At 43.7% G+C, this 72,089-nt stretch overlaps 1 protein-coding gene across 4 annotated transcripts; it reads right to left on the reverse strand.

Moving 5' to 3' along the window:
* Nucleotides 1-14,503: 14,503 nt before the first annotated feature.
* prrx1b (paired related homeobox 1b) lies at nt 14,504-42,338 on the reverse strand. Of its 4 annotated transcripts, XM_072511208.1 has the most exons (6): nt 42,113-42,338; nt 40,861-41,862; nt 36,568-36,743; nt 32,340-32,515; nt 25,224-25,327; nt 14,504-15,318 (listed from the first exon to the last, which is right to left on the reverse strand). In XM_072511208.1, exons 2-5 carry the CDS (start codon nt 41,108-41,110, stop codon nt 25,255-25,257), a joined length of 675 nt encoding a protein of 224 aa, XP_072367309.1. In that variant the 5' UTR covers nt 41,111-41,862; nt 42,113-42,338; the 3' UTR covers nt 14,504-15,318; nt 25,224-25,254. The 4 variants fall into 4 exon arrangements, with proteins under 4 accessions (XP_072367309.1, XP_072367311.1, XP_072367308.1 ...); XM_072511210.1 differs by lacking the exon at nt 25,224-25,327 and having other exon boundaries at nt 32,326-32,515; nt 42,113-42,334; XM_072511207.1 differs by lacking the exon at nt 25,224-25,327 and having other exon boundaries at nt 42,113-42,327.
* Nucleotides 42,339-72,089: the final 29,751 nt, after the last annotated feature.

A 72,089-nucleotide genomic window follows, 5' to 3' on the forward strand; every position in this document is an offset into this window, starting at 1 on the left:
GATCATCACTCATTTTCCTGAACTACAAGAGTATAGGCACAATTTTTCAGCTTGTTATCACAGGACAACCCTTTCATCCAAGAAACCCAATCTGGTAAATCTTTACTCTGCTGCCTCCAAGACAAGTATATCCCTCCTTGAATGTAGAGACCAAAACGGTGCTCAGTAAGACAGATGTGATCTCACCAAAGCGCTTTGTAATTATGGCAAGACTTCCTTTTTTTTAATTTCAATCCCCTTGCAATAAAGGCCAATGTGTCATTTTCTCAAGAGTACACCCACATCTTTATGACTATCAATATTTCAAAGTTTCACATTTTTAAAATTCTGTTTTTCTATTCTTACTGCTAAAATGAATACCCTCACACTTTTCTAAATGATAATCTATCTGCCACCTTATTGCCTTTTCACTTAACCTGTCCTCATCCCTTTGCAGTCTCTTCAGGTCTTCCTCATGCCTTACATTTCCTCCTGACTTTGTATCATCAACAAACTTGCATATATTACTCTCGGTCTCTTTCTCCAACTTATTAATATAGATTTTAAACAGTTGAGGCCCTAGAGGTGCTCCTTGTGGCACTCCAGTAGTTGCAGCCTACCACCTTGAAAATGTCCCATTTCTCTTTCTCTGTTTTTTGTCTGTTAACCAATCCCCCATTTATATTCTTGTATCACCCCCAACTCCATGAGTCTTTATCTTACCTATTAACCTTTTGAGGGACACCTTATTCAGTGCCTTTAGAAATCCAAATACACTACATCTACTGGTTCCCCCTTACAAAATGCTAGGTACCTGACTAGTTATATCCTCACAAAACAGTAATAAATGTGTCCCTCTTTTCTCTTTTGTAAAGCCAAGCTGACTTTCCCTGAACATATTATCATTTTCTAGGTGTATGTTAAGGTTTCCTTAATAATAGATTCCAGCATTACTTTATGTCTGACTAACTGGTCTGTAGTTTCCTGTTCCCTCTCTCCCTCCTTTCTTGAATAGTGGTGTTGTATTTACTAACTTCCAATCCATGAGAACCATTCTAGAATATTTTTGAAAAGTCATAATTAGTGCATCCACTGTCTCTCCAGCGATCTCTCTTGGAACCCTCGCCATCGAATCTTGGGGATTTGTCTATTTTTAATCCCTTAATTTTCTCCAATATTTTTTCATTCCTGATATTAGTTATCTTAAGTTTCTCACTTATATAATCGCCTTGGTTATCTTCTCTTTCTGGTATATAATGTATGCGTTCTACTTGTAAAAGTTCTTCCAAACTATTTCTGGCTCGTTTACTCTCATATTCTATCTTTTCCCTTTTGTCAATTTTTTCGTTGCCGTTTGCTGGTTTCTAAAACACTCAGGCGTGCTACTATTCTTTGCAACATTGTAAACTTTTTATCTTAATCTAATCCCTTTTGGAATAATGGAGACAGTGTTAGAGACAGAAAGAGAGAGGGATTAAGGGAAAATGAGGAATAATGGTAGCGAGGTAGATGAATTGGGCTACACAAGCAGAAATTGAAGTGTAGTAACTGCGCAATGTATAGAAACTCAGCAAACCAATTTGCACACAATAACATTCTACAAACACCGATTGATATAATAAGCAGATAATCTGTTTTAATGATGTTAATGCAGTAATAAGTATTGGCCAGGAAACCAAGAAGCACTCCTTGCTCTTCTTGAAGCCATCCCATGGAATCTATTGCATCCACTTGAAAGGACAGCTGGGGCCACAACGTATTGTCGCATCCAAATGACAGAAGCATCTCCAATAGTACAAATCGTCCTCAGTACCACACTAAATTTTCAGCCTAGGTCTCTGGGGTGGAACAAGAACCTGCAGCCTCTGACACATAAGCTACCCACTGAGTCAAGAGTGCACTTATCTAGAGTGGGGGGGTGGGGGGGGGGGGGGGGGGGGGGTAAATAGACAGAAGCTGAATGGAGGAGGGTATAAGTAGGAAGAAAGAGAATTGAAGAATAGAGAGCTGGAGATTAGGAGAAGGATAGAAAAGAGAATGACAGAGAAAAAAGGTTAAAGGCAGAAAGAGAAAGTAGAGATAGAAAACATGGAAATAATATTGGAGTAAAGAGGGATACATAATCCCTTTAGCAGACCCATATAGAGTTAATAAAAGTATATCCACAAGTGTGCATGTGAGAATTCTGAATTCTCCCACCGTGTACCCGAACAGGCGCCAGAATGTGGCGACTAGGGGCTTTTCACAGTAACTTCATTGCAGTGTTAATGTAAGCCTACTTGTAACAAGAAAGATTATTTATTTTATTATTTATTGTGGAAATACTGAAAATAGATCAGTGCTTTCAAACGTTTTCCCATTGTGATTCAATTGTAATGCTTCAGACTCTCTGTGGCCCCAGAGTGAAAATGTGAGGAGTATGGGAATTGTGAGTTGCGGGGGTGGGGGGCTTCAGTTATTGAGCAGTGGGGTGGGGGAATAGGGCTAGAGTGTGGGGGAGTTGAAAAGGCAGCATTTCTCAATTCAAAATGAACTGATCTGCAGGCCTCTACTGCAGCAACAATTCAGTCTCAGAGAGCAATCCATTAGGCCATATGTAAATTTAAAGGGTCCCTGCAGCTGTCAGAAATCAGTCCAATGCAGCCTCGGAACCCTGATCTCATAACACTGCTGGTGGTTGCAACCTATAGTTTGTGATCCCTGAAGTAGACACTCTATTCTTCCTGCTTCTCTTCACAATGCTACCTGACATGCCAAGTATTTCCAGAAGTGTTTTTGTTTTTATTTAAAATTTCCAGCATCCGGAGTATATTGCTTATTACGGATGAAAGGTCATCTCGAATGGAAACATTAATTCTGTTTGTCCCCACAGCTGCTGCCTGGCCTACTAAATATTTCCAATGTTTGTTTTTATAACTGTATTAATATGACTGGCATCGGGCCAGAGGAGTTCGTAAAGTTAACTTTTACATAAAATTAAGGAGTTTCATTTTTAAAAATTTGTTCATTGGAATGCGGGCGTCTCTGGCTGTGCCATCATTTATTGCCCATCCCCGAGGGCAATTAAGTCAACCACATTGCTGTGGGTCCGGAGTCACATGTAGGTCAGACCAGGTAAGGATGGCAGATTTCCTTCCCTAAAAGGACATTAGTGAACCAGATGGGTTTTTACAACAATCGACAATGGTCATCATTAGACTTTTAATTCCAGATTTGTATTGTACTCATTATCCTGGGTATTGTGATTTTAAAAGTATAAACTATGGATTGCTGATTTATTGGGCAAATGATTGAGGATTGCGATTAACTGATAGCCGTAGAGTATTAGAAAACTATAAAATTGTAGAAAATACATATTTAAATAGAGATAAATATTACATTCAGATAATGGTATAATGGAAATAGAGCTCTTTTAAAATTCATTTTTATAGGATGTGGGCCTCGCTGGCTTTGTTGCCCATCCCAAATTGTCCTTGCGAAGGTGGCAGTGAGCTGCCTTCTCCGTTTGATACAACTGAGTGGCTTGTTAGGCCATTTCAGAGTCAACCACATTGCTGTGGATCTGGGATCACAAGTACCCCAGACCAGGCGAGCACTGCAGATTTCCTTCCCTAAAGGACATTAGTGAACCAGCTAGGTTTTTACCACAATTGACAATGGTTTCATGGTTATCATTAGACTTTTAATTCCAGATATTTATTAGATTCAATTTCCAATATCTGCCGTGGCAGGATTCAAACCTGGGTCGCTGGATCACGCTACACTATTGATAAATAAGTACAACAGGATAACAGAAACTGATCAATAAATACATTTATATAGTATGTTTCATGACATCGGAACATCTCAAATTGTTTTACAGTAAATTAAGTACTTTTAGGTGTAGTCATATTTGTAATGCAGTAAAAAATAGCAGTCCATTTGCACACTGCAGGCTCCCACAAAAAGCAATGCGATACCAGACCATCTATTGTTGTGATGTTAATTACGGGATAAATGTTGACCGGACAGGAGTTTAATTCCCTCTTCTTCTTCTTCGATATAGTGCTAAGAGATCTTTTAGGTCCACCCGACAGAGCAGACAGCAGAATTGACATCTCATCCAAAAGAGGGCACCTCAGGCAGAGCGACACTCCTTCAGTACTGCACTGCACTCACAATGTTGGGTGTTTATTACAAACCCCACCCCCCAACTGCCAGCGAGAGGAGCAGATAGGTAGAGAGATTTTGGACTGGTGCAAAAGTAACAGGGTTGTTGTGGTAGGGGATTTTAATTTCCCCTATATTGACTGGGACTCACTTAGTGCTTGGGGTTTGGATGGGGCAGTGCTTGTAAGGTGTACCAGGAAGCCTTCTTGATGCAATATGCTGATAGTTCAACTAGGGAAGAGGCAGTACTGGATCTGGTATTGGGGAATGACTCTGGACAGGTGGTTGAGATTTCAGTAGGGGAACATTTTGGGAGTAGTGACCGCAATTCCTTAAGTTTTAGGGTACTTTTGAACAGGGATGAGGGTAACCATCGCATTAAGGTGCTAAACTGGGGAAAGGCAAATTACAATAACATTAAACAGGAATGGAAGAATTTGGATTGGGTGCAGCTGTTGGATAGTAAATCAACATCGGACATGTGGGAGTCTTTCAACTGACAGTTGATTAGGATTCAGGAAAGTCACGTTCCTGAGAGAATGAAGGATAGGTATGGGAAGTTCAGGGAGCCTTGGATTACGAGGAATATTGTTGAACCTTGTCAAAAAGGAGACTTAAGTACGGCCTAGAAGGGTGGGGACAGTTGAAACCCTTGAGAAGTATAAAGAAAGTAGGAAGATACTGAAGCAAGAAATTAGGAGGGCTAGGAAGGGTCATGCAAAGTCCTTGGCAAGTACGATTAAGGTGAATCCCAAATATTTTTATTCATATGTAAAAAACAAGCGGGTGGCCAGGGAAAGGATTGGACCACTTAAGGACGGTGGGGGGAATCTATGTGTTGAGCCAGAGGAAATGGGCAAGGTACTAAATGAGTACTTTGCATCAGTGTTCACCAAAGAAAGGGACTTTGTGGGAGATGATTCTTGGGTAGATGTGTGGACAGTCTGGATCATGTTAACATAGAAAAGGAGGAGATATTGGGTCTTTTAAAAGATATTAAGGTAGATGAGTCTCCTGGGCCGGATGGGATTTATCCCAGAATACTGAGGGAAGCAAGGGAGGAAATTGCTGGGGCTTTGAATGGCATCTTTGTATCCGCATTGGCTACAGGTGAGATCCCAGAGGACTGGAGAACTGGAGAATAGCTAATGTGATATCGCTGTTTAAGAAAGGTAACAAGGGTAATCCAGGAAACTGTAGGCCGATGAGCCTCACGTCGGCAGTAGGTAAATTATTGGAGAGAATTCTCAGGGACAGGATTTATACCCATTTGGAAACAAATGGACTCGTAAGCGATTGACAGTATCATTTTATGAAGGGGAGGTCGTGCCTCACTAACTTCATCGAGTTTTTTGAGGAGGTGACAATGATGAATGATATGGGGAGGACTTCCGGGTGCGGCGATGACCAGCTAAGTCGCACGTTTCGGCAGCTCCCGGTGGAACGGACTTTTGGGCTCATGATAAGAGCCCCAACGGCAATTTTAACGGCTAAAAGCACTGTGCGGTAAACCAGAAGGGGATCCCCCCTGGATACGGATGGAAAAAGGAGAGGAAAGTGGCCGGATTGCGGTGGATCCTTTAGAGCAGCGGCAAGGAAGGCAAGCAAAAACAAAGATGGCGTCGGAAGGTGGTAGTTTAATATGGGGCCCTGAACAACACGAGTTCTTGAAACGCTGCGTGGAAGAGCTTAAAAAGGAGATGAAGAAGGAGCTGTTGGCCCCGATATTACAGGCGATTGAAGGGCTAAAAGCTGAGCAAAAGACCCAGGAGCGGGAGCTTCGGGTCGTGAAGGCAAAGGCTGCCGTCAACGAGGACGATATACAGGGCCTGGTGGTGAAGACGGAGATGCACGAGGCACACCATAAACGATGTGTGGAAAGGCTGGAGGTGCTGGAGAATAATGCGAGGAGGAAGAATTTAAGGATTCTTGGTCTGCCTGAAGGTGCAGAAGGGGCGGACGTCGGGGCATATGTGAGCACGATGCTGCACTCGTTAATGGGAGCGGAGGCCCCGACGGGTCCGTTGGAGGTGGAGGGAGCATACCGAGTGATGGCGCGAGGAACAGAGAGCAGGAGAAATTCCCAGAGCCATAGTGGTGAGATTCCTCCGTTTTAAGGACAGAGAGATGGTCCTCAGATGGGCAAAGAAAACTCGGAGCAGTAGGTGGGAGAACGCGGTGATCCGCGTATATCAAGACTGGAGTGCGGAGGTGGCGCGAAGGAGGGCGAGCTTTAATCGGGCCAAGGCGGTGCTTCATAAAAAGATTACATTTGGAATGCTGCAGCCGGCAAGACTGTGGGTCACATATCAAGGGAAGCACCACTACTTTGAAACGGCGGATGAGGCGTGGACATTTATTGTTGAAGAGAAATTGGAATAAGCGGGTTAATAAAAAAGAACGTTTAAGACAAAGTGGTGGGGCGAATATGGGGGGCGAAGAGGGGAGAAAAAGGGGGGAGAGATGATTTTTATGTTGTTAATCCTGCGACCCGGTAACTTTTCTCTCTTCCACAGATTGTGGAGGAGGGAGGAAGGGAGGTGGAGGAGTTGGGGGCGTTGGCCATTGGGGGCGGGGCCAAAAGGGAAGCGCGGGCTTTGTTCCCCGCGCTATGATAATTATGGCGGGAATAGGGAAGCAGGAAGGAGGGGGCGTCGCACGGTGCGAGCCGAGGTCACGGGGGGAAGCCGAGGTCGGCCAGAGTTTGCTGACTTCTGGGAGCAACATGGGGGGTGTAACTACGCTAGTGGGGGATCTAGCGGGGGGTGGGGGGGTGGGAGGGGGGGATCTACTGGGTTGCTGCTGCTGGGGAGAAGGGGGAGCTGGTATGGGGTGGGGTGGGCGGGGCGGGAGGGCACCGCCTGGGGGGACACAGCTGCGTGGGAACCGGGTGAGGAGCTGGATAAAAGGGGATGGCTAATCGACAAGGGGGGGGGGGGGTAAAAGAGCCCCCCAACCCGGCTGATCACGTGGAATGTGAGAGGGCTGAACGGGCCGATAAAGAGGGCACGGGTACTCGCACACCTTAAGAAACTTAAAGCAGATGTGGTTATGTTACAGGAGACGCATTTGAAACTGATAGACCAGGTTAGACTACGCAAAGGATGGGTGGGGCAGGTGTTTCATTCGGGGCTAGATGCGAAAAACAGGGGGGTGGCTATACTAGTGGGGAAGCGGGTAATGTTTGAGGCAAAGACCTTAGTGGCGGATAGTGGGGGCAGATACGTGATGGTGAATGGCAAATTACAGGGGGAGGCGGTGGTCTTAGTGAACGGATATGCCCTGAACTGGGATGATGCCAACTTTATGAGGCGCATGTTAGGATGTATCCCGGACCTAGAGGTGGGGAAGTTGGTAATGGGTGGAGATTTTAACATGGTGCTGGAACCAGGGCTGGACAGATCGAGGTCCAGGACTGGAAGGAAGCCGGCAGCAGCCAAGGTGCTTAAAGACTTTATGGAGCAGATGGGAGGAGTAGACCCGTGGAGATTTAGCAGACCTAGGAGTAAGGAGTTTTCGTTTTTCTCCTATGTCCACAAAGTTTATTCACGAGTAGACTTTTTTGTTTTGGGAAGGGCGTTGATCCCGAAGGTGAGGGGGACGGAGTATACGGCTATAGCTATTTCGGATCACGCTCCACACTGGGTGGACTTGGAGATAGGGGAGGAAAAAGAACGGCGTCCACCCTGGAGAATGGACATGGGACTAATGGCGGATGAGGGGGTGTGTCTAAGGGTGAGGGGGTGTATTGAAAAGTACTTGGAACTCAATGACAATGGGGAGGTCCAGGTGGGAGTGGTCTGGGAGGCGCTGAAGGCAGTGGTTAGAGGGGAGCTGATATCAATCAGGGCACATAAAGGAAAGCAGGAGAGTAGGGAACGGGAGCGGTTGCTGCAAGAACTTCTGAGGGTGGACAGGCAATATGCGGAGGCACCGGAGGAGGGACTGTACAGGGAAAGGCAAAGGCTACACGTAGAATTTGATTTGCTGACAACGGGTACTGCAGAGGCACAGTGGAGGAAGGCACAGGGTGTACAGTACGAATATGGGGAGAAGGCGAGCAGGTTACTGGCCCACCAATTGAGGAAAAGGGGAGCAGCGAGGGAAATAGGGGGAGTGAGGGATGAGGAGGGAGAGATGGAGCGGGGAGCGGAGAGAGTGAATGGAGTGTTCAAGGCATTCTATGAAAGATTATATGAAGCTCAGCCCCCGGATGGGAAGGAGAGAAGGATGTGTTTTCTGGACCAGCTGGAATTTCCTAAGGTGGAGGAGCAGGAGAGGGTGGGACTGGGAGCACAGATCGAAATGGAGGAAATAGTGAAAGGAACTAGGAGCATGCAGGCGGGGAAGGCCCCGGGACCGGATGGGTTCCCAGTTGAATTTTACAGGAAATATGTGGACTTGCTCGCCCCGCTACTGATGAGAACCTTTAATGAGGCGAGGGAAAGGGGACAGCTGCCCCCGACTATGTCAGAGGCAACGATATCGCTTCTCCTAAAGAAGGAAAAAGACCCGCTGCAATGCGGGTCCTATAGGCCTATTTCCCTCCTGAACGTAGACGCTAAGATTCTGGCCAAGGTAATGGCAATGAGGATAGAGGATTGTGTCCCGGGGGTGGTCCATGAGGACCAAACTGGGTTTGTGAAGGGGAGGCAGCTGAATACGAATATACGGAGGCTGCTAGGGGTAATGATGATGCCCCCACCAGAGGGGGAAGCGGAGATAGTGGTGGCGATGGATGCCGAGAAAGCATTTGATAGAGTGGAGTGGGATTATTTGTGGGAGGTGTTGAGGAGACTTGGCTTTGGAGATGAGTATATTAGATGGGTACAGCTGCTGTATAGGGCCCCGATGGCGAGCGTGGTCACGAATGGACGGGGTCTGCGTATTTTCGGCTCCATAGAGGGACGAGGCAGGGATGTCCTCTGTCCCCATTATTGTTTGCACTGGCGATGAGCCCCTGGCAATAGCATTGAGGGGTTCCAGGAAGTGGAGGGGAGTACTCAGGGGAGGAGAAGAACACCGGGTATCTCTGTATGCGAACGGTTTGTTGTTGTATGTGGCGGACCCGGCGGAGGGGATGCCAGAGATAATGCGGATACTTGGGGAGTTTGGAGAATTTTCAGGATATAAACTGAACATGGGGAAAAGTGAGTTGTTTGTGGTGCATCCAGGGGAGCAGAGCAGAGAAATAGAGGGCTTACCGCTGAGGAAGGTAACAAGGGACTTCCGCTACTTGGGGATCCAGATAGCCAAGAATTGGGGTACATTGCATAGGTTAAATTTAACGCGGTTGGTGGAACAGATGGAGGAGGACTTCAAGAGATGGGACATGGTATCCCTGTCACTGGCAGGGAGGGTGCAGGCGGTTAAAATGGTGGTCCTCCCGAGATTCCTCTTTGTGTTTCAGTGCCTCCCGGTGGTGATCACAAAGGCTTTTTTCAAAAGGATTGAGAAGAGTATCATGAGTTTTGTGTGGGCCGGGAAGACCCCGAGAGTGAGGAAGGGATTTTTGCAGCGTAGTAGGGATAGGGGGCGGCTGGCACTACCGAGCCCAAGTGAGTACTACTGGGCCGCCAATATCTCAATGGTATGTAAGTGGATGGGAGAAGAGGAGGGAGCGGCGTGGAAGAGATTGGAGAGGGCGTCCTGCAGGGGGACTAGCCTACAAGCTATGGTGACGGCGCCGTTGCCGTTCTCACCGAAGAAATACACCACAAACCCGGTGGTGGTGGCTACTCTGAAAATTTGGGGGCAGTGGAGACAGCATAGGGGAAAGACGGGAGCCTCGGTGTGGTCCCCGATAAGAAATAACCATAGGTTTGCTCCGGGGAGAATGGATGGGGGATTTGGAACATGGCAAAGAGCAGGAGTAACACAATTGAGAGATCTGTTTGTAGTGGGACGTTTGCTTGTCTGGGAGCGCTGACCGAAAAATATGGGTTGCCCCAAGGGAATGCATTCCGGTATATGCAACTGAGGGCTTTTGCGAGGCAACAGGTGAGGGAATTCCCGCAGCTCCCGACGCAGGAGGTGCAGGACAGAGTGATCTCAAAGACATGGGTGGGGGACGGTAAGGTATCAGACATATATAGGGAAATGGGGGACGAGGGGGAGATTATGGTAGATGAGCTGAAAGGGAAATGGGAAGAAGAGCTGGGGGAGGAGATTGAGGAGGGGCTGTGGGCTGATGCCCTAAGTAGGGTAAACTCATCGTCCTCGTGTGCCAGGCTAAGCCTGATACAATTTAAGGTGTTACACAGGGCGCATATGACTGGAGCACGGCTCAGTAAATTTTTTGGAGTAGAGGATAGGTGTGCAAGATGCTCGAGAAGCCCAGCGAACCACACCCACATGTTCTGGTCATGTCCGGCACTACAGGGGTTTTGGGTGGGGCTCTCAGGGATGTTAGTGTATAAGTATAATATGTATAGGTTGTTGTTATAGGTAATTGTATACTGGACTGCTGAATTGTATTTTTGGAGAGTATTTATTTGGGACAAGGCAGTTGCCATTTAGTTTTGTTTTTTAATTTTGATGTTGTTTATATATTATTTATTTATTGTTTAAAAAACTGGCCATTGTTATTTATATTGTTATATTACTGTGTAAAAGATACACAATGTACTGTTATGGTTGGCCAAAAATTTTGAATAAAATATATATATTTTTTTAAAAATGAATGATATGGGGAGGGCGGTGGACGATGTTTACATGGACTTCAGTAAAGCCTTTGACAAGGTGCTTCATGGCAGACTGGTACAAAAGGTGAAGTCACACAGGATCAGAGGTAAGGTGGTAAGATGGATACAGAACTGGCTCGGTCACAGAAGGCAAAGGGTAGCAGTAAAAGGGTGTTTTTCTGAATGGAAAGTTGTGACTAGTGGTGTTCCACAGGGATCTATGCTTAGGCCTCTGTTGTTTGTAGTGTACATAAACGATTTGGAGGAAAATGTAGCCGGTCTGACGCCAAGGTTGGTGGAGTGGCAGATAGTGTTGAGGATTTTCATAAGATACTGCAGGACATAGATAGAACATACAGTGCAGAAGGAGGCTATTTGGCCCATCGAGTCTGCACCAACCCACTTAAGCCCTCACTTCCACCCTATCGCCGTAACTCAATAACCCCAACTAACCTTTTTTGGTCACTAAGAGCAATTTAGAAGGCCAATCCACCTAACCTGCACGTCTTTGGACTGTGGGAGAAAACTGGAGCACCCATAGGAAACCCACGCAGATACGGGGAGAACGTGCAGACTCCGCACAGGCAGTGACCCAGCGAGAAATTGAACCTGGAGACTTGGGCAAAGAAATGGCAAATGGAGTTTAATCCAGACAAATGTGAGATAATGTATTTTGGTAGGTGTAACATAGAGGGGAAATATACCGTAAATGGTAAAACTCTTAGGAATATAGGTCAGAGAGATCTGGGCATGCACGTCCGCAGATCTTTGAAGATGGCAACACAAGCGGACAAGGTAGTCAAGAAAGCATGCGGAATGCTTGCCTTCATTGGATGGGGCATCGAATAAAGAAACTGGCAAGTCGTGCTACAGTCGTATAGAATGTTGAGCTTTGACAAAGAGTCATCGGACTCAAAACGTTAGCTCTTTTCTCTCCCTACAGATGCTGCCAGGCCTGCTGAGATTTTCCAGCATTTTCTCTTTTTCGTATAGAAGGTTGGTAAGGCTGCACTTGGAATATTGCACACAATTCTGGTCGCCATGCTACCAGAAGTATGTGGCTTCTTTGGAGAGGGTGCAGAGGAGGTTTACCAGGATGTTGCCTGGTCTGGAGTGTGTTAGCTAAGTGGAGAGGCTGAATAGACTTGGACTGTTTTCATTAGAAAGGCAGAGGTTGAGGAGTGACCTGATAGAGGTCTACAAGATTATGAGGGGCATGGATAGAGTGGATGGGCAGGAACTCTTTCCCAGGGTGCAAGGGTCAGTTACCAGGGGGCATAGGATAAGGTCCGTGGGCAAAGTTTAGAGGAGATGTGCAAGGCAGGTTTTTTTAATGCAGAGGGTGGTGAGTGCCTGGAACGTGTTGCCAGGGGAGGTTGAGGAAGCAGGTACATTAACGGCGTTCAAAAGGCATCTTGACAAACACATGGATAGGATGGGTATAGAGGGATACGGCACAAGGAAGTGCTGAGGGTTTTGGTAAAGGTTGGTATCATGACCGGAATAGGCTTGGAGAGCTGAAGGGCCTGTTCCTGTGCTGTATTGTTCTTTGCATAATCAACCTAGATTTTTGTGCTCAAGTGATTGAGTGGAACTTGAATCCACCACGTTCTAGGTCAGAGGTTAAAGTTCTGCTTATTTAGCCACAGCTGACGTTAACAAATGTACAGCCAGGTGGACATACAGCTACGTGCACAGATTTAAAGATATGTATAATTCTTAGATATGCACAAATAAACAGTTAGACTTCACAGTAATCATTAAGGAGTGTCTATATTTTAATACCGATTAGCAAGAAAAGTAAGAGCCAAATACCGCAGTGAAAATACGCCTGATAACTCCTGTTGTGGTCACATTTGGATTGTTCCTGGTCCAGGGGGTTTCCCGTTGGAGAAACGTTTTCTGTCTCCTGAAGGAACCGTTGCTCCAGCTGCCCCTGGACTTCCCGCTTCCTCGGTGAGGCGAGCCGTGTGTATAGATGGGGTTGTAAATAATTGTGGGCCACACGGTCCTGATTGTCTGACAGCGCCTCCAAAATTATTAAACACGTTAAAAAATCATACGTTAGTTAACGCGTTAATGGCAGGAGCTTCAAAATATAACAGTGAAAGGTCATTTGGCAAAAAGTTAAATCGTGCAACGTTGAAAAGAGTCCCCTTGTAATGCTAAAACTCGTGTAAAAACAAAACGTTGTCCAGGTTGGTTAAATTCAACTTCTCCCCTTTCAAAAATTGTTAATTGTGTGACTGATTACTGACAAAAATCCTTCCTTTGAGCGACCTTGCGGTAAATTCCCCCCTGCTTGAAATCTCCCTCCCTCATCCCGCGCACTTTAGCTGTTCAAAGATCAAAATGAGGCAACTGCTTTAGACATGGAATGAGACGAAATCCTGGAGCAGCCGTGTTTGTATTGGGGGAGGATTAGAAAGGCAAGGCCGACAGGCTTTAGGAAATAACAATCCAGAGAGAACAGAAAGCCCAATGCTCCTTTCAACATTCCAACACAATGATGGACTTGTCGAATAAAGTAAATTCTTTGGAATTTTATGGAAATCGGGAAAGGGTCAAAGTGCTGTGTGGAACAACTTTACAGCGCATTCAGCCACATGGTTTGGGGGTGTCTTTTCTCAGAGGAATACATGTCAGAGTCCCCTCCCTCCCGAAATTGACTTCAAGGCCCTGGGAGTTATTTCAGTTTTTACTGTGGTTTCACTCGATCCTGTAAGTCAGGTCACATATCACTACTGCACATCGGACGCTCCACTGATTCTACTTGCTATTCCTCCCAGGTCTCCCAGCCAATCAATCTGAGCCACTGGCATTTTACTCTTTGCGAACCTGGTTGTTGCGAGTCCTCAAACAGTGGTTAGAATGTAAAACTCGCTGCCACAAGGAGAAGTTACGGCGAATGGCAGAGATGCATTTAAGGTGGGGCTAGATGGGGGAGACAGGAATGGAAGAATATTCCAACAGGGTTTAGATGAAATACGTGGAAGTTGTGCTCGTAGTCCTGTTGCTGTGCTGTCCCGTTACCTTCCATTCTCACACTTCCCACCTCCCAAAGTGCTCTGAGAGCATTACTGTGGGAGAGGCACTGTTTAAATCCATACACTTGTGGGATGGTGACTCGGGCCTATACTAGTTAAATTAGGTACTGTTTTGTTATGTGTTGGTGTACTGGAGTCGTTCTGTGAAGAGTGGTTTCACAAACTCCCAAGTAATAGCATAACTCTTAAATGCTGTCCTCTCTGTACCTGGATGCCTAACTTTGTATTTTCTTTACATTTTTGGACAAATCTCTGTAGAAATCACCCTTCAGTAAATTATGTGAGCAACGTTTATAACAGCTAACCTTGGCTTCCTTTCCTGGCAGTGACTGAGGGATTTGAGGTGGGAGGTGAGTGTGACTGGGAGAGGGATGGGGAAGGATCGGGGGTCTGGTCTGCTTTGTACGGTAATCTTGATGACTTTCCCAGCTGAAATTTAGAAACTCAGCCTTCAAACAACAAACACAGCCAGCAAGCAAATTGAGGCCAGAATATCAATTGTGCATATATACATTCCTTCTTAACTGAGCAACACAGACATATAATGCCAACTGTCTCTTTCCTACCTGGCTCCAGTACATAATACAGTATTCTTGTAACAGAAATGTACAAGTTAATTTTGAAAAAGACCCATTTGGCACCAACTATATTTTCATAATAATTTATTGATGCATTTCTAGTCAGATATAAACCCATGTCTTTGAGTGCTTGTTACTTTATTGTACACCAAAGAATCATTTCTCCTTTAAGAATAGGTAAAGGCTGTTACAGACTTAGACAGAATAGAAAATCAGATTTGCCTTATTTCAAAAAAATTGTTTGGTCAACAAAAAATTGCTGTATCAAGCTTGCCTCTATAGAAAAAAAATGCATTGCTAACAATAACGTTGCCATGGGATACAAAATGTAAAATCTGTAGAGAAACAATACCATATAACTTTAATACAACACTCAGTTGGAGACCCAATAAAAGCCTCTTTAAAACATACGCACAACAAAACAATCTTGCAATTGGTCTAGCCAAAGTTTGAAAATTATGTCCCAGTATCTTAAATCCAGGATGGAAAAGGTTTTGACAAAACAGGAATATATACTTACTCTTATCTTTATTTAAAAATCCACAGGGATGAAACGCATCAGCAATTCTGGCTCTATACAGGTCAAGTATTTGTGCGTGTCCATGTTTTTATTTGCCTGTTGTCTTGGGATTTGGTTGCTGTTGGTAGTTTGTGTTCTTGTCCCTTCCTTGAGACCTTTTGCTGATGCGGTCTGGTTGCAGGGAATGGACGGACCCGTGGTTGCTGTAGTCCATGAAGGGTGCTCAGTTTACGGTGGGCACCTGATTTCTTTGTAAGCTGTATTCTTTGGCTTTGAGGCGAAGGTTTGCAATACTGTTGGCCATATTCATTCCTTGAGTGGGGTTAGTGGTAGCACAAGAGGAAGAGTATGTGGCCATTGCACTGCGGAACAAACACACAGACTATTAACCAGCACACATTCATATTTTCTTTGATACGATTTTAATTTATATTTACAAAACCTCAACCGGTTTTTCATATTGTATAGAGGGAAATTAGGAGTTGTGTGTAGTATCATCAAGAAGCCTGTCTTAGGAAAGTTTTATATCTGGGGAAGGAAAATTGAGAACGTGTTATGTTCGTGTGGGAAGCACTTTGTGACAAAAAAAATGCCATAACTATCTTGTAAAATAAATCACCCGTTTGCAATTGAACACAATTTAATACTCTCCACTGTCCATGATGGTTTGTTAGTTTGAAACATTTCACACAAAAAACAGGCCTCAATGTTGTATGGTAATGCAATGTCCCTTTAAGCTACAGCAATAATTAACTAACCCTTTGAAACAAGTGATTTTTGGGATGTGAATTCTTTAGGACCGTCTCTCAGAGCATTTGCACTGTTTTGAATTCGCCTCTGCTGCTGGTACACAGGTCTGGAAAGTGAAAAGTGGGTGGAAGCTGGGAACGCAACTGCAGCTAGTGACCCATTAACAATTTCTGGCGCCGAATCGAATCACAATCAGATGCAAGAGGAGCTCCAGTGAAGTTTACAACATATCCGCAACATAGCGTGAGAGAGGTTGTGGAACTCCTGAAGCTGCAAAGAAATGTGGACCAAAGGGATGCAAACATGATCCAGCATTAGTGTTCCATGCATTGAATGGTTTCGTACTTTTAATGAATAACAGGATACCTATGGCTGAGATAACACCCTGCCATCATATCCAATTTACTGGGCCCCTTAAGATATTAAAATCTGAAACACCATCGCTCCAGGAAATTACAGGAATGAAATCTCAATATGGGAGTATTTTTTGAGCATCAGGTGCCTCTGATCAATAGCAAAATTGCCATTAGTTATGGGAATTTCTGGAGGCTTTCACAGATCTTCACCTATTTAACCAGGAACATGTCCACTTATTGACTGGAGTATACGTCCTACTCTTAACTTGCAAGAATTTGCATGTGAAGTATTTCACCATATAATTTTAAAAAGCACTCCTTCCGAGTTCAGAATGTTATGAAGAAAATAGCAGAAACCAGAAAGACTTTGAACGTCAGAGAGGCATTCTAGAACTGTACTTTTATACAGGGGTGATCTGATTGTTTCAAGCTTTCTTCATTTTACGGCCCAAAATTCAGCTACCTTTCAACATTTAGCTTAAGCTAACAGATAAATTTCACCACAAGCTCCTACACGTGTCTTATGGTTACATATCCCTGTGTGGCATGTAGCCCTTTAACTAATTTAAAACGTTATGAAGGTCCCTTGGAACTTCTGGCACTTTAATACACTATTTTATTCTCTATCTCTATCTACATAAGAATTGCCTCTGCAAAGGGGGTTCAAGATGTTAATGACCCATAAGACACTATAAATATGAAAGGATGATTATTTGCCACACAAATGTAAAAGTGCCCTAATCAAGCAAATATTCATGAAAAGGACGAATCTTGAAACCATTAAATTATTCGGTTCACCACATCAACTTTCAGATTATTTTCTGAAATAAATATGATCCTTTTTCGGAGAAGATTCGAAGAAGTGCCGTATTGGACTGAAAATGTGAAGTCTGTTTCTCTCCAAGCTGCTGCCAGTGCTGCCGAGTTTTTCCCAAACTTTCTGTTTTTATTTCAAATCTCCAGTATTTTACTTTTATTTTTGATTGTCGTATTTATTATTTTTATAATGCCAACAGTTGTCACAAAGTTCTGTGCTGATGCAAGAATGGAAGATGAATTTGCAGTGCTCCAACTCTCCAAATATATTTTGGAACACTTTCTACTTTTAATGCATTCTATTTAATAAGACATTGTGAGCACTGTTCCATAACTACTTATGACACGGACTTCCGGTTGCGGCTATGCAGAGCTAAGTCGCACATTCGGCAGCTCCCGCTTGGAATGGACTTTTGGGCTCTTTTCAGGGCCCCCCAACGGCATTTTTCCGACATTTCCCAGTGTGGGAAGAAGACTGCAACATTCCCCCGACAGTGTATGGCTTGGACCAGGAGCGGGGCGACTAAAAACGTGGTAGTGAACTCAAAGAAAGTGTGAGGGAAGAAGTGCATGATGGCGACGGGCAGGGACCAGGTAGCGTGGGTGCAGTGGGCGCAGGAGCAGCAGGAGGTTATTCAGCACTGCTTCAGGGAGCTGAAAGCGGACCTGTTGGAGCAGATGAAGGCTTCTATTGATAAGCTGCTGGAGACCCAGACGGCCCAGGGGGTGGCGATCTGCGAGGTCTGAGAAAAGATCTCCGATAACGAGGACGAGATCTTGGGCCGAGCGGTAAAGGTGGAGGCGCACGAGGCGCTCCACAAGAAATGGCAGGAACGGTTCGAGGAGATGGAGAATCGGTTGAGGCGGAAGAATCTGCGGATCCTGGGCCTCCCAGAGGGGCTGGAGGGGTCGGACGTGGGGGCCTATGTGGTCACCATGTTAAACTCGCTGATGGGAGCGGGGTCCTTCCAGGAGCTGGAAGCTGGAAGGGGCCCATAGAGTGCTGGCGAGGAGGCCCAAGGCTAACGAGCCGCCGCGGGCGGTGCTGGTGCGGTTTCATCGGTTCGCTGATCGGGTGTGCGTGCTCAGGTGGGCCAAGAAAGAGAGGAGCAGCAGGTGGGCGAACGCGGAGGTTCGAATATACCAGGACTGGAGCGCGGAGTTGGCGTAGAAGAGGACTGGGTACAAACGGGCAAAGGCGGTGCTGCACAGGAAGGGGGTGAAGTTTGGCATATTGCAGCCGGCGCGAATGTGGGTCACCTACAAGGACCGGCAACATTATTTTGAGTCCCTGGAGGAGGCGTGGGCCTTTGTTCAGGCCGAGAAGCTGGACACAAACTGAGGGTCGGGATGGGTGGTCGGGGATTGCTGTTGGTGTGTTACATTTTGAGGGGGGTTCTTTGCTCTTGTTTCTATTTGATTCGGTGTGGGTGGTTAGGATGGGTTGGGCACTGTTTTGGTTCGGTCTGTTGGGTGGGCTCTTGGAGGAGGGCAAGTAAATGGAGTAGGGGTGGTTGGCCGGTAGGGGGGATGGGGCCCCACGGGGGAGGGGGAGGGGGAGGCCCGAGTCGGGGGTGAGGGGACTGGGCCTGTAAAAGGTGCTGCGTCAGAGGGGGCGGGTCCGGGCAGGCGGGAAGCGCGGGCTTTTTCAGGCGCTGAAGGCTGGAGGGGGCGGGTCCGGGGCGGGGAAGCGAGGGTTGTTTCCCGTGCTTGGGATGGAAGGGGGAGGCGGAGAGCCTGCTGATGGTTAACGGAGGGGGAAGGGATGTCCCACAATGGGAGAAGTCGAAGGAGAGGCGGGAGTGGCCGGGTTCAGCAGGAGTCAGCTGACTTGCGGGAGTGCAATTGGGGGGGCAAAGCAGCTAAGAGGGGTCCTGGCTGGGGGATGGGGGGGTGGGTGAGGGGGAATCGAGTTGCTGCTGGTATGGTCAAGCTGGAGCGAGTAGAGGGGGTTAGGACGGGGGTCTGCCGCCGTGGGGAACGGGACGGGCGTGGGGTGCGGGCGTGTGGCTGGCCGAGGAGGGGTTATGGCTAGTCGGCGGGGGAGGGGGGCAGGTAGCCACCTGATCCGGCTGATAACCTGGAACGTATGGGGGCTGAATGGGCTGGTCAAGCAGGCCTGGATGTTCGCGCACCTGAAGGGGCTGAAGGCGGATGTGGTCATGCTCCAGGAGACACACCTGAAGGTGGCAGACCAGGTAAGATTGAGGAAGGTGTGGGTAGGTCAGGTGTTTCATTCGGGCTGGATGCCAAAAATCAGACGGTGGCGATCTTGGTGGGAAAGAGGGTGTCGTTCGAGGCGTCGAGCATTGTGACAGACAATGGCGGCAGGTACGTAATGGTAAGTGGTAAGCTGCAAGGGGAGAGGGTGGTGCTGGTCAAAGTGTACACCCCGAACTGGGACGATGCGGGTTTTATGCGGCGCATGTTGGGTCGGATCCCGGACTTGGAAGTGGGGGGCCTGATAATGGGGGGGGGGGGGACTTTAACACGGTGTTGGATCCGGCACTGGACCGCTCCAGGTATAGGACGGGTAGGAAGCCGGCGGCGGCTAAAGTACTGAGGGGGTTTATGGACCGGATGGGAGGGGTGGACCCTTGGAGATTTGCAAGGCCGGGGGCTAGGGAGTTTTCATTCTTCTCGCACGTTCATAAGGCCTATTCCTGGATCGACTTTTTTATTATGAGCAGGGCGCTGATAGCGAGAGTAGAGGAGTACTCGGCGATAGCATTTTGGATCACACCCCGCATTGGGTAGACCTAGAGCTGGGGGAGGAAAGGGACCAGCGCCCGTTGTGGAGCTTGGAGGTGGGGCTGTTGGCGGACGAGGAGGTGAGTGAGTGGGTCCGAGGAAGCATAGAGAGATACCTGGAGGCCAACGATAACGGGGAGGTCCGAGTGGGGATGGTCTGGGAGGCGCTGAAGGAGGTGGTTAGGGGAGAGCTGATCTCCACAGGGAGAGGAGAAAGCAGAGGGAGAGGCTGGTGGGGGAGATGGTGAGGGTAGACAGGAGGTACGCGGAGGTGCCGGAGGAGGAACTGCTGAGGGAGAGGCATAGCCTCCAGGCCGAATTCGACCTGTTGACCACCAGGAAAGCGGAGGCGCAGTGAAGGAAGGCCCAGGGGGCGGTTTATGAATATGGGACGCAGCTCGGGAGATTGGGGGAGTTAAGGATGGGGGGGGGGGGGCAGTGTGGTGCGGAGTGGGGTTGGCATCAATGGGGTCTTCAGGGACTTTTATGAGGAACTGTATCGGTCCAAGCCCCCACTGGAGGAGGGAGGGAGAGGCCGCTTTCTGGACCAATTGAGGTTCCCGAAGGTGGAGGAAGGTCTGGTGGCGGGATTAGGGGCCCCGATTGGGCTGGAGGAGCTGGCCAAAGGGATAGGGAGCATGCAGGCGGGGAAGGCACCGGGGCCGGACGGTTTCCCGGTTGAATTCTACAAAGAATATGTAGACCTGTTGGGCCCGTTGCTGGTTAGGACCTTCAATGAGGCAAGGGGGGGGGGGAGGGGGGGCTTTACCCCCCAACGATGTCCCGGGCACTGATCTCCTTGATCCTGAAGCGGGACAAGGATTCCCTGCAGTGTGGGTCGTACAGGCCGATTTCATTGTTAAATGTAGATGCCAAAGTGCTGGCGAAGGTCTGAGCCACGAGAATTGAGGACTGGGTGCCGCAGGTGATCCATGAAGACCAGACGGGGTTTGTGAAGGGGAGGCAGTTGAACGCGAATGTGCTGAACGTTATTATGATGCCGGCGAGGGAGGGGGAGGCGGAGATAGTGGTGGCGATGGACGCTGAGAAGGCCTTCGATAGGGTAGAGTGGGGGTACCTGTGGGAGGTGCTGAAGAGGTTCGGGTTTGGGGAGGGGTTCGTCAGGTGGGTGAGGCTGTTGTACGAGGTCCCGATGGCGAGTGTGGCCACGAACAAGAGGAGGTCGGAGTACTTTCGGTTGCACTGAGGGACGAGACAGGGGTGTCCCCTGTCCCCCCTGCTCTTCGCACTGGCGATTGAACCCCTGGCTATGGCACTGAGGGAGTCGAGGAACTGGAGGGGGTTGGTGCGGGGTGGGGAAGAGCATAGGGTGTCGCTCTATGCGGACGACTTGCTGCTCTATGTGGCGGACCCGGTGGGGGGAATGCCGGAGGTAATGAGGATCCTCAGGGAGTTCGGGGATTTCTCAGGGTACAAGCTCAACATGGGGAAGAGCGAGTTGTTTGTGGTTCATCCAGGGGACCAGGAGAGGAGGATTGGCGAGCTGCCACTAAAAAGGGCGGTGAGGAGCTTTCGGTATTTGGGGGTCCAGGTGGCCAGGAGCTGGGGGGCACTGCATAGACTTAATTTCTCGAGGCTAGTGGAGCAAATGGAGGAGGAATTTAAGAGGTGGGACGCGTTGCCGCTGTCCCTTGTGAGTAGGGTGCAGTCAGTTAAGATGACGGTGCTCCCAAGGTTTTTGTTCCTGTTCCAGTGCCTCCCCATTCTTATCCCGAAGGCTTTCTTTAGGCGGGTCAACAGGAGCATAATGGGGTTTGTGTGGGCGCGAGGGACTCCGAGGGTGAGAAGGGTGTTCCTGGAGCGGAATATGGATGGAGAGGGCTGGCACTGCCCAACCTCTGTGGGTACTACTGGGCCGCCAATGTGGCGATGGTGCGCAAGTGGGTGATGGAGGGGGAGGGGGCTGCATGGAAGAGGCTGGAGACGGCGTCTTGTGAGGGTACGAGTGGAGGCGCTGGCAACGGCGCCGCTGCCACTCTCTCCAATGAGGTATACCACGAGCCCGGTGGTGGCAGCTACCCTCAAAATCTGGGGGAAGTGGAGGCGGCACAGGGGGGAAGTGGGGGCCTCGGTGTGGACCCCAATAAGGGGGAACCACCGGTTTGTCCCAGGGAGAATAGATGGAGGTTTTTCGGGGTGGCACAGGGCAGGGATAAGAAGGTTGGGGGACCTGTTTGTGGATGGGAAGTTCACAAGCCTGGGTGAGCTGGAGGAGAAGTATGGGCACCCCCCCGGGGAACACCTTTAGGTATCTACAGGTAAGGACATTTACCAGGCGGCAAGTGGTGGAATTCCCACTGCTGCCGCCATGCACGGTACAGGACAGGGTGCTCTCGGGGGCGTGGGTTGGAGAGGGGATGATCTCGGCAACTTACCAGGTGATGCAGGAGGAGGAGGAGGCCTCGGTGGTGGAGTTGAAAGGTAAGTGGGAGGAGGAGTTGGGGGAGGAGATCGAGGAGGGGACGTGGGCAAATGCCCTTGGGATGGTGAACTCTTCCTCTTCGTGCGCGAGGCTCAACCTCATACAGTTTAAGGTGCTGCACAGGGCACACATGACCGGGACAAGGATGAGCCGGTTTTTTGGGGGTGAGGACAGGTATGTTAGGTGCTCAGGGAGCCCAGCAAACCACACCCATATGTTCTGGGCATGCCCAGCGCTGGAGGAGGAGTTTTGGAAGGGCATAGCAAGGACGGTGTCGAGGGTGGTAGGATCCAGGGTCAAACCGGGCTGGGGGCTCGCAATATTTGGGGTTGCAGGGGAGCCGGGAGTGCAGGAGGCAAAAGAGGCCGGTATTCTGGCCTTTGCGTCCCTGGTTGCCCGGCGAAGGATTCTTCTCCAGTGGAAGGATGCGAGGCCCCCAAGCGTGGAATCCTGGATCGACGTTATGGCGGGGTTTATTAAATTGGAGAGGGTGAAATTTGCCTTAAGGGGATCGGTGCAATGGCTTTTCAGGCGGTGGCAAATGTTCTTGGACTTCCTGGCAGAACGGTAGACAATGGTCAGCAGCAGTAGCAATCTGGGGGGGGGGGGTTCTATTTTATTTCTGTTTGTCTACACTGGGGGATCTGAGTGGGTGTATATATTTGCTATGTTTGCTTTGTGTTAATTCGGGGTGTTAATTTATTATTTATGTATAGGGGAGGGGGGCACTGGGGTTGTTTTATTTTGTTCTGTATTTAATTCTATTGGGTTCCTTTTTCATTTTGTTGTTGATATTTTGTGAAAACGTCAATAAAAATTATTTTTTTTAAAAACTACTTATGACACGAGCATTTGCTTTAGAGTGATGTAAGCTGATATTACTGATTAATATGGATTCACCCTTCCTGTTCACAGAGGAGGCTGAACCTTGTGCACATGTGTACAAATCACACTGTGGAACAGTGTAACCTTCACCATCATTTGGTTGTTAATAAAAATGTTTAAATTAGTGAAGAGCTTACTGACCTGTTAGCTTGTAATTAGCATTAAAATTATAATGGATCATTTTAAATGTTATTTTTACTGTTTTAAAAATGGCTACCTGTTGCCCGCAGTCAGACCTTCCTGAAGTTCAAGTCAATACAAAGCAAAAATAACTCTGGGTGAATGGTACATAACCCAAAACAAAAACAATTGCTTGGTTGAGGGGAAACTTCTTTCTGTTACCCATGTTTGTACCGATAGGGAGATGTCACTTTTCCACTAAAGTTTAAATTATCAACAAATTCTAAGTCAATTGTACTCTCGTTTGTGTTGAAGAAATGGGGAAAAGCTCTTGCATCAGTGCTGAAATTGGAGTAGAACTAAACTTGAAGAAGGCAACATAACCAATCAATGGAACTTAGAGGCCTGATATAACTCAAAAACAGTTTCAAAGTCTCACCACAGTACATTATTGTACTTATTAATCATTGCTTCTAAATAATAGAATCTTATTGCTTTCCTAAATGCAGCATTCTTATCTTTGTCTTTCCCTATTTTTCACTTGAAATATTACTTTAAAGTTGAATTCACATGCTTCCATGACCTTCAATGCAATTCATAATCCAAATCGCTAAAATGGTAATTGACAAGCTGTCAGGATGACTAGCACTGTTCTAAATGGTGCAGATATATAGGAATTTGAATGTTAATAAGATCTTAATAGTCTTGGCGTGTTATTTGACCCCTTGATGAGCTTCCGACCACAAATTCATTTTGTCACTAGATAGCCTATTTCCACCTCCATAACTACTCCCAATTTCACCCCTGTCTCAGTTTATTTGCTGCTGAAACTCAATCATTCCTTTGTTATCTCTAGAATTGATTATTCTAATGCACTCGTGGCTGGCCTTACACATTTCACCCTCCAAAAACCTGAGGTCATCCAAAACTTTGCCAACCATTTCTTAACCCACATTAAGCCCTGTTTGTCTAACATCCCTGTGCTCGTTGAGCTGCTTTGATTCTCAGCCAAGCAACATCTGGATTTTAAAATTCATATTCTTATTTTCAAGTTCATCCATGGCATCAGCCCTCCCAATTTCTATAATCTCCTCCTGCCCCACAACCCTCCAAGATATCTGTGCTTATCTAATTCTGACTTCTTGAGCATTAATCTTGAGCTGTAATCATATATGTTGCCTAGGCCCTAAGATCTAGAATAGCCTCTCTCCACCTCTTTGTCTCTTTGCCTAGCTTTCCTCCATTAAGATACTACTTAAACCTACCTCCTTGACCAAGCTTTTCGTCATCTGGAATAGTATCTCCTTATGTGGCTCAGTGTCATATTTTGTTTTAAATGCTCCTGTTAAGCACCTTGGGATGTTTATTGTGTCACAGGTGCTATAAAAATGTAATTTGTTATTAGATAGTTAAAATAATCCTGAATAAACAGAATTTGAATGTAGGTTTAAACTCATTATGGAAACTAGGCCTAACAAAACAATTAAATTGATAATATTCATTTATTTTTCCAGTGAAAGTCTATTAGGGCTCTGGTAAATAAAATATCCTGGGCTGGATTCTATGTCAGTGGAACCCTCCACATCGCCGGCAGCGCACTCATGCCCGTGGATTTCCCGACAGTGTGGGGATGCCCACAATGGGAAACCCCATTGGCCGACTGCCAGGAGGGATGGCGGCACACCTGGGATGGAGAATCCTGCCTTCTATATTTAACAATGATGTATGATAAAAATCGCATAGCTGGCAATGATACTTTCTCGGTATCTTTCCTTCTGGTAAATATCTGTTCTCAGTAGTTACTTCCTTTGAGTTGAATAAATACTTTTGCTTTATTTTCTTAGGAAACTATGAGAAGTAAGAAACATATCCTCATAGAGAGGAGAAAAATAAAGGTTTATTTTGTGTGTAATCAAATATGTGTGTGAGAGAGAGAGAGAGAGGAAGAGAAGGGGAGAAAAAAAGGAAACTCAAGGACAAACAAATACATAGCAAATGGGTCAATCCCTGATGTCACATGCTCTCTGACAAATCTGAACCACAGCTGTTATAAAGTAAGTGATGTACATTGCCTGAGTGTTACTGTTCAGTGCTCTTTATATCTAGGCATATGGGTACATTGTATATTAATGTGATTGATACATACCCATTATGTACAGAGGAATTGTGGATGGGACTTATGGAGTCCAATAGGATGTACGGCCAAAGAGACTAGCAGTAGGGTATGGTTGATCCTCAAGTGTATAGAGTCTGTTTAGAAAGGTTGTGCACAGAAAATGTGGAAATTACCCTTGATGTACTGGTTATTGATAAGGTTCTATTGACATCAGATTATTGACATAGCAATCATTCCAAATGAATAACTTAAATTTCAAGTGAATAAATACATTTCAGATTGTGTTGCATATAGTCAGCATTAAAACCATGTGTGCGTGTATGGGTGTACGTATGTTAGCCGACATATTAAGGAGGCTTATAGAGTCCATAGTTTCATCAGATTGATTTTTGTATAATATGGATGCTGTGAAACCCTGCTGCAAGTTGTTGTTGTAATGGTTGTTATTAATTGATTCCTGCTATATATTTTACATGTTTGAGTGTCAAGTGAGGACAAGATCTAGCTTGGCTATGATGCCTTCTGCAGTCAATTTTTATGCCCAGCATTCACTGCCTGGGTTCACACATGAATAACAGTCATTTGGGTGAAATACTGGGGGAGGGGTAGGTTCAAGTTGGCGGAATTGTCTTGGGAAAGGAGCGGGGAAATAAATGGAAAAAAAGAGGGAAAACAAACCAGGGATAAATTAAAATGTAATAATTGAGATAAGATGACTTGTCAGAGCTTAGGAGTAACTATTTATGCCCACCGTTTTTCTCACGGTAACGGGCAATATTTAATTGGAAGTGGGTAAATAGAAGCCAGTTATTTTGTTTACAAGAAGAGAGAAGAAATGGTAGTCCACTGTCTCAAACACCTGAAGCTGTTGGCTGATGATTTGCGGTTTGGGAATAGCTTTCTGGTTGTCAGAGATCATGGTTCATGGGGCCCATATGAGGAAAGAAATCATAAAAGAAATAAAATAAACTTCAAAAAATGCATGGGAAAAATTGTCTGGCAGGACAGATATTCAGTGTGTGGGATACAGTAATGTTAATACAAATTAATTTGCTTTTCTGTTGCACTTAGTGGAATGCTACTGACATGCATGTCTCACACAAAGAGCAGTAAACTTCTTGGATTGGCTAAAGTGAGTCATAGGGAAGATCCTCTAGATTCAACCTTAGAAAATACGATAGATTTACTCTGGAGCCATCACCAACTGCATCAGGAGTTAGCGGACTTCACTAAATGCATCATTAAAGCAAATCTTTGATTAAGTTATGATGGGTGTGAAATTTCTTCTTTCCATCCCACTTCATACTCACTGACCATGATGGTAAAATTATCAATGATCGGAATTTTGCCAGAAATGTGATCTGTAAGATGAGTCTCACTGGTAGAAACAATCTGCTTCCCACTGAGATGGTTTTCAAGTAATGGGTTGATTAGAGAGCAACTTTTACATCGAAAATAATAGGCAGGGCATACTGATTAATGTTTTACAGACAATACTGCCTACTAATATCTGGAAATTGGGGAACTATGACCCCTTCCCACTAATTAGAAGATAGATTATTAGGAGTTTGTGCTAATAATAATGTTAAAGCACAAAGAAAGTGCTCAAAAGCTTACATTGCAAGACACCACCAAAGTTGAAATGAGCAGAAGAGAAAATAGAATAAATCCAGAAGCACTAATTAGGTAATTCGAGCTTGAAAGCATGTTGATTATAGGAAGAAAAAACTGAGGAACGTAAGAATTTCCACATGTTAATTTCTTGGTGTTCATCTATTAGGTGAGCACTTCTATCAGATAGGATACACATACGTGGACTATAGAAATTATGTGAGTATATATTAAGAGATCTGTGCTGGTTATTTCAAAATATGAACTATTAACAATGATTATGCACAATGAGATCCCTTTGCACAGGCTAGACAACATGTGTTCAGGATTAGAGATTTGGGACCTTGCCTGACCTGGAAGCTTATATATTAAGTATTAATGGACTAGAATGTAAACAGTTTGCATATAAAAGACTGATAAATGATTATCTAAAGCTTGTTTTGTCAGATTACACCTCTTTGAAGTGTCTTGATACATGTTTATACATTAAATGTGTTACATAAATGCGAGTTGTCGTTCTACTAGTACTGTGGAGTTAACATTTCATGGGGTTAATCCTGTGCTCTGAAGAGCTGATCCTGGAACCTTGAAGTCCTTGTGGAAATAACTTTAACATTAATTGCCTGTTCTATATCACGGAATGGTGGGAAGCTGTTTTGTCTTCAAATCCCCCATGGGCTAAGTTATTGATTACCGCCACTATATTGGAATGACCAATTATTAGCCAAAGGAAGGGAGACTTTACCCTCAAGCCATGCTTCTCCATCATCCAGTTACTGGTCTCAAAGTGTCAGTGGTGTAGAAAATATTGACTACTTGAACTCACACTGATACTGTAAATGTCACTGGAAAATTCAAATAGAAGGAAAATTGGGAAAAAGTAAATAACATAATTATTAAGTAGGGATTTGTTTTGGACAATGGTGTTCACATTATTGTCCTCCTAACTCTTAATAATATTTACAGATGCGTTTTTGATGATTAAGTGGTTTTAATAAAAAGTGGCAGATTTTTTTTGTTTCAAGAGACAATCAAGTTAAATGCAATTATTAAGTAAATTGTATTCTTAGATTCATGGCTAATGCAGTGTATTTACATCAGTCAATGTTCTGCTTTACAGCTTGGCTAGACAGTAAGTAATGCAATATCTATCTACTGTTGGTCACCAAATACTGAAATCCTGCCTGGATTAATGCTAATAATGTGGTTTTCAGTCAATGATGATTTCTGTTCTAATTCACTTGTTGTAAAGTGGGAACAAATATTTAAGTGTGCAAATAGCAAAATTCTGTTTTCTCTGTGCATTTTACTTTACTAAATAATAATCAAACATTGTTTTTCATGAGTAATTGATATGGTGCATTATTTTGTTGGCATTGATAAATTTCATAAAGTGTACAATAGGCAACAATAATGTCAACTATCAACCTGGGTTCAAGCTAAATTATCTTTTCCTTGCACATTCAGTTGCGTGTGCACTAAGCTGTCTGCTTTTATGCACATCAGTGTAATATTAAAATAAAATGGTTGTTGTACTGTATTTACCATATTGCACTGTACCCCAAGTGTAATATATATGTCATAGTGAACGTCCCTTTCAAAACCTAGTGCTAAATTGTGTCAAATATAAATGCTGTAAGGGAGATCTCTCACTTTCCTGTTCTTTGAAATGATTTATATACTTTAAAACAGTTAAGGAGGGGCAGCATGGGTGCAGACATTTTCCTTCGAGGTATCTAATAGGACATCATGAGATTATGGTACAGTGGTGTAACAACAACAAAATCCCCCTCAAGGTCAGCAAAACTAAAGAGCTGGTCATTGACTTCAGAAAGCAAAGCATCAATGGTGCCAAGGTGGAGATGGTTGACAGCTTCAAATTCCTAGGTGTGCACATCACCAACAATCTGTCCTGGTCCACCCACGTTGACGCTATGACCAAGAAAGCACAACAGCACCTATACTTCCTCAGGAAACTAAGGAAATTCGGCATGTCCACATTGACATTTAACAATTTTTACAGATGCACCATAGAAAGCATCCTATTTGGCTGTATCAGAACCTGGTATGGCAACTGTTTGACCCAAGACCGTAAGAAACTACAGAGAGTCCGTCATGCGAACCCACCTCCCATCTATTGACTCTGTCTACACCTCCCAGTGTAAAGACCCCTCTCACCCAGGTTATTCTCTCTCCCAACTTCTTCTATCGGGCAGGAGATGTAAAAGTCTGAGAATGTGCACCAACAAGTTCAAAAACAGCTTTCTCCCGCTGTAACCAGACTGCTGAATGACCCTCTTATGGGCTGAACTGATCTCTCACACATTTTCTTTACTGAGTAGTACTCCATTCTGTATGCTCACCCGAAGCCTGTGCCTATGTATTTACATTATGTATTTATGCATGTCCTATGTTTTTTCATGTATGGAAAGATCTGTCTGGACTGTACACAGAACAATACATTTCACTGTACCTCGGTACACGTGACAAATCAAATTCAATTCTATCTGCTCACTTATCTCTTGTGCATCCTAACTGTTGGTCAAGGGCAACTGAAGCAGATGCTTTGTATAGAGCTCTCTAGTGACAACATTTTCATTAAAATAATTGATAGAAATATTGTAGATGTAACAAGCTCTCTGTACTAACAAAATCACTATACCATAATTTCATGATGTCCTATTGGAAAATGACTGCACCCATACTGCCCCATTTAACTCTTTCAAAGTATATAAATCATATCAAAGAATAGGAAAATGAGATATTGCATTTCAATGTATAAATTTTAGAATTAAATATCACTTCATGTAGAAAAACAATACCTATCCTAAATTGTCATTAACCTTGGAATTTTGAATACTGACAGCAGGTAAGAGTCATAAAGTTTTACATTCAATCAAAGAATATTCACTTTGAATAAAGCAAGTTACTGAAAAGAATAGATCCAAGTCAGCTATTGAATATGATTCAGTTCTAAATTGCAACACTCCACAACAATATCTTCATTGCCTCCCATTTATATCCAGCATATTTGATATCCATGCAACTGTGACTGCTGTGAGGAATGCAGTCGGGAAGGATCTCTTTACTGAATCCACTAATTAACAAAGGGCAAACTCTTTTAACAAGTAGCAGCTGGTCCCTGGCTAACATGAGATGAACCATCAAAAAGTTAACCACCTAATTACAGAATCTAATTACAACTGAAAAGACCTCTGGAAATTGGGATGTGTAATTAATAGCCAATAATGAATGTTTTAAACTCAGTCTCTTAGACTCTATAAATAATAAAGGTAGAAATGTAATTCAGCTACACAACTGCCCCAGTGTATTTACAATTATTTAACACTGTATAAGTGGTGTGTAAGTGATTGGAAGCAATGGAGGAGCATGCGGAAACTTCTGAGGTGTGGAATTCCATTCAATTGGAATGAGTTTTAATGGCTCAGATAACATTATTCCACATTTTTTAAAAACTTGCATTTATATAGCACTTTCCACAACCACCAGACAGCCCAAAACACTTAATGTTGCAATGTAGGAAACACAGCAAACTTCCATACACAACTTTGAGATAATGACAGGTAATCTGGTTTTGTGATCTTGACTGAGGGACAAATATTGGTCAGGACACTTAGGATAACTTCCCTGATCTACTTCAAAATAGTGTCATGGGATCTTTTTCATCCACCTGAGTGGATAGATGGGGCTTCTAACTGAAAGATGGCATCTCCAACAGTGCAGACTTCCCTCAGTACCATATTGGAGTATCAGTCTTGATTTTTGTGTTCAAATCCTGAGGTGGATGTTCAACATAGAACCTTATTATTGTGACTCAAAGAGGAGTCTTCCAACTGAGGGACAGCTGACACACAAAAAGTGTTAAGGTTGGTTTTGGGGGGGATTTTGTAGAATTAAATATGACTTTGCGGTGAGTATTTAGGCCCAAGCTTTTATTCTTATACAAAGACTATTGGTATTGGGATCACTTAAATTTCACAATATCCAAATCCTCATATTGGAGCTGACTTTGAGTATAAATTCAAAATATATTTCCCGAATTAATGTTTAGTGTTCCCAATAGAATACTTTCAATATTCCACTTATTTACAGCTAGGCCATTGTAAACAATACATAGTATGCACAGAGCACACAATTTTAGCAGAAAATACAGTAAAAGTATTTTATTACTAAACATTGGTGTTATTTTATGGCTGTATTTTGAATTTAAGATTCCTGTGACATCAATAAACTATTATGTCATCCATACAGGCCTTTCAATCTGTTGAATAATGGTTTTGGATTGGAATACTGTCAGTGGATGCCTAGTTCGCACCATGCCCATGTAGAAACTCAATCTGTGTATGATTCAGCTCCTGGTTGTCGTAATGAACAGTGCAATTCCTCTAATCCCAACTTCCTTGGCTTTCCAAAACTCTGTATCCATGAAAGTACTTTACTTTATTCCCATTATAAACTGTAATTTTGCCACTGGTGTCTTGCTACTAATAGGTGTGGCTCCTGCAGTACTTCAAGTACCATCATCTGAAGTAAATAAATTGTTTTAAATAACTAGCTGCCTACCAACAAGTTCAGAAGACAAAAAACATATGTGGCACAGGTGCAGGTCTTCATCATTTTAGATTTGTTTAAATACTTCAATGTTGAGGCCCGAAGAGTTGCAAGTGGGGATAGGGCACTGAATTATAAGGGAAGTGATTGTTTTGGGTTTGAGCCTATTTGAGGCTGCTGTGAATTACACTCCCTTGAGTTTTCTGCTAGATTCCCTCTACAGTGTCAACAGGTGAAAAACCTAAATGCACAGAACTGCTCTCAACCTAGATGGCAATGCCAAATAAATGAAGGTTATTGAAACATGGCGACCATTTTTAGAACCAACATATTTTGCAGGCAACAACCACCAGCAAGTGAGTTCTAGGTTATTATCTTATTTTGGGAATCCAATGAAGGTAGTAAACCAATTATACTTTGCTCTCTGTATATCAACAGGATCTCAATTACATTTCCTCCAGGTAATGATGGCCCCTCCTTTTCCATTACAAAGCAATCATTTGCATTTACACATCATTCACTTTCTCGAGACCGCCCATAGCCAATTAACTAATTTGAAATGCAGTTACCATTATAATGTCAGTAAAAGTGATTATTTAATTATGTTCCTCACCGGTATTTATTATTCTGTATTTATCTCCTTTCTTCATAAATGATTGCATTGAATACATTTTCAAATTACATTCATATCGATGATTAATCAAAAGGGATATGTCAGGAGATGTGATTTTATGGTCATGTTGCAAGTTAATTCTGGTTGTGTGAGTTGACGGAGATTTGCACGGCATAATGTATAATCGTTTATATGTATGAGATTGTAGATGATATTACCTATGGAGTCATGCTGGGACAGTTAATTTTGAGCTTGGAGACAGCTCAGGAGGACCTTGTTGCGCCTATATTTTGGACAATTTGCAGGCATTGCGGTTAGAGATGACAACTATATTACCAATAAGAGATTACCCATATGGAGATGTCGTTCCCCAGGACAGGTAATCCTGGGCTCTGGGCGCTGGACGCGGGGCCATGGGCTGCTCCACCGCCTCCCCGCTGTATGATTTGAGGATAGAGGCATTTTTACTGGCCAGCAGGGCTCTCTCATTCCGTCTGAATTTTGCTCTTCTGTTTTGGAACCAAACCTGAGAGAGAAGTGAGAATAAAATAATAAATGCAGAACATTTAACCTTCCGTCTATCCTTTGTAACTTCTGGCTGACAACGTCGGTTCACTTCTAACAACGCCCACAAGGCCTCTCACTCGTTTCATTTTATGCTGGGATATGTACCGAGTTCAAACAAAACGTCTGTGCTGGAGTAATATTCAGTTCATCAGGAGAAATTACACCACTGACACAATCTCCAAACGGGTTCCTTTATGGGATGTAAAATATTCATTTATTAGCTCAACACAAAGTTGTGCCTTTTGAATTGTTGTCTGATTTGTAGGAGTGCCTTCACTCTCCAAGAGGAAAGGCCCATTGCTATCTCACTATTCCCAAACTCCAAGCTGGCCCGATCCTTAGGACACGAAGAGCCCACCAATTGAACTCTTAGATTCAATAGAAATGAAATAACCTACTGATCTTACTGATTATCTTATAAAATTACGGACAATCCGATTTTTTGGATATAATAATTTCTCAGGGTGCCTGTTCTATTGGATTCCGTTCTTCGAATGGCTTAATTTACATTTAAACACGCGTTAAGCTTTTTCGGCATCCAACGCCGAATGCTTTTCCTCAGACGTTCATGTGCAAGATTTACAATCTACCAAACGTTCCCAGATAATGTGCAGTTAAACCGGGTTGTTTTCCTTATTGGTCTACTTCGGAGTCCGTTCCTTACCTGGCAGTGGTTTATTTGCTGAGGAAGGCAACAGTGTAAACTTATCATTTACAATTAGCGACAGTAAATGAAAGGGGCGTGTGTGTGTGGGGAGGGGCTGAATTTATATTGGGGAGGGGTGAACTTACACTGTTTGGGAAGGTCAAGGTGATTAATTTAAAGTCCTCTTTATAAACGTCTGAGCGACAATATCTGCAATTTTCAAAGAATACATTTTTGTGCCAACCTCGAGTAGAAATTGCGATTGTAATCATGCACCCGCCCGGATCTGTGACAAATATTAGTTTGGATTAATGTTGCAGGACTAGTTATCCACAATCCTGTTTTATGGGCAGTGCAGAGTTTTGTAATATTGTACAAAAACAATCTAACAACAACCTCAATAAATGGCTGGCACAATTCATTTTCTCTGACACTGTTGAAGCCATTCTGACACATTAAAAACTGGCAAGGCATGCCGGGCCTGATAAATAGATTTATTTTCAATTAAATCGCAACTAATTTATGTTCTCACATGTGGAGTTAGTTGTATATATGAATTATAGTGTATTTTAAAATTTTCATCATTTTCGGATGCCTATAAATATGCACTTCAATCAGGACCTTGTCAACTTCGCGCCTGGGCACGGCATTGGAATGCTCTAGTACTTTGGGATTACTTTGGAGTCGAGTCGCTGATAAGATCGTACTGGGTTTGCCAAACTAAACTCAATGTTATGAACAAACAATGTTATGTATTACACGTTTTTAAAACGAGCTGGTCAACACAGAAATGTTTGAGCATTCGGTCCAAGTTGAAGGAGTTTGCTGACCTATGCAAGGATCCATAGCTCTCTGACTATCTAAAACCAAACCATATTGACCCATTAATTATTTGTAGCTCTCCTGACGTTTAATGATATTTTTTTCAAACGGAGACAATCATTATAATATATAGAAGGAAAGTTTAAGGGATATCTGACTGGAAATTGAGAGGCTACCATGCGAAAGCGTTCATGTTGCCAAGAGTTGTCTGGAGCCAGGATCATGTACTGTATCAAGTATCTGACCTGTAAAATGGTGAGCAGTGGGTGGAGGGTGTTGTTACTTTCGGCTGAGTGGGAAGGTACAGGCCCAGGAGCAAGGCAACGTTCTCCGAAATGTTCTGATGAATGGTCACAGACTTGAAACGGTAACCCTTTCTTCCCAACACTGCCCGATCGGCTGAGTACTTCCAGCAAATTCTGTTTTTAATTCAGGTTATCATTAACCCCAGTGTAATCTAATCTACCGAAGGAATCTGGCTAGCCTTCCTCACACTTCTATAAAAGAATCAGTACTCCCAGGCTTCCAATCTTGCCTAAAACCTGCTAATATGGCATTTCGGCAAAGCGTCAATTTTGTGACATGGCCGACACAATATGGGGCTTGTGGGGTGGTTCTCTTGTTGAGGCCGGTTTCCCTTCCAAACAGTGGTTAGCACTGTTGCCCCGCAGCTCCAGGGATGCGGGTTCAATTCCAGAGTTTACACTTTCTCCCAGTGTCTGCGTGGGTTTCCTCCGGGTGCTTCGGTTTCCTCCCACAGTCCAAAGATGTGCAGGTTAGGTGGCCATCCTAAATTGGTTAGGGTGGAGGCGTGGGCTTTAAGTAGGGCCCTCTTTCCAACGACTGAATGGCCTCCTTCTGCACTGAACACAGCTTATGTGGCCATCCATCAGCACTGGTAATTGAGAAGAACATAAGAGCAGAATTGCAATACTCAACCGATGAAAATGTTTCCTTTTGTAGTGGCTTTGCTGTTTTTGACTCATTGATCATATTATTATTCACCATGTGGTTTGGGGACTTGCTTCTCAATCTCAAGATATCTATTGTTTTAGTTACAGTTTTAACCTACAGTTTTCTTACATTTAAACCTATGATTTCCCGAGAACTGTCTCCAATGTAGTTGGAAACTCTAATATTTAATTGTGATTCTCTCATTTAGCAAATAGTTACAGGCGCTCCTTACCTAGCACTGTCTGCATGTTAATATGTGTGTGCTGTCTTTTTGTACCGTGTACACCACCCAAACATTTTGTATGTTCTACCCATATACTGCACACATACCAAACATGGAATTACGGGTTACCCAGAGAAGGCAGGAAAGTGGACGTGGTGAGCATTAGATCAGCCATGATCTTATTAATTAGCGGAGCAGCCTCGAAAAGCTGAATGGCCTTCTGTGTATGCGGGCCTTGTGTCACACATATTCCATTCACAATGAAGATCGGTACAAGGGGTTTACAAAAAGCAGTGCACGTGTTTATTGAAGCAACAATGTTATATCTAAGTTAGCTGCCAGTTTTCTTGCTCATGAGTCCCGGTTGATGATATAGTTTTCAATAGAATATTAAAGCAGAAAATGTGCATCAATTGTAGGGTTTAACAAATTAGAGCTCGGGCCCACAGAAACAAAATGCTGTTTCCTCAGTAGGAAATACATCGGCCAATGCTGTGCAGCCAGGTTCAGACAGCAGGGCTGTGTAGCCTGCCCGCAAGTTAATAATATATTCCTTTTTCAAGTTTCCTGTAAACTCTGCGTTCACTTTGGGGGTTGAATGCAGGGCTTGATCAGCGAGATCAATGAATGTCCGGTTCCAATCGCACTGACGCTGAATCCCATTCCCTGTATGCTAACATTCTCCAGAGCTTCCGAACTCGCTTCTGTTTGAGCTTTGATTTCAAGAAGGGGGAAAGACAGTGCCGGCTCGATAGGAGTAGAGAGTTCGAGATAACAGTGGCAAGGAAATTCTTGCAATCCTGAAAACCAACAGTTACTGATTCACGCGCTCTTTCAATTAAAATGATAAAACACTGGTGCACATTATGTATAAAGGGGTTTGCGAACTTTCTGTGTTCACATCTAACCTGACTGGGCTTGCAGTTGGAGAAAATAAACATCCCAAAATAGAGCGTTGGTTCATCCGATAAGTATAATACTGCTTCCATGTTTCCATATTAGCGAAGTGCTTTGTTATTTTATACAATATTGGCGGTAAATTTTAAAAAACGGCAGTGCCTTTGTTCTTTATTTAAAAATCACTTCAATTTACATAATTTACTTAATAGAAAGCAAAGAGTTGGGCAAGGTTATTTGGTGATGGGGTGCTATTAGCACGGAGAAAACACTCCGAACAGCAGACCATGCAGTGACAATGAGTGTTTCCTGTGAGGCCAGTGAATGATCTGTGAAAACACCTCTTTACCTTCGTTGCCCTCCCCCCCACCCCGCGCCCAATCGATTATATCAAATGGCGTGGGTTACAAATAAACTGGAGCAGATAGTTGCAACTCTGATACAAATATTAGACAGAATAAAAAGGTACCTGGACTCTGGCCTCGGTGAGGTTGACTCTCCTGGCCAGATCCTCACGTACGAAGGCGTCCGGGTAATGCGTCCTCTCGAAGACTCTCTCCAGAGCCTGCAGCTGGCTGCTGTTGAAGGTGGTCCTGTTCCTCCTCTGCTTCCGCTTCTTCTTCTGCTCTGTGTTTATTTTATCACCTACACTCCATAAAAAAAGAATTACACGCACCGTTTAATCAGTTAGCACTCAGAAAATTAAAAGAGACAAAAGACCTATTCGAAGTACAGGGGCCTTAAGAACTTGCCAGTTGAGCACCATCGCAGTCACTTACCCGGACAAGTGTCCGCCTGTTTAGGTAAATCACCACCATTGTGTTAAACAAAACCCATTCGGTGACTGCCCTCAATTCGAAATGGAGTGCAAGATTAAATGTACTGCCACTACACCCCATTTCAATTTTCTTTGGGGCTTGACATTGAAAAGCTTCTCAAACATATTCGACGAGTGACAAATGTCCAGATGAAACTGTCATGTCTTTTCTAGCAATCATTTATCAAACCAAGCACGCTTATGGTCGGTATCTTTGAGAGTTTTTAGCATTCTTGGGATATGAGACGGCTTCAGTTTATCAGATGAGTCTTTCCTGTTGCTTTTCGAGCCCCCTTGGAAGAGTATTAGTTTATAAATCACAACTGAGTCATAAAATAGAGCCTTCATTCTCCATGTTTTTCCAACCTTATTACTTTCCTGAATGCCCGGGGCTGCATCTTTCCATTAAGAGAATATCCCGTTTGTTTTATCTGTAATTCCCAATTCCAAAACCGTGTCTTTGCTTTGATTGATGAGAGGCTTAAACTGTACTGAACATCAATATTGTCGCAAGTTTTACAGGTTCCCTGAGCTATAACTGGAACTGAAACCACGACAGGGAACTTCCTAGCACAGGAAACTTGCGTGGGGATTAGAGAAATATTTAGTTAATGTATTTTATTTGTCCATCAAATGGCTGTTCGTTCAGTAAGTAAGCTGCAATGAAATGGCTACCTCCACCACTGAAAAATCAAGGTTCGTGGCAAAGTTAGCGGGCAATTCCAGAGTTCTGGATGATTTGCCAGTGGCCTGAAACAGCATATTGAATAAACAATGTCGTAAACGATGGATTTGAGTCACATATTATATAAATTAGCTGTATCTCACAATCGATCCATGCTCCATGTTGCATTAAAAATTGCCAACTATACATGGCGGATGTTTGGCATGTAGCAAGGTGTGAGGTTTAAAGGTAATGCCGTTTTCTTGTAGTAGATTAGGTGGATGTCGATTTAAGAATATAGTTAGCTTGCCTGATGGGCGTGTGCTACACATTCGTTGAAGAAATAGACTATTGGGCGATGCTGTCTGAAGAACTATTCGGTTGAACGCTCTGTGCATTTAGGCCTTGTTAAGAGAGTTGACTTCTGTCGTGGCCCATGCTGTGCATCCGCCCCTCCCCTGTTTAAACTCTGTCTTAAATGCTGTTACATTATTGCATGTTCATGGTTCCTTTATCTTGAGTAGGACGCCTCCAGTTCTTCCTATGCTAAATGCGTGTTTTGTGATTTCCTTGGCGGCTACATTAGAGCAACAGTTGATACACGGATTGACTCAGCACCAAAGATCGAGCCTCCAGCAATTGACAATCTCCTTATAAATCCACTGGAGACCTACCAGCCTCTATCAAAATGATTCTTTCTGTCAAACATATTAAATAATTATTTACATCTGTAACCGATAATTAAAGGTTGTGAGTCAGGTTAATAAATAACATCTTTTCTTGATATAAACAAATTACAAGCGTTGACTGCGATCACAAATCGGAATGTTTGCCTCCTAATCTATATTAAAAATCTAGGCTGCTAAAAGGTTACATAACGGTGCTGCTAGTTGATAGGAGTGTCACTCAAACATATTCGTGAATAATTAATACCATGTCAATTCTTCTAAACTATAGCTCAACTTTAAGCAACCTACGCTCTGGGATTGTTCATTGCCTATTGTACAAATTAAAGCCCTCACATCTTTGTCAGTAGAAAAATACACAACAATCGATGTTTCCGATGCATGTTTAACTGGTTTTATGTTGTTCAATTTCTAGTCAGACCTCATTCTGCTTTTGCGGACGAGTCAAGTCGAGTGACACTGGCTGGTGGGACAAAGGGGGGCGAAATCCAGGATCAACTATTCCAAGACAATTTCCTCACATTACCTTCTGAAGGCCTTGGTTTAAAGGTGGTGGTTAATGTGATCAAATATTGTTTCAAATTGGAGACCAGCAGCTAATTCGGAGCCTTTAACCATGAATACTTTATTGGGAAGCTCGGGCCTCCATTTGAAAACAAATTTTAACTTGATAAGCCAAGACTCCTTTCCTCTCTTGCAATAGCCCCCTGGGTTAATAACTGGCACAACGAACTCATTACTGATACAGAATGCCCTTAACCATCAAAATGTTTCATAATTGGGTAGTTAAAATGTAGTGAAGAACTATAAAGTATAAAATGTTTGCAGTCACTTCCCGGGGCCTTCTTCAGAATGTCAGGCTAGTTCTGTTGCTCGGGGCAGATTCTCAGACCAGAGGATCAAGGCAGATCTCCGGTCAGGGGCACATTGCCGGCGCCGATCCACATCTGCTATGCTGTCAGAGAGATGGAAAGGGGGTGGGGGCCGATGAATTCAGGCTGAACTCGCTCCCCAAGCCGTATCTAATGGTTAGTAGAGGTCTCTGGAGGGAGGGAGAGAGAGAGGGGGAGCGCGAGGCACGCTCTGAACACCTCACATCAATCAGGCACAGCATCAAACTCACTCTGATCCAGGGGCAGTCGGAAAACTTCTAACAATCTTTATCTTAACAGCATCAGGATGAAAGAAACGCAGAATTTTACACGCTTTCCCCTTATCTTTTATTGACAAACTGGTGCCAGCACTGGAAGAGAACCCAATTAACGTATTTTTAGTCCTTTTACGTTTTTTAACTTTATAAAATGTGGAAATAAAATAAACTGTCGAAGGTTAAATTACGTCTGAACTGATATTATATTCCCATCTGTGTACAGAACCTGTATATAATGTAAGAAGCATGTTTCAAATAATTATCTGTGTCCACACACACATTCCTATATTGACTCCTCTCTCTGACTTTGCGAATATATAGACTAACCTTGCAGCAAGTTCAAGTCCTACTGGAGATGATGATTATTTTACTTCCATAAGAGATAGAAATCAGTTATTTTGTGCACGACTTGTGTTTTGGCCGGCGTGTTGCCGTGGATAATGAGAAGTAAATGTTTCCTTAGCTTTACATGCTAGGCATGATTCATTGAAAACAAAGATGTCGTCTTTTATCGCTGATGCATGACAAATCAATTTATCAAACTAATCAGATTAGCTGTCATTACCAGTGTGGTTGTCTGTGGGGACACTTAAAGCACTTTTGTCAAATTCAATCTGTCCACTTGTAATGCCTACACATGTTCTGAAAGAATGAACTATCAAAGTGCAATGCGTTCCTCCTAATGGACGCAATACCTTGCTGAATGGCGAGACGATGTAACCCCTGCGTTCGCCCAATTAGCTTCGAATTTAGAATGCTCCTCGAATTTTCAAAGCAATTGTGTTTAATGCTGCTATTCAAATGTACGTGTGCTTGAAACAGTTCCCAGTGAAGTAATGCGAACCATCAGCTGGTGATAGTCTACCTCTTTATAGCCTCTTCAGCATTCACATTGGACTGTGACATTATTGTCTGAAAATACTCCATTTACCGACCCTGGCGGCTGGTGTGTTTCCCGTTCATTTATGCCTCCTTTACATTTTTCTACATACCTGCATTTGTTGAGTACCTTATGAAACGCTGTTTAGACTCACAGCGTGCAGGACGAGCGGTACTCGGCCTTGATGCCAGTGAACATTCTCCACTGCATCTCGGATGTGAACTTTTGCGTAAAGCCATATTGTATGGGAATGTTTTTTTTAAACGTAAAAATGAAGCGGAATGCGGGAAGTGCTGCTATTAAAGGTGAGATCCTGTATTGTCAGATCTTTAAATTGATCGTTCTACGTCCCCCCTCCCAAAGAAAACTCTTATCTCCAGCTGCCTCCTAATAGGCGCCTCGGGACTCTGCCAAGTGACATCTCCACACTTCGGTAATAACAAACGGCTCCATGACATTTACACATACGTGTTAATGCGATGATCCCTCTTTGCGCCACAGTGATAATCCCGTTAGTAACCCCGTGTCCCCTATTGTGTTTCTTTTTTTGGTTGTTCGCACTTACTTTCTTGTTGGGGTGTGTCACTGCCGCTGGTCACCGCCGGGGACTCGAGCAGTTTCCTGCCTGCCTCACTCACACTTTCATCGGCCTGCTGGAGGTTCATCTCCCCCACTTCTTCCAGATCCAGCAGGTGGCTCACCGTGAAGTTCTTTTTGGACTGTAAATTGTCCATGTTGGCCGTAATAGTGTTCTCCAAGCGACTGGGCACCGAGGCCGTCTGTCTGTCCATTACATGGGGATAATTCGAGGTCATGGCTTAGATGTTAAAAAAGTATCTTTTATTTGAAACAAAAATTATATCTTCCGATTCTAGCAACCTTCCGAGCCTTGGCGCCCTTCGTCTCCAGTTTAGGCAACACGTAGTGAGAAAGGCGACCTCCACACACTTGGACCGCGCGCCGGGAGACTCGAAACGTTTTTAAACAATCAAAAAAATCAGCAAACTTCCCTTAATGTTGATCGCTGTTCCGACGCCCATGCAACAGCAGCACATAGCCAACTTCAGAGGAACTTGAAGAAAAGTTGTCCTTCCTTCTCCTTGACTCACATAGGTGACATCAGTTTAGAAAGAATGATGTTTTGCAGATGTACGAGTGAGGTTTCTCAACTTACTCCAGCTTAGAAAGGAGACACACACAGGAGGCAAGAAAAGTTTTTTTTTGCTGAACGTCTCGGGGCGGGAGAAACTCTGAAGTGTGCAGTACTTTTCCTCCTTGCAGAGGAAAAAAGGCCTTTCTGGCACTTCAAAAGCCAGCAAGAGTGCCGTCCAGAGATTGTTTTGCGCCGAATAAATTAAAATTGGCGACCCCAGGGAGACGAGATTCTGCTAATACAAGCCTGTAATTACGTGGCAAAGCCCCTGTGTTCTGTGCCTCTGACGTTCTACAGACCCCTCTCCATCACAGCACTCCCACCACTTTGATTAGAGCGGGCAAATGAAACCTTTGCTCTCTTGTAATCTGCCCTCGGATCCCTTTGTATTTCGTAATAAGACGTAATTATCATCTGAAAAATATATAAAAAGGAGAAACTGACAGCCAGAAAAATACATCAAAGAGTGAGCTTGTTTATCTATCCCGTCAAGTCAGCCAGACTTGTTTTGCATTGCGGTTAAAGGACTAATTTGCATGTTTTATACCAATCGCTGGGCACTTTTCCCCTCCCCCTCAAAAAAATCCGCTTTCCCTCAGCGTACTGCCATAAATAGTTCCTTGCTTGAGGGCAAAAGAAAATATTACGAGGGCCATGTACTCACCTCCACAAGACGCGTCAACGTGAAGGGGCGAGTAAAAGGCAAATCCGATGGGCCCTAACTTTCATTTCGGAACTGTTTGAAGATCTAAAAAAAAAGAGCCTGCCCTTTGTGTTTGAACGTGTACGAGGCTCCGCGTCTCTAGGTATTCGAGCGGGTTCCAGCGATACACTGCTATTGCTAGAGCCTGTCTGTCTGTAAGCAGCCTGGCCAGGGTTTTTTTTTCCTCTAGCTTTTGTTTCAGTTTTATAACTGGACGTACAGAGAACGCAACAGCGGTCAGAGAGGGAGGGCACCGGAGCTTTCAGGGAAAGGCGCTTTTATTATTTTCCCTGTTGGCAATTTCTATCTCCGTGTTTTTTAAACGCATTGCAAAAAAAAAAACAAATTAAAAAAGTTCAGTTGGAGTCCACCTCTGTCATTTTTATTAAAATTTGACTGAATATATGATAGCACTGGGGATGAAGTCGTTATTATTTTTTCAATGCCCTTCACTCATTACAAACATTGCGTGAGGCTTCAGAAACAGGAGTGAAGGGAGCCCATGTGTGGAAATGGCAGGAGTCTGGACTCCTAGCTGCAATAGACATCCCATTACTTGCAGCGGCCTGATATGGGAAAAGAACACTTGATGCCATCAAAGAGATCCATATTGAAACCAGATGTGAGCCTCTCGGTTCTTTCCATGCATTTAATTAAGGCAACTGAGACTGAGTAGACGTTTTTTTTTCATCATTAGTTTCCCTCCAGACCCTTTCCCCAGATTTGGGCGGCCGGTTCGCTGCCAGTGCAACATGTCTGTCTTTTTCATCTACAAATATCATTGAATTGAGACTTCTCTCAACATCTGTTTGGAGAAAACTTTAAACCCCCTCCCCCCGCCCCGTCTCCCCATTATTTGTTAAAGTCGAACTCATAGACGCGGAAGGAAACGTCAAATGAACTCACCAGGAAGTTTATTAACCTGATATTGTACGGTTTCTAATTGCTCCTCCAACGGGCGCGCGTGTTTATTTTTCAAATCGCGTTTAAAACCTTTATTTTGCAGAAGTTTGCCAGATGTCATCAAGTCCCGTTAGGCTGGCGTGGGTGCTTTGGTGGGACCGATTCAGGCACCACCGAAATGTCCCAAATATTAACCCCCCCCCCTCCCCCATTAACATCGCCCTCCCCAAACAAAAAACTCCCACATCTCGGGCCAAAAATCCACAATAAGGTTAGACAGAGTTTATTTTTGAATTAGTATATAATTGAAATAAGCAGCGTTGCATTGACAAGGATGCTCCGCGGGCAAAAGTTACCCCTCTTGCTATTAACCTGAAGAGTCGTTCTAAAAGGTAGATGTGTAAAATGCATTTGTTGAATAATTGACGGGATTTATCTGAGTGCTGTAGAATGTGCTCTGCCCAATAAGATCAGTGTCAAAAGACGTTTTTCATTAAAGCGCCAACCTCGAGTCCCCCCTGCCCCCTTTTAACGCGTTGTTCAAGGATGAAAGCGCACATGTTGCTAACTGGTCCGAACAATCCAAGTCATTGGCTCGAATTTCTACCGGTTATGTCGCTGTTGACAGTTTTGTTCCATTTTCATTTTTTAATAAAATGCTTCTAATTATGGCAAGGGAAAGTTAAACATCCCGCAGATGCTGGAAATATGAAACAAAAACATCAAGTCTATTTATCTTTCAAATGAATTGTCAAGGATATATTGCAGTCATATAATATCTTCATGTGATTGATTTTCAGTTGTTTCTTGCGGTTAAAATCTTCAGATGGCTGTAAATTAAACATTGAAACAGCACCATTCAGTTCCAGAATCACTTTATATGGGATTTGCTGTCACTTGTCTGGGCTCGGTGTCCGAAAGAGACGTTTTCACTGTTACAGGAGTTCGTCAAGTTCCACTCCTTAAAAAAGGAAAACCATATATTGAGGAATGGACATTCCCTCATTATGCTGTACTACACTGGAAACGTTCATTTTTATTGTCCTATTTCGTTTATTAAAGTTTTTGATATAAACAAGGCTGAATTTTTATATTAAGCGATGTTTATTGGTGTATGAATTCAGAATGTAGGACAAAACCTTGGTGATGTTCTCCCGAGGGGCAATTGTTTGTTTCGTGCACCTGACACGCTCAGTACGCGGCAAAATAAAAATAACATGGTCCCGTGTCTTATAGAGGTGGCACAATTACCAATATATGCAAATAGCTCCGTCAGTACTATAAGGCAAATACTACAGCGAGCTCTAATCATAATGGTGAGGTGGTACCGAGAGGGCAGTGCACAGGTATTGGAAACCTTCTCTGGGTGCATCAGCAAAATGATCCTTCAATAAACCAAAAGACCTGGATGTCATTATCGCCTTCATACTTCCCTCCGTTCAATCTCAAACAGCTTCATGACGAGTTTATTCGAAATGTTGTTTGGCAAATTATAGATAAAACAATAAATAATTCTAACATTAATATAGACACAATAGGCTACCATCAAAATACTCTAACCGTCCCATTTTTATCTTTATCATTGCGAAGGGATGATTCATATAATTTGCTTTGCCAATGTACAGGGAATACTTTGGAGTAAAGGGTTAATGCTGGGTGTTCGCTTGTGTAGTCGAACTTCCTTTCCTTTTTGGAGTATTTTACAGCACACATCAGAGAAGGAAGAAACAACAGAAACAGTAGTGCTTCTGTTGAGAATGCAGAAGGCTCCGAAACAGAGCTTATAACGGTGCCCCAAATAAACCAAAATCGATATACTGGTGCGGATTTATGATTTATACAATGTACAGTGGTATGGTTGTAATCCTGTCGATAAAAGTATCAGTTGGTTGAATAAATTCTATAATTTATAATGGAACACATTGTCTAATGGAAGTGGACAGATTCATTGTAATTTGTTAGAAAACTTTGCCAGTGTCAAATCCAGCGCTTGAAAGGATGACATATGATCTTCAAGTACTGTCGAACTCACGAGTGCTCACCCAATACTTGAACATTCGGCGGATAGAAGCATTGTACTCCCAGGTTTTGATTTAGGTCCGTGCTACGTGTATACGCATCTAACAAATGCTGGAGTACAATATTACAGTTATAATCCTTTCTATCTGGAATCGATTGTGTCTACTGTAGCCAGGTTGCACCGCCTTATCATCACAAATCGACATGCCACTTCGTAGCTCTAATCCACAAAACATTTCTTCACGTTATAACGTGCATGTGTTGCCTACATTCCTCTCGATAGACACCAGGTATTTCTATTAGCTGTTGGCTGCCTTGCTAAATGTGTGAAATGGCAACAGAGAGAAAAGTGCAGCATGTCAAGCACGATTTAGATAACGTTAGCAATTAAAAAAAACAAACTCTGCAAACATGAAATGAAAATCAGGGGATATACAGTCAGGTTGTCGGCATCTGCAAAGAGAAATGAAAAATTGGGGTGCGTCCTCTTCATCAGAAACTTCTGACAGTTTATATTGTCCTAATGCCATTCCTTGTGTCTTGAAATGTGTACTGAATCTCCTTTCAATGACAAAATTAAACCAGGGAGCAAATTTTCACAGCACTGTGCACCTGGAACATCCCAGGAGTCTAGAGTTTAAAAAAAAATTTAAGCCATTGAGAATAGAGCCCATATTAATTGGTTAATTGCTAATTATTGTATGGTAATTTTTCTGATTATCGCCTACACACTGCAAACACTGCTTTGTACACTCACTTTGCGGCAAGCACTGTGCCATTCATGCCAAACAAACCCAGTCTCTCATAACTAAGTCTCACACATTCCTTCATTCACACAACACATACAGTATAATTCCGCCCCCCCCCCCCCCCCCCCCCCCACCGAGTCCAGTAAAGTGCCCTGCAGACCAAACTCTAATTAAGATAAGTGGTAATAGCAGAGTGCCACTAAAACCATAATTTATTATAAATGAGGGCAACGGAACAGAGTGGCGGTCAGGCGGTTCTTTAATAATCACAAGAGGTCATTGCCCAGCACTTCAACAGAAATGTTGCTCAAAGTATGCGTGACAGTCGCTGCAAAATGAAAACCTACTAGGATTTCAGCTCAACCGTTGGTAAAATCCGTCTGATTGCAAGAAACAAGCTGGTCCAGTTATTCATTTTGTTTCCCAAAATGCCATAGTTTCGCCAACGGAAACAGCAAAATTCTACTGGAAATGTAGCCAAGCATTTTATTCACAAAAGTTTAAGGCTGGGTCCCATTCTCGTCTCTGAGTAGATATCAGATAGCTATTTCCCCCGGAGGGGAAAAATTCCCACGAATTGGCTCGCCCCGAAACCCTTTGTCAGAGTAGCGGCAGACGGATTGGCACCACTGATTCTGAAATGAAATTATGGTCAGCACATTTTCACATCTGCTAAATATTGGTTTGTTTCAGAAGTTTAAACTTCTCAAGCAGCTTATTCGGGAATCAACTCCGTGCCAATAAATGGAGTGAATATTTAGAATGACAGAATAAAACTAGTGATTACTCTGTTATAAAGATTAACTATTCGCTTTTTGAAAGATTAGTGCACCTATTTCTTACGGTGGATTGTGTTGGGTAAATATCCCATTCCAATATTGTCCACTCGGTTTTAACTGTGAACACCTATTCAGGAGCTCCAACTGCACCCTGACCTCGATTGTCTGACCTCAACTGATCGTATGCAGTATTCTTATGAAAGCTGAAATGGAAAACAGCAACGGAATTGACAGATCGGGCAGTTTTGGGTCCCAAATCACATTTGAAATGGTCTCTTCATATCGATGGAGTAATTAAAAGGGTTTTATTCCACGCGACCTCTGCAATTAACAAACACAGGTCACCTCAGAGGATGATTTTGATAAGAAACGATTTATTTGATTTCCAAAGTGGAACGGAAACATAAGTGGTTACCGCAATAATTTAAATAAAATAGTTACGTTTTGATAATAGTGCACTTTAAGTTTAAAAAAAGTCTACGTAAGTGCCTAATCGGGGTTGAAATGAGCTGACAGTTAGGTCCAGTTCTGCACAAATCTTTGTTAGAAACAGTTTTAGCATCAAAATCAGCATTGCTTTGTATTCCATATTCCATTTGCTGCGATATTGTGCAACTTTGAATAAAGTATCATTGTAGTGAGGTATTTAAACCCATTAAATGAAATACTGTGATTATTTCCATTTACAAACGCTGCAATCAGTATCAATTTAAACACAAATAGTTGTAAATAGTGAATGAGCTTGTATTTAATAAAATACTCTTGGTTAGCTTCATAACGTGCGCTGATAGGACGGAATGGTTTTTACTTCGTCCAGCATAGGACATGTTAATTAAAATATTTTTTTAAAATTCAGAATTCCCGGAATATCACGCAGCTACCTTGACGCGTGCCTATCATAAACATGTATTCCACATTAACAACCTGGACACGATTGTGTATAATTTCCTTCTGCTGTCGTCCAAACAATAGCTTTTAAACAACAGGCCTGGTGCTACATACGAAACCAATAATAAATAGAAACTTGGTCTTTAAGTACGACATCTGTCGTGTGAGTAGACTGGGCTTTTATTGGAACCTGAAATATTCTTAGTTCATGTTAAATGGAATCTTTAACAATTCAGCTCTTCATTTGAAAGAGCCTCACACCGTTCGTATAGGGTGTTTGAACTCAATTATCATTCAGCGGCCTGAAGATGTGGTTGGGCAGGGACAGTGTGTCAATGAATGGGGTGTAGGCGATCCTCGATCAATCCTGTAAAAAAAAATTAGAAAATCAATTTCATAAATGTACGTGTTTGTGGTTTAGCCTCCTTACGTGCCTGAGCTATGTACGAAACAGTCTTCTTATTCACATCTGTCGACATCTCATATTAAGTTCTTGTGGAAGAGTATATTGGCCAGTCATCTTCTTGTCTTTCTGGACAATTGGTCGATCCTTGTCCCTGCGATTCAGTGAATGATGTTGCTGTCTATATTTGGTTGTATAGAGCGTTCACACTTGCGCCGGGGTCTGCAGTTCCCATTTTGAGATCTAGAGACTAAAACATTGCATTCTCATACTTGGACTCATTGATGTTTTCCCCACTTAATTCAATCGATGTTTGGGGCGATATTGTAAAAGTATTGTATACTTCTTGGCATTATATAATACAAAAACACTAACGGTTCAGGTATCCGGCGTGTGACTGGGCAAACGCGCCGACTAGTCATATACACAAATTGTGTACACATGAATAAAGTAATTATGCAGATACCGCATAAATGCATTAACTGGTGAGGACACGGGCAGTATTTATGTGTTCTCTTATACATAAATGTGATTTATATATGTGTATAGTATATAAAGCATAAAACACCGTCCAGTTGCAAAGATGTTACAAAGCAGTTTCCAATGATTTTTTAAACTCTAAATATATTAAAGTTAATATTCCAACTGAAATATTGTGTGGATGTTATGAACAGGCCAACCATATGGCCAGAATTGCAATCTGATGAATATCTTCAGCTTCTCAGCGAGAATGCCACGTCTGGCCCGCCTCACTGGTCACTCATTGGGCTACCTGTGAAGATGATCAGTTTCAGACAGCTGGTTACAATATATCCACTGAGTTTATACATAGGATTATCATAAAGAAATTATTCGTCAAAGTTATTCACAGAAATATCGATATTGCAGCACCCTATGAAACTCGCATAATAAAAGGGGTGATACTATTGACTTTTAGATTGCCTACAAACACATATTTAAAATGAACGTTAAAATGTAGTTCAAAGTGCATTGCTATCACCTCGTATATAAATGATTTGCCAGCGTTTATTTTGCTGGTACACATTTAACAAATGTGATTTTAATTATCACGATGTATGTCAAGATGTGCAAACATTCCAGAATTATGGAATAACAGGGACATGTGATTTAGAATGACTGAGTTCATCTTCCCTTCTGACCCGGTTATTCGAGCTGTTTTTAAATGATTGTATTAGCGTTCGGAAGTAACTATGTATAAATTAGTTGACTTCTAAGGTCAGGTCGCATTTCTTTGCGAGTCCATTTTGGTTGGTATAATACATCGCAGCATAGATTAAAGTATGTTAGTGGACATGAAATCAACCAATGCTCTGCTTCTAGATACCACATGGAACAGATCATGAGTTTAATTTGACCTGAGACCGCTTGATCTCGCCTCTCCATTTAAACAGCGGTGTGCAGTGTCAAACACAGATCTATATGGGTTGAGTACCACATCAGGAAGAGCAAATAAATACGTTTATAAACTCGAGTATAGAATGATGACATACTTCCAATGGCTTACATTTATACTTTTCAAGTGTTATCAGAATAGGAAAACAAACAAAAGCTATAATCGTTTCCAATTATTACCGTTTTCCTTTCAGTATTTGCTTTCCCGATTACTAATCTAAACAGGAACACAAGCCACAGATTGTTTAACCTGAACATGTTTCAATCTCAACGCCAGTCTACTGAGTTAGGGTGAAGTGAAATTAAATTCACTTTTAAAATGTTACTCTGTGACGATGTTGTGTTATATGTGTCTGTGTTTCAATGCCTGAGTGGGTGTATTAGAGTGTATGTCTATGTGTCTGTGTGTGCCTATGTGTACGTGTGCTTCCAAATGTGTGTGTGCATCATTGTCTACTTGTTTATGCGAGTATGTGTCTATCTGTGTATGTCTAAATGGGTGTGTGTGAGTGCATGTGGATGAGGGACAGCTACTCTCACTCCCCTTCACGGTCTTAAAATCGTGATGATTATTTGACCCCGATAACCTGATTTATTTAATATTCTTTATTCTTGAAATATACACTGTTGTCGAACCAGGAGGCACTGACCGGAAACAAAATGTTTCCAATTATAGTGCGTCCTCCACTTCGCACGGCACAAAGCAAGCCAAAAAAGGTCTATCTTTACATTTATCAGGCTACATCATGAGCAGAATCAGGGTTATTTGCAACCCAGTCTACAGAGAACGGTTTATGGTCCTCGGTGCTCCGCCCAGACAAAAAGTGAAAAAATCCGTCTCCATCCACACAAAGTTTAGACGGTAACATTGCAATTTACTCCTAGACTGTATGAGGGAAAACATCAAAGGCAATTAATGCCAAATGTAAGGAATTAATACAACTTTATATGCATTTGGTGCTGTGTTTCTTCCTAAAAATAGCCACGGGATTTAGTACTGTTTAAGATTAAGTTGCTGTATACAATAGTTAAAACCTAAAAAACCATTGTAATGCCAGAGGCAACGTTTTCAGAAGAAAGGTTGAACTCACTGTCCAGCCACTTCTCAGATTTCATAATCCGTTCCAATTTGTCTGGAAAGACTGGCTCCACAAAAATCAGAAAGACTTTTAAAGGGAGATCGTGTGCAGTACCAATAAAATGCGTTTTTTTTTTGCTGTTTGGGAGAAAAGTTACTGAACCAATTTAGCTAAACCGTCCATCACACCGCTGTATTGGCCATTGTGGAAAACGACTTGTGGTAAATTACTATCTACACATTGCAATTTAACACCACGATGCTTATGTTCATTGTCTCTCCCAAGTGTTTAAAACCAGTTTGGATTAAGTGTGATTGTTTGATCCTTTAAGATCTTGTTACTTGAAGAGTGTATGGATTTAATTTATTTAACTGGAGTAAACCAATAACGTTGCGCAGATTGTTAACAATGGGACCCTCGGAGAAGCAGCCAGTGGGAATTATTCACTTAAAAATGTTGCCCTAGACAGCGGAGGTTATTCACATAACCCTCCCCATCCATTGCCGATGTTTATGCGGCATCTAACAGTCTGCGACCTTAATTGTGGAGCTGATTCGGACCTGGCTGAATCGGGTTTTATTGCCCTGCTGCCAATTCAGTTTTCAGCATCATGGAGAGAAGTCTGGGTTGTGCACCTACATCCGTGCACACATCCACCCTTTCTTTCCGCCATTAGATTTTTAATGTTTTGAGAGCACAACTAATGGGCTATCAAAACATTTTATGTAACCCTGGGCAAGTTCCCAAAGTGTCCAGTAGATGCGGGGGACGCGGAATCCTAGTTATACCCAGTTTGACAATGATACCACTGTATGGGTTCACATCAGCTCGCACTGCTGATTTATCCTCTCGTCTTTGGAGCAAAAATGCTGACTATAGCATTCTCTAAGCTACGTTTATTGATATTATCCACCTATAAGATCACAGAGTCACGATGGCCATTCGGCTCATCCTGTCTGTACTGGCTCTCCAAATGAACATTATGACTTAGTGCCATTTTCCTGCCCTTTTCCCGGACCCCTGCATATTGTCCCAATTCAAATATTCATCAAATGCCCTCTTGAGTGACAGGATTGAATCTGACCCCACCACACTTGCAGGCAGCAGGCTCCAGGTCCGAACCATTCGCTGTGTGAAAAAGCTTTTTCTCACATCAGATTTGCTTCTTTGCAAATCACTTTAAATCTGTTCCCTTTCGTTCACGATCCTTTTACAAGCGCAAACGTTTCTCCCTATCTACTCTGTCCACCCCTTCATGATTTTGAACCTCTCTATCGAATCTCCTCTTCACCTTCTTCTATCCAAGGAGAACCGTCCAACCTCTCCAATCTATCCTCATAACTGAAGTTTCTCATCCCTGGAACCATTCTTGTAAATCTCTTCCGCACACTCTCCAATGTGCTCACATCCTTCCTATAATGTGCCGCACAGATCTGTACACAATACTCCAGCTGAGGTTTAAATAGTGTCTTGTATAAATTCAGCATAACCTCCTTGCTCTTGTACTCTACGGTCCAATTTATAACAGGATATTATATGCTTTATTATATTTGGAAGGATGCTGATTCTTATACAAGTCAGGCTGTCTCATAACCATTACTCCTGAATTATGAATTAATTAAATGGCCACCCCCCAGTATTTACATAAAGTTTTGGATTAACACTTTGGTCCATGCAGGATTTAATTGAACAGAAACAATCCCATGATATTACTTCACATTGGCTTAGATAAATATGTCAATAAATAGTACAGTTCAACTCCAAGGGATCACGCAGTTACCCCAACCCACCTTGAAATTAATGATTTTCAAAAATATCCACAGAAAGGTACCAAAGAATTGAACACCATTTCTCTTTGGCTCACTGGATTATTTAATTGGAACATTTGAAAACATATCACATGCATTTGCTGTGTCAGTTAAAACCCTCTTCAAGTTTAACTTGGAAGTGAAGCTAAATGGTTAAGTGGAATTTGATGACTACTAAGCCTTAAATGGGTGGCATTGAACTAAATGTAATGTTGCTTTCTGGATTCAGCATTGAGCTCAGTAACTTCAAACCATGAACTCCTCCATCTTGACATTTTTAAAATCAATTTTCCTCCCAACCGCATCCCTCCGCCCCACCATCTATCCCTTGTTCTTAAGTTTTGCATTTACAGAGCACTGGCCCTTGTTCTGCTATGAACACATTATGCTATTTTACGTTTATGTCACTATCAGCTCCTTCTTTCATGCTACTAGAACACTCCCTTTGTTTTGAGTTCCATGACATTTTTGACAAAGCACTCCTGAGCTCCCACCTATCTCTGTATGCTTTATATTGTATATAATCCGTCACATTTCTCCCTCTCATTAGCTCTGAAGCAGAGCCACGGGGACTTGAAACATTAACTCTGTTTCTCGTTCTACAGATGCTGCCAGACCTCCTGAGTATTTCTTGCATTTTCTGTTTTTATTTCATATTTCCAGCATCTGTAGTGTTTGTTTTTATTGCAATGTAATGAACTGGATTTCAATAGACTAGTTTAGCCTTAATCTGTCTTTAGCACAAATCTTTTCAAAATTAAAGTAAATCAGAATAAAAAACACATATCCCAATCACATTAAAGACTGCTATAGAATAAAGATTGTCAATCAGTATAATGAATTTAATCTGGAGCTGTTCACTTCCACGTTAACCTGTGTTTTAGGCTGATGTCCCACTCTTACCATTGCTGTTTCGCCCAAACTATTTAAATCCTAGTTTATCTCAACTGGTGACGACAATTGCTTGTTTTCAAAATCATTGAATATCCTGCTGTAATTTAGCAACATTCTTGAATCAGTTGTTTGATCAAACTAAAACATATATCAATCCTTTTACTAATTCAAACAGAAACTAAAATTTAACTAAAATAATCAGGCTTTCTGAAACTAGCAGAATCTCAACCCCTGAAATCAAGCAAAATCTCCAATTACATGGTTCAGGATTTATATCAGATGTATTCCATTAACTTGAGGCGGGCAGGTACGGCATGCAGTATGGGTCCATTGTGTATCATTTTTCGGGATGTAAGTTAATTGATTTTTGCTTGCGGGGCATATATGAAAGTTATTTTTCCTGTAAAGCTAACTGGAGACTGTGATCCGATTGAATAGAGTCACTCTCTGACGTTTGACCTCCAGAGGATTTAGGGTTAGCTGGTGCATGCTGTAAATATTCCCCTTGTTCAGTCAGGGTGTGGACTATAATACCTTTTATGTTGTGTTCTCTGCCCTTCTCTCGGTCCATTCCACCATCAATTAATTGCATTTAACTTTATTCCTCATAAGTTGTTTCTCTCACCAGTGCAAAATGTTGACAAGCTCAGCTCAGCAGCGTTTAACGCTGGAAACTGAGTTCAATGTCTACCTAGACAGAAGAGTGAAAATCTACTCACTGGTGAGTATTAAAATACCAGAGTGAAAGGAGGTTTTAAGGACACTGAGTGAAAATAATTTGGGCAAATGCAAAATATAGTAGAGTTGAACCTAGCCCAAAGAGCCTTCCATAATTCTCGACTAATTGGCATAATTGGGAGACTTCGTGTAGAGAGCCCAACAGAATAGATGGTGTGTGGAATGAAAAGTAAGCATGGTTTCTCTTTTGAGGCTGTTGGTTAAAAAATATTGTTGGAACAATCTTGACGAAGCACTTAACTAAAGGCAGACTGCCGTGGGAGTGCTTAATATAATTACTGGTACAGAAATGGAAAAAAGGACATCCCCCAGAAGAGTCATTCCTCAACTTCCAAAGCACAAATAGAAAGCAAACATGCATGTTAATTCTGAACACACCTTTTTTACGTTAATACAAAATTCTATATTGAAGCAGCCAATAATTATTACCTGAGTGCTGGACCATTTAGGAATAAAATCAGGAAGCATTTTTTCACACAAAGAGTAATGGCAATCTGAAACGCCCTCCCAAAAAAGACTGAATGCTAGGTCAACTAAAATCTTGAATACTAGGATGGATATGGTTGGGTAAGCATGTCAAGGGGCATGGAGCAGCAGTGGGCAAATGGAATTGAGGTATAGATCAACTATGATCTACTAGAATTGGGAACAGATTGAAGGGACTGAAAGGCCTACTTCTATTCCAATGACTCAGTAAGGTAGCACAATGGTTAAATGACTGAACTCATAATCTAGAGGCTGCGTTAATAATCTAGCGGATGTGAATTGAAATCGTCTCATGGCAGTTTGTGAATTAGGATTCAATTGTTGAAAAAAATCTGAAAATAAGACATTAGGAAATGTAAACGTGAATGTGATGTAGTTTGATTGTCATGAAATTCCAAATGATTTTGATTGAGTCTATTAAGGAAGTAAACCTGCCGTCCTCATCCAGTCCGCCCTACACCACGCTCTAATTTCTCATGAATATGGTTAACTCTTAACTACACTCAGAAATAGGCTCGATGCCACACAGTTGTCATCAAGCTGCTACAGCAGCCCAAGAAGGTTCAGCACCATTTTTAATGGAACTAGGGACCAAGCAGTGCTCTCCACACACTCTCTAAAATAAATCTCTTCTTTTTCTTTATAAGCTTGATTATACCATCGGAGACAAGTGTTTTTTAAAATAAATTTAGAGTACCCAATTCATTTTTCCAATTAAGGAGCAATTTAGCGTGGCCAATCCACCTACCCTTCATATCTTTGGGTTGTGGGGGCAAAACCCACGCAAACACGGGGAGAATGTACAAACTCCACAGGGACAGTGACCCAGAGCCAGGATCGAACCTGGGACCTCGGCGCTGTGAGGCAGCAGCACTAACCACTGCGCCACCTTGATGCCCTGTGTTTGTTTTTTAAAACATTATTTTAAGATGATTGTTTCTCCTTACTATGCAATTCTGTGTTAAAGATGAGCAAGCCGCTGGGAGACTAATTTACCTCTGAGTCAGTAACCTGGGCTGAATTATATGGTCTGTGGTGGTGGGTGTGGAGTCGGGCCCGGAAGTAAGTAGCTGGCCAACTCCTGCACCTGTCATTCCAGGTAGGGCAGTTCACCAATTAGCAGCCATCAGGTGGGTTGCTGGCGCACAATGTTTCTGGAAGGTGGCCTATCTGCCCAATGGTCCTTAATGGGCGGGCAGTTCGGGAACCAAGATGGCAGAACATGACCCAGAAGGAGGTCATGGTCAATTACTTAAAAGGACACTTGGTATGCGTCAGGTGCACCAGGGGCAGGGGTTTTCCAAAAAGAAGGAGGTTTTGGTGCAGTGTATAAATATTTGGAAATTTTGATACAGGTGAGTTTGAATTTTTAATTCATTTTGACTGGATTCACTGAAGGGCAGAATTAAAGACCTTACGCAGGGAAGAACAGCCATGGCACTCATTCAAGCATAACCATGTGTGTGAATGCGGGGGGAGGGGGGGTGGTGGGGGGGGGGGGGGGTGCTGCGCAAATCACGTTCATATGTTTTGGTCCTGTCCAAAGGTGGAGGATTATTGTGTTATGGGAGAGGTGTTTTCAGAACCCCAAAATGTATCATGGAGTTCAACCAACCACCCCCTTTAATGTATTTGTTGCTTTTCCGAGCACACTGCTTGTTCTCCCGGTGTGATTCAGCAATTATTGACAAATGGTTTTTAAACACAAAACAATGTTTATTCCATGAACTAACTTAACCTCTCAAATAAACATTGGATCTCTTAACACCCCTTACTTCAAAGATAACCCTGAAAATATTACAACATCGGAATCATACAATCCCATACAATATGTTCCCCATGGGAACATACAATATTACAGTATGGGATTCAGGGTGATTTAACAGTTTGGATCAGAAATTGGCTAGCTGGAAGAAGACAAAGGGTGGTGGTTGATGGGAAATGTTCAGACTGGAGTCGAGTTACTAGTGGTGTACCACAAGGATCTGTTTTGGGGCCACTGCTGTTTGTCATTTTTATAAATGACCTGGAGCAGGGCGTAGAAGGATGGATGAGTAAATTTGCAGATGCCACTAAAGGCGGTGGGGTTGTGGACAGTGCGGAAGGATGTTACAAGTTACAGAGGGACATAGATAAGTTGCAGTGCTGGGCTGAGAGGTGGCAAATGGAGTTTAATGCAGAAAAGTGTGAGCTGATTCATTTTGGAAGGAATAACAGGAAGACAGAGTACTGGGCTAATGGTAAGATTCTTGGCAGTGTGGATGAGCAGAGAGATCTCGGTGTCCATGTACATAGATCCCTGAAAGTTGCCACCTAGGTTGATAGGTTGGTAAGAAGGCATACGGTGTGTTAGCTTTTATTGGTAGAGGGATTGAGTTTCGGAGCCATGAGGTCATGTTGCAGCTGTACAAAACTCTGGCGTGGCCGTATTTGGAGTATTGTGTGCAATTCTGGTTGCCGCATTATAGGAAGGATGTGGAAGCATTGGAAAGGGTGCAGAGGCGATTTACCAGAATGTTGCTTGGTATGGAGAGAAGATCTTATGAGGAAAGGCTGAGGGACTTGAGGCTGTTTTCATTAGAGAGAAGAAGGTTAAGAGGTGACTTAATTGAGGCATACAAGATGATCAGAGGATTAGATAGGGTGGACAGTGAGAGCCTTTTTTCTCGGATGGTGATGTCTAGCACGAGGGGACATAGCTTTAAATTGAGGGGAGATAGATATAGGACAGATGTCAGAGGTAGGTTCTTTACTCACAGAGCAGTAAGGGCGTGGAATGCCCTGCCTGCAACAGTAGTGGACTCGCCAACACTAAGGGCATTCAAATGGTCATTGGATAGACATATGGACGATAAGGGAATAGTGTAGATGGGCTTTAGAGTGGTTTCACAGGTCGGCACAACATCGAGGGCCGAAGGGCCTGTACTGCGCTGTAATGTTCTATGTTCTATGTTCTAACACTAAATAATCCTTCAGTTATTCCTTTCAACATCCAAGAGAGACTTAACACCTTTAAACAGAAACACATCAGGTTAAAGGCTTTACTATTATGAGTTTAAATCACCCAAATGATCCAGAGATAGTCTTTCATGGCAGAGATCACAGCAGATCCAACTCACTGCAAACACAGAAACACACCACAGCTCTTTTCAAACTGAAACTAAAAAACTGCAAAATGGCTGATCTAAAGCCCAGCTCCACCCACACTCTTACATCACTGCATTTCTTAAAGGTACATTGCTTAAGCATCCATTTCTTTTTTTAAAAAATATATTTTATTCAAGATTTTTTGGCCAAACATAACAGTATGTAGTGTTTCTTATGAACAACAATAAAGCAATATAAATAACAGTGGCCAGTTTTAAACAAATAAATAAATAATATATGAAAAACATCCATTTCTTAAAGGCACTCTCACGCGACACCTACCCCCAAGAAGAAAAAACCCATCAACTTCAAGATGGTTTTATTTTTCATTTTTGCACCATCCACTAAGAAATGCACACAGTAAATATACATTTTCATTTAAAGAAAACAACACACGCAAACAGGTATAACAATATAGTCCATTTTTCTTTGTTATTCTTCCTCCAACCAAAATCCTTCTTGATTGACAGTCTCTTTGAACAAAGTCTCTGCACGATCCATCCATTCCTCTACTCCTCAGCATTTCTCTTTAGAATCAGATACTTTAGTTCAATCTGACCACAGAGTCCCTTGCAATTCACCAATACAGGAGCATTGGTGATCACAGCTTTCAGGCAGTCAAATGCCTGTTGAAAGTCCGCTGTCCATTGAATTTTTTAACGTTTCTTCAGCAAGTCCATCAGTGGAGTAATTACGCCACAAAACATTTGCACAACTGTTCGATCAAATCCACTCATGCTAAGAAATCGCATTATTTCCCTTCGTCTTGAGGGTATCGGAAACTCCTCAAGGAAAGTGATTCGGGCTTCTCCAAATTCACTTTTAGCTAGGTTCACCACCAAACCCGCCGCCTGAAGTCGATCGAAGAACTCCATACGATGTTTTAAATGTTCTTTCCATGTCTGGAAGTTGTAAATAAAAGCAGATTGTCCCAGTTTCTCAATGCAATCCTTCAAACGCGGGATAGGATAAGAGTCCGTTCTTGTAACTGCATTCACCATCCGATAATCCACACACAACCGTTGGGTACCGTCTGGTTTAGGTACCATCACTATGGGTGAGCTCCATTGGCTGCAACCCACTTCAATTATGCCATTTTTAACCATACTCTCAATCTCTTTGTTAACCTGTGCCAATTTTAAAGGATTAAGTCTATATTGATGTTGTTTGATAGCAACAGCATTTCCCAGATCTACATCAGATATAGCCATTTTAGTACTTCCCAATTTACCTCTCCAATCTTGCCCATGTGATATCAATAACTCTTTCAGGTCAGTTAGTTTTTCCTCTGGAAGGTAACTTAACAATTCATCCCAATTTTTAAGAAAATCCTCATTTTCCAATTTAATTAGAGGTCTGTCAAATTCACAGTCATCTCGATTTGGTTAGTCACTTTGAGTTAGAATCATTAAAACCTCCTTTTTCTCTTCTTCCCTTTCAAAGTACCTTTTAAGCATATTCACATGACACACTCGGTGAGTCTTTCTTCTATCTGGTGTTTTTACCACATAATTCACCTCACTTAATTTCCTTTCAATCTGATACGGTCCAAAAAACCTAGCTTTTAAATGTGGCCCCTACCACTGGTAACAACACTAAAACTTTATCCCCACTGGCAAAACTACGAACTTTGGATTTCTTGTCCGCTACCCATTTCATCACATTTTGTGCAACTTTCAAATGTTGTCTAGCCAATTCACCTGCTCTATTTAATCATTCCCTAAAAATTGACATGTAATCCAATAGTGTAATTTCCGATTTCTCACCCACCAATTTTTCCTTAATCAATTTAAGTGGTCCTCTTACCTCATGACCAAAATTTAGTTCTAAAGGACTAAATTTGGTAGACTCATTAGATGCATCCCTAATTGCAAACAATATGAATGGGATTCCTTTATCCCAATCCTCTGGATAATCTTGACAATACGCCCTACATTGTCTTTAATGTCTGATGCCACCTTTCTAGCCCACCCTGCAATCCTGGATGGTACGCAGTTGATTTAAATTGTTTTATTCCTAAGCTATCCATAACGTCTTTGAATAACTTTGAAGTAAAATTTGATCCTTGATCCGATTGAATTTCTGTGGGTAGTCCATATCTAGTAAAGAATTTAAGTAACTCCTCCACAATCCTTTTGGCTGTAATATTATGTACTGGAATGGCCTTTGGAAACCAAGTAGACACATCCATTATAGTCAAAATATATTGATTCCCACTTTTTGTTTTAGGAAGCGGTCCCACACAATCAATTATGACCCTCGTAAAAGGTTCCTCAAATGCTGGAATGGGTATTAAGGGCGCTGGTTTTATCATTGCTTGAGGTTTCCCTATCACTTGACATGTGTGACGTGATTGACAAAATTTAACTACATCTTTATGTAGTCCAGGCCAATAAAAATGTTTCTAGATTTTAGCTTGAGTTTTCCTTATTCCCAAATGACCTCCCACTGGTACTTCATGTGCAACTCGCAACACCTCCTTTCTATACGCTACCGGCAATACTACTTGATGAACTTCTGCCAACTTTTCATCAGCCTGCATATGTACAGGTCTCCACTTTCTCATCAAGACATCACATTTACGGTAATAACACTCTGGTATACTCTCAGATTCCTCTTCCGTATATGCTTTCTGATATATCCGTTTTATTTCTACATCATTCTGTTGTAACTCTGCCAATTTTCGTGAGCTAAAATTATCCGCCTCATCCTCCACCTGTTCTTGTTCTTTTTCAACCACCTGATCAAAAATCGTTTCTGATAATTGCACTTCAACTTCATCTTCACTCTTTGATTCCTCCTCTTGTCTTAACCTGTGACTTTGCGACCTTGTTACTACACAATCCGGAAAAATCCCAGGATATTCGACCTTCAACACTTCAGTTGACTGATTTTCCACTGGCTTATCAACCACAGTAGGCATCACTCCCACCTGCGATCCAGCTATACCATTACCCAAGATAAACTGTATTCCTGGACAAGATGGTTTCTCTATTACTCCTACTACCACTTCACCACTCTTCACTGGACTTTCCAACCTTACCTTATATAATTGAACGCTACTCCTCTCACACTTAATTCCACATATCACCACCTTTTCTGGCAACATTCTTCCCAAACTACATAATTCCTCATCTCTTACCATTAAAGATCGACTAGCCCCTGTATCTCTTCAAATTGTTACTTCTTTACCTGCTCCTCCTGATACACATGAGTAAATTTTACCCACACAAGTAAATTCTTTAAAGACATCTGGCCACCTTCTTAACAATTACTTCTTGAACAGGCTGTACAATCGTTTGCACCTCCTTTGCTTCCTTTGGGCTTTCCTTTACCACTCTAACAAACCCCACTGTGTTATCCTGTTTTACCACATCAGCCTTCCCAGTGCTTTTCTTCAACCACCAACACTGCAACTTTACATGGCCTAGTTTATTACAGTGAAAACATTTGAAACTTTTCATTTTTTTCCACCCTCCTGGATTTCTTTTTTAATCTGAGGTGCACTCTCCTTATTATCTCCCATCAGATCACATTTACCTTTACCTTTACCACTTGAGTATTTCTCACGTTCCCAGCTTCTGCCCCTCACAGGCTGAAACTGATGTCAGAAACCAAGCTTTGATTTATGAACTAATTCATAACCATCTGCCATTTCTGCTGCTAATGTCGCAGTTTTAACCCTCTGTCCTTCCACATGAGTTCTCACTACATCAGGAATTGAATTTTTAAACTCCTCCAAAAGTATAATTTCTCTGAGAGCTTCATATGTTTGGTCAATTTTCAAAGCCCTTATCCACCTATCAAAATTACTCTGTTTGAGCCTTTCAAACTCCATGTATGTTTGACCAAATTCTTTCCTTAAATTTCTAAACTTTTGTCTGTAAGCTTCAGGAACTAGCTCATATGCACTTCAGATGGATTTCTTCACCTCCTCATACGTTCCAGATACCTCCTCTGGTAGTGATGCAAACACTTCGCTAGCTCTACATACCAGCTTTGTTTGAATCAGTAATACCTACATGATCCTGTGGCCATTTCATTTGTTTAGCTACCTTCTCAAATGAAATGAAAAAGGCTTCCACTTCCTTCTAGTCAAACCTTGGCAATCTTGGACATATTGAAATAGATTCCCACCAAGCCTTCGACTATGATGCTCTTTCTTCTATCCTCATCACTATCATCCAACTGTACGTTTCCCTTTACGTCTGCCAATTTTTTATTTAAAATTTTTAAAAAAACAATTCTCCTCCTTTTTCACATTTTCTCCCACATTTACATCCATCAACAATAAACAATAATCAGCAAGATATGTCAGTCCCCATAATAACAACGATCCCATCTACACCAACCCCCAAACCTCAACCCGCATGTTTACATAAACAAATGGCAAAAAGGAATCAGGGATCACCCGTAGTCACCCTTAATCTTACACAGCTCTCTCCCCCCCCCCCCCCCCCCCCCCTCCCCCACCGCAGGTCTCCAGCTCCTCCTGTCCACTGCCTCTTGTAAAACTCCTCCTCCCAACCTCGGTTCCTTCCCCCCAAATTTCCTCCCCGGCTAGACCACTCGGACCCTGTTCTGCCAGGCTCCGATGGCCGCAGCCCCTCCCCCCACCTCACTCCTGTTCACTGGCCGGCTTAAACCGGCCAGGGTGGAGGCCCTCGCCCGGGTCCGTTTCCCACTTGCCCGGCCCTAGGAAAGCCCAAAGATCCCCTTTTAGCACACAAACCCCGCATATCCACCTACACCCCAAAGAACTCTCATTTCGAGTGAAAGTCCCGTCCCGTCCCTTGTCCAAATATATACCACATTGGCTCCTTTAATCTCTACACCCGCGCGCAGTGATACAAAAAATAAGAAAATACTGTCATGAGGTTACATCGGCACATGGCCATTCCTCAATTTGTCAGTTCTGCCACAGTCCTTCTGCTTTCGCAAACTCCTCCGCTGCTTCCGCCGTTCCAAAATAAAAGTCCCTGAGCTTGTAAGTCACCCTCAGCTTCGCTGGATATACAATGCCGCACCGCACCTTGCTAATATACAGTGCCCTCTTCACCCGGTTGAAGGCAGCCCGCCTCCTTGCCAGCTCCACCGTAAAGTCCTGGTATAAATGTATACCAGCTCCAGCCCACTGCACCACCCGCTTCTGCTTAGCCCAGCTCAGGTCCTTCTCCTTCACCCTGTACCTACGGAAGCACAGAGTCACTGCCCTTGGCGGCTCACTCGCCTTTGGTACAGGCCTCCACGACCGATGAGCCCGATCCAGTTCATATCGGGAGGGATCCTCCCCCTCCCCCAATAATTTTGCCAGCATCGCGGCAAAGTACTCAGTCGGCTTCGGTCCTTCAACTCCTTCGGGCAGCCCCACAATCCTCAAATTCTGTCGCCTGGATCTGTTTTCCAGGTCTTCCATTTTTCCTCGCAGATCCTTGTTAGTATCCATCACCTTCCGCATCTCTTTCCCCATCGAGGCAAGTTGATCACCGTGCTGCAATAACGTCTCCTGCACTTCCTTCAGCGCCTCCCCTTGCTCTCGCACCTCCGCCACTGCGCTCGCCACCTCCGTCCTCACCGTGGAAACCGCCTCCTCCACCAGCACACTCAAAACCTCCCTCATCTCCTTCCTCACCGTCTCCATACATTTCGCAATCTGCGCCAACTGCTTTTCAAATTCCGCAGCCATCACCTTAGTAATTTCTTCAGCCGTAAGCAGTGCGGCCTTCCCTGGTGCTCCAGCCTCCGTTTTTCCTGGTGACCCCGCGGTGACCTTTCCACTCCCCGACGGACCTCCAGCTGTTTTTTTTCCGGCCGTTTTCTTGCTCACCCTCAACAATTTTCTTTGTTCCTTTTTTCCTCCTGTGTCTCCACTGTGCCTCATCATTGCCTTCTCCCTTCTACTGCCGCCTCCGCGGACTCTGGGACCAGGCTTAAAGCCCCGAAAATGCCATTGCTGACCGGGAGTCCTCCATTGTGCGGCCACCTCCTGCCCGCCGTCACCGGAAGTGCTACGTCTGCCAATTTTAACTGACTTTCATGTTTCATGGCCATTTTCTGAAGTTCAAACTCCCTCTCTTTATCTTTTTCCCTGATCTGTATCTCCCTTTCTTTTTCTTTTTGTTCTGCTAGGGCTATTCTTTCTTTTCTCCTTTCTTTTCTCTCCTTTTCTTTTTCCTCTCTCTCTCTCTTTTTCCTCACTCTCACTCACGTATTCAAGCCGCTTTAATTCTTTCTCATGTTCCATTTATTTAATTTGCAACTGAATTTTTTGCCATTTCCAATGAGTCAGACTCTATCTCAGGCAAATTTAAATGCTTAACTACTGCCATAATTAACTAATCTTTTTGCATTTTGTCAGATAATGTTAACTGCAATGTTTGTGCCAGACCCAACAGTCTGATTTTACTCTCTGAAAGTAAGATATCACGTGTTATCGTGTCCACCCCCAAAAACCTCTGAGCCTCTGAAAGGGCCATTGTCCACAACACACTCCCAACTTAAACTAAAATACCACACCGGAAAAGCAACAATCCTTCACTGTCTATAGGTTCACAAAAGACAATCCAATAGATAGACTTTTATACCCCTCGAGCCCCCAATTGTTATGGGAGTGGCGTTTTCAGAACCCCAAAATGTATCATGGAGTCCTCCCCCTTTAATGTATTTGTTGCTTTTCTGAGCACACGGCTTGTTCTCCAGGTATGATTCAGCAATTATGGACAAATGGTTTTTAAACACAAAACAATGTTTATTCCATGAACTCAACTGAACCTCTCAAATAAAAATTGGATCTCATAACACCCCTTACTTCAAAGATAACCCCGAAAATATTACAACACTAAATAATCCTTCAGTTATTCCTTTGAACATCCAAGAGTGACTTAACACCTTTAAACAGAAACACATCAGGTTAAAGGCTTTACTATTATGAGTTTAAATCACCCAAATGATCCAGAGATAGTCTTTCATGGCAGAGATCACAGCAGATCCAGCTCACTGCAAACACAGAAACACACCACAGCTCTTTTCAAACTGAAACTAAAAAACTGCAAAATGGCTGATCTAAAGCCCAGCTCCACCCACACTCTGACATCACTGCATTTCTTAAAGGTACATTGCTTAAACATCCATTTCTTAAAGGCACTCTCACGTGACAACTGGAAGGAGGTTTTTAGGGTAATCTCTAAAGTGGTGCACGTGAAACTGGACCCGGGCCCCCGGGAGGCCATAATCGGGGTGTCGGACCAGCCAGGGTTGGAAACTGGTGCGGAGGCAGATGTAGCCTTCGCCTTGTTGATAGCCCAAAGGCGGATCCTGATGGGTTAGAGAGCAACCTCTCCACCCTGTTCACGGGCGTGGCGGGGGTTTGTTGGAATTCATGACTCTTGAGAAGGTTCAGTTTGAACTGAGGGGAAGGATGGAGAGGTTCTACAATTCATGGGCATTATTCATTATGCACTTTCAAGAACTGGATAACATCGAACATTAGTTGGGGGGGGGGTGGTTGGGAGGGTTTGGGGGGAGGGGGACTGTGTGTGTTAATGGTGACTATGGGTGATTCCTGATTCCTTTTTGTCATTTATTTCTGTGAACATGCGGGCTAATGTTTGGGGTTTGGTGGGAGGATGGGATTGTTGTTATTGATAGGGGATTGACATATTCATTCCTGATTATTGTTTATTGTTGGTGGGTGTAAATTTGGGAGAAATTGTGAAAAAGGAGGAGAATAAAAATATTTTTTTTAAAAAGCATAACCATGCCAAAAATAGGGAATTATGGAGTGGCTGACTGATAATTATCTTTCTCCCTCATAGATGACCAAGAAAGGAGCCAGGTGTATGAGAGAAAAGAAGAACCATGATGTCCCCCAGTTTCAGCAATGACTCCCTGTGAGCTCTCCGCAAAGCTATAGATAACAGGCAGGAGGTACTCATACATGTCGATGGAGGGAGTAGACCTCTCAGCATGACCAGAGCAGCCTGGACAAAGGTTGCAGCAGACGCCAGTAGCATTGCCATCGGACGGAGAACTCGACTCAATTTCAAAAGAGGCTCAATGATCTTTTAAGATCTGCAAGGATGAGTAAGTCTCCACTGTGGTCATGAGCATACATCGAAGGTCATGGGAAGCCTCCATCTAATAACAATAATCTTTATTAATGTCACAAGTAGGCTTACATTAGCACTGCAGTGAAGTTACTGTGAAAAGCCCCTAGTAGCCACACTCCAGCGCCTGTTTAGGTATACTGAGGGAGTATCCAGAATGTCCAATTCACCTAACAAGCATGTCTTTCGGCACTTATGGGAGGACACTGGAGCACCCGGAGGAAACCTTTGCAGACACAGGAGAACGTACAGACTCCGCCCAGACAGTGACCCAAGCTAGGAATCGAACCTGGGTCCCTGGCACTGTGAAGCAACAGTGCTAACCACTGTGCTACCGTGCCGGCCAATGGGTAATGTCATGTATAATTTTTAGAAGTGCGTGGCAATATGTAGCACAAATGACACTGAACATGGCCCCGAGGGGTAGTTTTGTGTATTGGGGGGATGTGGGGGTGAGGTGCGGGAAGCGCACAGGCTATTGGCTACTAATTATTGTGCCGCCTGTGAATTTGTCACAGGGCATAAAAATCTTAAAGAATGAGTGTACCTGAGAATCTAAATCACCACATTGCCTCAATTTGAAGCAGGAGAATCCACACAGCCAGGAAGAGGAACAGGACAGGTGGCGGTGTTCCCAGCCTGACTATCCTGACTCTGCTGGAGGAGAAGCTTACAGCAAATGATTGGAGCCATTTAATTGGCAGAGGCGAGATTGGAGGTAGGTCTTGGGGTGGTGAGATTGCAAGGGACATTATCTACAGTTGAAAGAGAGAGGTGTTAAGAGAACTAAGGGGAGAATGCCTGATGCCTGGTATGCTGTTATGAATGATCCACTGATGGTTTCTACATGAATCAGGGAGGAAAGAGTGTCAGCTTCCTAAAAAATATTAAATGCTAACAAATAGTAATATCTCACTCTGCATGTCGTGCTTCTGTAGTTGTGTCTTTGTTTACAGCACAAAGCTTGAGAAAAGTTAAAACTTGCCTTTTCTTTTCTGTCTTCTGCACTGATGGACCATTGACTGCTGTGTCTATAAGCCCCCAGAACCCATACTAGTACCTTTGGAGGAAATGGTAGCCTTGAAGGATGCAGCTACATATCTTCTCCCTGCATCAAACATGAGTGCAGATGTTGTCTCCTTGGCAGGGATTAATATGTTGGAACAAGGAATCACAATCTGGTAATGGCATTTAACAATCACTCGCGCAGTGTGATGGAGCAGGCCTCTGGCAGTTGGAGGAATGTTCAAGGTGATCCAGAGACTGAGTCCCAGTCAGATGATGAGCCTCTGGAATAATCTGTCAGGCAGCAGATGTTTGGGATTTCATGTGAGGTGCTTGAAGATTTGGTGAAATCCAGAGGTGTTACATGTTCTGGAGCAGACTCTGGAGGTGACAATCTAGGCCATGAACACTGTGATAACCCACTCCTCAGAGAGCAATGTTTCCTCAATGGCTGGACTGGCAACTGCATTGAAGGGTCAGACCCAACAGATTGTAAAAGCAATTATGGGTATGTGCACTGACTTGCACTCAATGATCCTGGCTCTGTGCCCAGAGCCCCAAAGCCAGGGTGACAGGAGCCTGGGAGCCTGGACACAGCCAGCTGCTGATCCCTCTCAAGAAGGCAGGGAAACGCAATTGGTCCTCATGGTGAAGGTTGAGAAGTAGCTGCTGCTATTGGAAGCACCTCTCAGGCACTTCTGATGGGGGCAGCCCCTTCTCCAGCTTTCCACTATTGGCACAATTACCCTTGAATGCCATGGCGACAGAAGGGCTTGCTGTAATTGTGCAGGAGATTTCCTGGGGTCCTCAAGGCCTCACCCGCACAGAGCACGCTGGCCAAATCACCCAGAACAAGAAGATGCATCAACAGCCTCTCTCCACTACAGCTCAATGCAAGGGGGGAGCATCATACCACAGTACATGGATGAGATTGGGAAAAGTACGTACATATTGGTTCACATGGGTGTGTTTAGATTTTGTTCTCTTGACAAGGGCCCATTGGCTATATGTAAATAAACTACGTGTTTCACGGCCATCATGCAGAGTTCAAGTGCATTATTTCCAGTTTAAGAAAATGACAAAGAACAAAGAACAGTACAGCACAGAAACAGACCTTTTGGCCCTCCAAGCCTGTGCGGATCACGTGTCCTATCTAGACCAACCGCCTATACCCCTTCTATAATCCTTCTATGCCCTGCCTGTTCATGTGTCGATCCAGATAAGTCTTAAAGGTTGATCAAGTATCTGCCTCAACCACCTCACTTGGCAGTGCATTCCAGCCCACCACCGCCCTCTGTGTAAAAAAAGTACCCCGCACACACCTCCACTGAACCTATCCCCCCTCACCTTGAACTTGTGCCCCCTTATAATTGTCATATTCGCCCTGGGAAAAAGCCTCCAACTGTTAACCATATCTGTACCCGTCATAATTTTATAACCTTCTATCAGGTCGCCCCTTAGCCTCCGTCTCTCTAGGGAGAACAATCTCAGTTTATTCAATCTCTCCTCATTGCGAATACCCTCCATACCAGGCAACACCCTGGTAAACCTTTTCTGCACTCTCTCCAAAGCCTCCATGTCCTTCTGGTAGTGTGGTGACCAGAATTGGACACAGTATTCCAAATGTGGCCGAACCAACGTAACATAACTGTAACATAATTTGCGAGCTTTTATACTCGATACCCCGTCCGATGAAGGCAAGCATGCCATATGCATTCATTACCACCATTTCCACCTGTGCTGCCACTTTTAAGGAATTGTGGACCTGCACGTCTAGATCTCTCTGTGTGTCTATGCTCCTGATGGTTCTGCCATTTATTTTATAGCTCCTATCTGAATTGGATCTACCAAAATGCATTCCCTCGCATTTGTCCGGGTTAAATTCCATCTGCCATTTCTCCACCTAATTTTGCAGCCTATCTATAGCCTGCTGTATTCTCTGACAATCTTCATCACTATTCGCAACTCCTGCAATCTTTAAAAAATTTTTTTTAATAAGTATTTTATTGAAAATTTTTGGTCAACCAACACAGTACATTGTGCATCCTTTACACAATATTATACCAACACAAATAACAATGACCTATTTTATAAACAAAAAATGAATAAATAATAAATAACAAAAATGAAAACTAACCCTAATTGGCAACTGCCTTATCACAAGTAACACTCTCCAAAAATATAATTTAACAGTCCAATATATAATTATCTGTCGCAACGACCTATACATCTTATACAGTATATATTAACAACCCTGCGAGTCCTTCTGGTTCCTCCTCCCCCTCCCCCCCCCCTCCCCCCCACCCCCCCTCCCCCCCCCCTCCCCCCCCACCCCCCCTCCCCCCCACCCCCACCCCCCTCCCCCCCCAACCCCCCCTCCCCCCCCCCCCCCCCCCCCCCCCCCCCGATCCTGGGCTGCTGCTGCTGCCTTTTTTCCATTCCATCTATCTTTCTGCGAGGTATTCGACGAACGGTTGCCACCGCCTGGTGAACCCTTGAGCCGACCCCCTTAGAACGAACTTAATCCGCTCTAGCTTTATAAACCCTGCCATGTCATTTATCCAGGTCTCCACCCCCGGGGGTTTGGCTTCTTTCCACATTAACAATATCCTGCGCCGGGCTACTAGGGACGCAAAGGCCAAAACATCGGCCTCTCTCGCCTCTTGCACTCCCGGCTCTTGTGCAACCCCAAATATAGCCAACCCCCAGCTTGGTTCGACCTGGACCCCCACTACTTTTGAAAGCACCTTTGTCACCCCCATCCAAAACCCCTGTAGTGCCGGGCATGACCAAAACATATGGGTATGATTCACTGGGCTTCTCGAGCACCTCGCACACCTATCCTCCACCCCATAAAATGTACTGAGCCGTGCTCCAGTCATATGCGCCCTGTGTAATACCTTAAACTGAATCAGGCTTAGCCTGGCACACGAGGACGACGAGTTTACCCTGCTTAGGGCATCTGCCCACAGCCCCTCCTCGATCTCCTCCCCCAGCTCTTCTTCCCATTTCCCTTTTAGTTCATCTACCATAGTCTCCCCTTCGTCCCTCATTTCCCTATATATATCTGACACCTTACCATCCCCCACCCATGTCTTTGAGATCACTCTGTCCTGCACCTCTTGTGTCGGGAGCTGCGGGAATTCCCTCACCTGTTGCCTCGCAAAAGCCCTCAGTTGCATATACCTGAATGCATTCCCTTGGGGCAACCCATATTTCTCGGTCAGCGCTCCCAGACTCGCGAACTTCCCATCCACAAACAGATCTTTCAGTTGCGTTATTCCTGCTCTTTGCCACATTCCATATTCCCCATCCATTCCCCCCGGGGCAAACCTATGGTTGTTTCTTATCGGGGACCCCCCCAAGGCTCCAGTCTTTCCCCTATGCCGTCTCCACTGTCCCCAAATCTTCAGTGTAGCCACCACCACCGGGCTTGTGGTGTAGTTCCTCGGTGTGAACGGCAATGGGGCTGTCACCATAGCCTGTAGGCTAGTCCCCCTACAGGACGCCCTCTCTAATCTCTTCCACGCCGCTCCCTCCTCCTCTCCCATCCACTTGCTCACCATTGAAATATTAGGCTCGGTAGTGCCAGCACCCCCTATCCCTGCTACGCTGTAAGAATCCCTTCTTCACTCTCGGGGTCTTCCCGGCCCACACAAAACCCATGATGCTCTTTTCAATCCTTTAAAAAAAAGCCTTCGTGATCACCACCGGGAGGCACTGAAACACAAAGAGGAATCTCGGGAGGACCACCATCTTAACCGCCTGCACCCTCCCTGCCAGTGACAGGGATACCATATCCCATCTCTTGAAATCCTCCTCCATTTGTTCCACCAACCGCGTTAAATTTAACCTATGCAATGTGCCCCAATTCTTGGCTATCTGGATCCCCAGGTAACGAAAGTCCCTTGTTACCTTCCTCAACGGTAGGTCCTCTATTTCTCTACTCTGCTCCCCTGGATGCACCACAAACAACTCACTTTTCCCCATGTTCAATTTATACCATGAAAAATCCCCAAACTCCCCAAGTATCCGCATTATTTCTGGCACCCCCTCCGCCGGGTCTGCCACGTATAGTAGCAAATCGTCCGCATACAAAGATACCCGGTGCTCTTCTCCTCCTGTAAGTACTCCCCTCCACTTCTTGGAACCCCTCAACGCTATCGCCAGGGGCTCAATCGCCAGTGCAAACAATAATGGGGACAGAGGGCATCCCTGCCTTGTCCCTCTATGGAGCCGAAAATATGCAGATCCCCGTCCATTCGTGACCACGCTCGCCATCGGGGCCCTATACAACAGCTGCACCCATCTAACATACCCCTCTCCAAAACCAAATCTCCTCAACACCTCCCACAAACAATCCCACTCCACTCTATCAAATGCTTTCTCGGCATCCATCGCCACTACTATCTCCGTTTCCCCCTCTGGTGGGGCCATCATCATTACCCCTAACAGCCTCCGTATATTCGTGTTCAGCTGTCTCCCCTTCACAAACCCAGTTTGGTCCTCGTGGACCACCCCCGGGACACATTCCTCTATTCTCATTGCCATTACCTTGGCCAGGATCTTGGCATCTACATTTAGGAGGGAAATAGGTCTATAGGACCCGCATTGTAGCGGGTCCTTTTCCTTCTTTAAGAGAAGCGATATCGTTGCTTCAGACATAGTCGGGGGCAGTTGTCCCCTTTCCTTTGCCTCATTAAAGGTCCTCGTCAATACCGGGGCGAGCAAGTCCACATATTTTCTATAGAATTCGACTGGGAATCCATCAGGTCCCGGGGCCTTTCCCGCCTGCATGCTCCTAATTCCTTTCACCACTTCTTCTACCTCGATCTGTGCTCCCAGTCCCACCCTTTCCTGCACTTCCACATTGGGAAATTCCAGCCGATCCAAGAAGCCCATCATTCTCTCCCTCCCATCCGGGGGTTGAGCTTCATATAATTTTTTATAAAATGTCTTGAACACTCCATTCACTCTCTCCGCTCCCCGCTCCATCTCTCCTTCCTCATCCCTCACTCCCCCTATTTCCCTCGCTGCTCCCCTTTTCCTCAATTGGTGTGCCAGCAACCTGCTCGCCTTCTCCCCATATTCGTACTGTACACCCTGTGCCTTCCTCCATTGTGCCTCTGCAGTGCCCGTAGTCAGCAAGTCAAATTCTACATGTAGCCTTTGCCTTTCCCTGTACAGTCCCTCCTCCGGTGCTTCCGCATATTGTCTGTCCACCCTCAAAAGTTCTTGCAGCAACCGCTCCCGTTCCTTACTCTCCTGCTTCCCTTTATGTGCCCTTATTGATATCAGCTCCCCTCTAACCACCGCCTTCAACGCCTCCCAGACCACTCCCACCTGGACCTCCCCATTATCATTGAGTTCCAAGTACTTTTCAATGCACCTACTCACCCTTAGACACCCCCCCTCATCTGCCATTAGTCCCATGTCCATTCTCCAGGGTGGGCGCCCTCCTGTTTCCTCCCCTATCTCCACGTCTACCCAGTGTGGAGCGTGATCCGAAATGGCTATAGCCG

The sequence above is a fragment of the Scyliorhinus torazame genome, chromosome 7 (genome assembly GCF_047496885.1).
Source record: "Scyliorhinus torazame isolate Kashiwa2021f chromosome 7, sScyTor2.1, whole genome shotgun sequence".
Lineage (NCBI taxonomy): Eukaryota > Metazoa > Chordata > Chondrichthyes > Carcharhiniformes > Scyliorhinidae > Scyliorhinus > Scyliorhinus torazame.

Excerpts from the sequence above, each read along its gene's own strand:
- prrx1b (XM_072511207.1), bottom strand. The coding sequence starts at position 41,110 with ATGACCTCGAATTATCCCCATGTAATGGACAGACAGACGGCCTCGGTG. Across the intron at positions 36,744-40,860 it reads TGACACACCCCAACAAGAAA|GTGATAAAATAAACACAGAG; the intron begins GTAAGTGCGAAC and ends TATGGAGTGTAG. Across the intron at positions 32,516-36,567 it reads TCACCGAGGCCAGAGTCCAG|GTTTGGTTCCAAAACAGAAG; the intron begins GTACCTTTTTAT and ends CTTCTCTCTCAG.